The sequence below is a fragment of the Cucumis melo genome, chromosome 10, assembly GCF_025177605.1.
Source record: "Cucumis melo cultivar AY chromosome 10, USDA_Cmelo_AY_1.0, whole genome shotgun sequence".
In the NCBI taxonomy this organism is placed as follows: domain Eukaryota; kingdom Viridiplantae; phylum Streptophyta; class Magnoliopsida; order Cucurbitales; family Cucurbitaceae; genus Cucumis; species Cucumis melo.
Window position 1 is genome coordinate 24,041,873 of NC_066866.1, and position 72,089 is coordinate 24,113,961.

General features: G+C 35.7%; 1 protein-coding gene and 2 long non-coding RNA genes across 3 annotated transcripts; 2 read left to right on the forward strand and 1 right to left on the reverse strand.

Moving 5' to 3' along the window:
* The first annotated feature begins 11,653 nt into the window (after window positions 1-11,653).
* Window positions 11,654-13,404, forward strand: LOC127151490 (uncharacterized). The gene is made up of 3 exons (XR_007824543.1): window positions 11,654-12,245; window positions 12,328-12,399; window positions 12,486-13,404. It is a non-coding gene; the product is annotated as an uncharacterized LOC127151490 (long non-coding RNA).
* Window positions 13,405-19,425: 6,021 nt separating this feature from the next.
* LOC127151491 (uncharacterized) lies at window positions 19,426-40,105 on the forward strand. Its single transcript, XR_007824544.1, has 2 exons — window positions 19,426-19,575; window positions 39,679-40,105. It is a non-coding gene; the product is annotated as an uncharacterized LOC127151491 (long non-coding RNA).
* Window positions 19,734-42,129, reverse strand: LOC103502525 (putative clathrin assembly protein At2g01600). Its single transcript, XM_008466485.3, has 15 exons — window positions 41,800-42,129; window positions 41,616-41,685; window positions 41,433-41,530; window positions 40,604-40,742; window positions 40,378-40,505; window positions 36,351-36,443; window positions 36,161-36,211; window positions 22,019-22,084; window positions 21,866-21,931; window positions 21,620-21,700; window positions 21,439-21,519; window positions 20,977-21,153; window positions 20,805-20,883; window positions 20,593-20,717; window positions 19,734-20,399 (listed from the first exon to the last, which is right to left on the reverse strand). The coding sequence occupies exons 1-15, from the start codon at window positions 41,887-41,889 to the stop codon at window positions 20,046-20,048; spliced, it is 1,698 nt and encodes a 565-aa protein (XP_008464707.2). The 5' UTR covers window positions 41,890-42,129; the 3' UTR covers window positions 19,734-20,045.
* Window positions 42,130-72,089: the final 29,960 nt, after the last annotated feature.

Sequence of the window (72,089 nt, forward strand, 5' to 3'; positions counted from 1 at the left end):
AATGCAACAATACGAATGCTTATTACTACTTAACTAAAACAAAATAAAAACAATGAAATTTAAAGACCAATATAACTTAACTAAATCCATCAACAACTCCTTTATGGCCCATAACTCGATCGTAAAGGATGACTCCATGTAGTCCTACCTAGCTTCCAACCATTGTAGATGCTGATTGAAATCACACGTCACCTTTGGTCCAAATAATTGTTGTGGATATGGACAACTTAATCTAGGATAACATGAGTTCCAGGATCATTGAGTTGAGTAACAACCCCCTCAGTTGATTCATCGGGGACACAAGGAAGGGCAAGGGGATGCTCGACCTGAGCAAGGGGTGCTCGACACGAGCTAGTGGATTATCCTTGTAGCCTTCGAACGTTGGAATTTCAAGACACTATATACGAGCCTGAAACAAAAACAATGTGAACTACACATCCACTCACAAAACCCTAAAACCTATAAAGTCAAAACATTTAGTTATTAAACCCTAAACCCTAAAGTTTTATAGCCAAGATGGAAAAAGAAAAGAAATCATAAGATATCATTTGCGACACAAAAATCTGTGACTGAATCACCTTCAACCCAGGTGAGTATTAGCAACTTCAGCGCATCATACATGATATCGCATCAGCGAGAGCTCTATTAGTAACCCATCCATTAATGAACAACACTATCTCATAGATCCAAAACCTACAAATGCAACAATTATGTAAATAAAATAACAATAGAAAATTATAAGTATTGAAAAAAAAACTTAATAAGCATAAAATTAGTAACCCGAAATGCAAATGAGAATACGTATAGGCTATACGACTCTAGAGACTTGTTATTTGCAGGTTTCTTCTGTAAGGCAACTTTTCCATTTAGTGCCCCTTTCAAGCTACTAAGCATCTTAACCTATATTAAGTTGCCTGAACTGTAGCTAATGAAGTCTTCCAAATCATCTATGAGGCCCAAATGGTCCAGTCCATGTGCTGCCTCCTTTTCCTCCCCATCATTGCTAACTCGATGAAATATAATAGGGATACATTAATTGCGTCCTCGTTACTCTCAAATTGAAGGGTCGCGTAATCTCTACCTAACTCAGACAAATTCTTCTTTATCCTATCGCCCAAATATAACTGTCTTAATCTAATGGTTTTATCCTGTTCAAACTTAATAGCACGTCTCGACCTATACCTTAACCTTATAATAATGTTAAAATCTTCTCGCCCAAAGGAGACCTTCTCACCAAGTAATATAAAACTGATAACATCGTCTCTCGTTCATCCTCAACCTCTCTTAACAAGATGTAATGGCATACAAAAGTCCATTGAATACCAACTTAACGTCTAAGAAATGATTGAAAGTAGTTTTCCTAAACATATACACAGTTACCTAGGAGTTAACTTGTTTTTAATATTAGAGATGGTTTTGGCTAAGTGAGAATAATATGTCAAATTAGGAAAAGATCTAAACTATGGATATTGGTGATAAGAGACATTTGCCAAATAAAAAACACTCATAATAGGGGGAAAAAAAGTAGTCTGTCTTAAAAACTCAAAAAAAAAATCTCGGTTCAATCTCGACCGAGAACAAAATAATTTCATTATGGCACTCGAGTCATTTACATTGAGATGACACGAGAAAAGGGTTTAATATGCATCCTATGATGTATCTCGGGTTAATTTTGGGTGAAATCTACCCTGAGAAATAACACAATGCATATGAAAAACAAACCTAGACCAATCTCGAAACTCATTTAACAAATCTTGATGCAATTTCAACAATCTCAATTGAGATTTATGAAATAAACGAGCCCAAACTGATGAAATTGTTGAGATTCAAAATGAAATCACCTACATGAGATTAAAAACCAGATATGCACACATCCAACTACTTATATCCCAATTGTCTCAGATTTCACAGTAAAACTCTATAAACAAAACTTAAAACAAAGCCTAAACAATTAAATGTTTCAAAGTGGAATAACTCTACAAATTTAAGCTTGAGGATAGACTAAATACGTTTTCCCACTAAAAAATGAGTAAATCTTGGAGATTTTGAGAGCAAAGAAGTTCAAACTCGTCGAAATGAGCACCTGGTTTCACAAAAGTGAATATAAATTATTCGATGAAAAAGGGTATTTTGGTAATTGCATGATAGCACTTAATTTTGAATTTTAAACACAAAATGAGAAATCTTGTGATCTGAGTTCGGTTGAGATTGCTCGAGAAAAAAACTATGACGAATATAAAAAATTGTGTTATTTTTAAATGTTAAAACCAAAAACGAGCCATTTTGGATAATTTCTCAGATAGATATCCTCGGGAACAAAAGTTAAAAAAAAGGTTTTGTCCTTTTACCATGTTTTCGCCATGAATTATGAATTGTGAATATTTTTTTTTCATTATTATTCTTAAAAGAAAAAAAAAAAAACCTTTAAATATTGAATTTAAGCTATTTTAGATTTATATTTAACTTTTTAGTACAAATTTTGAACTCGGAACTTATTTTATAAAAAAATTAAAATCAATTTTTTTATTGAATATAATTTTATCGTTGAAATGTTTTTACAAATCCCAAAAATTGGTTTCATCAATTCAATGTTCATGTCTTGAAAAATATGTATGTCCGTCAACACGTTGTTTATTTATGGATATCTTCTAAAGAAAACATTGTTTATATATACATATACATAGCTGGGTAGATTAGATAGACAACAAACAACACGTGGGATTAAGTCAATTAAACTTATGATTTTAATATTGAAAGCACACAACCTATTGATGCGATTAGTATGTTTAAATTATATTTTCAAGTGTTTAATTTAAAAATAAGGTATTTTTGAAAAATTAGAATATTTGAAAGCTACTCAGAACTGTTTTCTCAAGTGTATTTTAAACAATTATCATAAAACTGAGTTTAAACAAAAATGAGTTTCTTGAAAAACATTTTTTTTTTAATTAAGTTAATCCAAACGGACTTTATGTCAGTTGAGCTACGATCATTTTAGCAACATTGTGTATATTTTTGTTTATATAAGAAATTAAGTTTTTTAGTACAAACCGGAAAGAAAGGAATTTAAGCCATGAACGATGCCAATTGATCAACTAAAGTCTTGTTGAAGGCAAATTAAAAGTTAATATTAGGTAAACTTGTAACGCGTTGAGAGAGGTAGTTTATATGAAACCCTACTTTTCTCACCATTGAAATATGAGATGAGAGAAGTAATAGTCTAAGGGTTGAGATAAAGCAAATGGGCAGGTTTGTTTGGTGAGTCACATTGAATGAGAAAAGGTTTTATTTCTTTTTTTCATGGAGAAATGTAAACAAAGTCAAAGGCATAAAAGTGTGTTGTTATGTTTAGAGAAAAGTCAAGTTTTAAGGTACTATTGAATTGGAATGGGTCCACTTTTAATTTTGGTTTTTTTCTTCTTTTTCTCTTACAAAAGTTTTCCATATTCTTTTCAAACTTTTCTTTATTGTGTCCAACGTATATGTATGAACTTCCCTAACCCTTTTTTTTTTCTTTTATCTCATTCCATTTTTAAAAAATTGAGTTTCAATATTTTTATTTAACTAAGATTTGGTAATTGGATATCTATTTAGTTTTAATTTTTTTAAAAAAAGAAATCATAAATACTAATTTCATATGTAAATTTATTTGTTTTTGTTATCTATACTAGGTTCTGAAAAATTAAAAGAAAAATTTTGACACTTGTTTCTGGTTAGTTTGTCTAAAAACTAAGTTAAGTTGTGTTCAAATTCAACTAAGTTTTGAAGGTTGAATTTATTTTACTGTTCAGATGTTTTCTAAGAAAGATATGGTGAGAAATTGTGATAAATAAACATAATTTTCAAACAATCAAAATAATCGTTATTAAATATGCTTCAATTAAGGGAATCTTTTAAAAAAATATAACAAAGCTGCAAAAATTTAATTCTAAAAACAGAAAAAACTCACAAGCCCAACATGGAAAATACAAAAAATACACTGTCAATAATGCGTGTAATATATTTAGTAACGCGCGTAATATATTTAGTACACGATCGTTTGGATTTGGCTATTGTTTGGTACACGATCGTTTAGATTTGTTTTTTCAATTATATCGTTTAATTTAGTTACACGATCGTTTAATTAATTGGGTTACATGATCGTCTAGATTTGGCTACACGATCTACCCAAATCTAAATGATTTTTTTTTTCAAAATTTGGTAGCACGCAACGAAAAGAATGAGAGAAAAACAAGAAATACAATAGAAAGAAATCAGATTTGGTTTCCCAAATTTAAACGAAGAAAAAGAAAAAAGATGGAAAGAAATCACAATGAAAAGAGGAGTAAAGAAAGATGATAAAAAAATCGCAGAGAAAAGAACAAAGATGAAATGATAAATTTAAAATATTTAAAAAATGGCTAACTTTAGTTTAATAGTTTGTTATATTTATGAAAGTTTTACTAAATTTAATGTAAATAAAATTTTAGAAGAATTATCGTAAATGAGAAGACTTTTGAAAGTACTTATGATAAATAACATAATTTCAGATTTTATCAATAATAAATATTATAGACTTTTTATGAGTATCTAATTAATATCACTTATGGATATTAAATAGAAATTTATTAGTATATATAAACCTTTGCTACGTTAAAAAATGCTCTTGATTTAATAATGATTTTCGTAGAATGGCTTTAATATTTTGTTTTACAACGATTAAATGTAATAACTTTCTATAAAAACACCTAATTTAAAAAAAGAATGATTTGGTTAGTCAGACAAAAATGATTTTAACAATATAAACATATAATTAAATATTCCATAAAATATAGTCCCACATTGGACAAGACATATTTATCATAAAGTTAGATGTTGGGAAGGTCAAATAATAATTTGGTTGTACAATATTATTTCTTCAATGTATATAACATTTCGAGAGTCCTATATTTAGCTAATTCCATTTTGGAAAAAATATATTTTTTGTGTATAAATTTTAGTTCTAATTTTTATTTAGTCTCTAGAATATCATACTTTTAGTTCTTAAATTATGAGTTTGAAGTTTCAGAGGTTTTAAAACATTGCACTCACATTCTTACATTTTGAGTTTTGTTTTAATTGATTTGTTCATTATGTTAAACGTATTTAAATAATATGTATAATTAAAGTAAATTAATAATTTATCACATTGAGTTATTTTATTTAATTAGATCTATTATGTGATTTCTTTAATTAAAATCTTTGATTTCTAACTGAGTATGAACTATAAGGATAGAAGTCTATTCTTAGATTGATTAGGATTATTAACTAAATGGATAACAGCCTATTCTTAGATTGATTAGGATTTAATGGAGATCTTAATTGAATTGGTATATAAAGAATCTTGGGGCTATGATCCCCAATATACCAAAATAATAGGTACTCAGTCTTTCTTTTATTCCATTCAAGAGAAAGATCCCACTTAGGGTATTCAGGGTTTTGGTTGAAGAAGACAATAATCATTTTACAGCCATCAGGTTATAACCATCATCAATTAGAGAAGATGGATTCTGGTATGTAATTTATTCTTGACAATAGAATCTGATAGATAACTTATTCTTGACAATTTGACATGAATGATTTTGGGTTAATATATTATATAGTTTCAAAGTATTTTATTATAACACATGATTCTTGAGCTTTAAGATTTACACATTTAACCTCTGTCTACTAATTAATTTAAAATAATTAGAAAGTGAAAATTTAAAATTAGTATTTTACTAGTGATCGAAGAAAATAGTGAAACTTGATTAAATATAATTTTTTAAAATTATTTAATAGACATTAACAATAAAGATTGAAAGTGAGTATTTAGCGAAAAATTAAGGCTAAACGTGTAAATTTTGAAACTTATAGACGAGGTTGATACACAATTTAAACCTCAAGACCAAAATTATAACTTTTTCAAATCCATGAATTAATTAAATTGAAATCAAACTCAAACTCGAAGAAAGTGGTTTGTTTTTGTTATTGGTGTTGTTATCGAAGCCATTGATATATCTATGGCATTAATGAATAATAAAAAAGAGTAGTCAAGTCCATGGAACTTTGTGTTTACGCCACCATAAATGCCCCAAATTGGAATAAATATCAATGGACCAACTTTTCTTTTTTTTTTTTTTTTTGTAATTTAATTACTTCATTCATTTGCCTTCAACAAATAAAATTCCTTTCTTTCTTTCTTTCTTTCTTTCTTTCTTTCTTTCTTTCTTTCTTTTCCTCTTTTCCTCAAGAGACAAAAAAGGATTATTTAATTTAAGTCACACCCATTTCCGTACCATTTTTTAATTGCTCACTTTTGGATCCGAATGAGATGGAATTTTGTAGCGCCAAGTTTTAAAGAATCCCTACGTTTCTTCTCTAAGTTTAAAAAATTTACATTTAATAATTATTTCCTACTCTTTTTTTTCTTTTAACTATTTTGTTTCTTATTTTTAAAAATTAAGTTCATTTTTTAGATACTTTCAAAAATAACAAAATATTAAAATCATTTACAAAATATAGAAAATCCTTAAATTTTCTATAAATTTATTCATTTATTTATTTATTTTTGCTATATTTTATAAATAGTTTCATCTTTTTACTATCCATAACAATTCCCTTCTCCTCTTATTCTACTAAAAAGATGAAAGCCTATCATTGAATCCTTAAGTTTTTGTTCTTGGACTTGTTTATTCATTCCACTTAAACTTAGGATAGGCCTTCCTTCCTTAAGTTTCTTCTTGTTTGACTTTTTATAATTGTATTAAATCCTTGGACTGATTATACGAGAAAATAAAGAGAAAGCCTGTGGACTTTAAACTTACTAAGAGATTCAAGCCTACGGGGGAAGAGGCACAGTATGAGGAATCTTTTCTGAAAACATCCTCTTATTCTACAAAGGAATTAAACTCCTCCGTTGGAGTCTTCCTTTAACTGCTTTCATCCTCTTATTTGTTCTACTATTTTGAGGAAATCCTATCATTTAATTCTTAAGTTTTTCTTCCACTAGGTTGCTTGAACTTTCTAACTTGGTTGATAGGTTTTCTTCATTTTAGTAGGTTTCTTTCAAGCTTCTCGACATAGGGAGTGGATTAGGTTAGACACAACACAACAGGTATTAGAAGCAAGGAGATTCCCCTAGTTTTTTAGATATGAAGAGAAGGAGCTTTCCAGGGGAAGACTTCATTTTCTGCTTTTTGGGTACCTAGGTTTTCATTTTCTTCTTTATTTGGAAACCTCGTCAATCTGGTGCTTGCCCGCCTTAAGGAAGAATTAATCTTTGATAAGAGACTTTACCGCTGATCGAGCATTGAGTGGGCTGACTCTGTATCTTCTTAGTTCACGCATTAGTCTCTCTCCTTAACAGAAACTTCTCCTCTATCGCTTTAAATCAAGGTTATGGAATATGCTTTTTTACTCTAGTTTCCTCTTTTCATTGTAGTTTCTAATTGGAACACACACTTTAAAGTGTGATTACCAAAACCTTTCAAAGAGACCAGGGGATCATCACTATATTTTTCTTTATATGTTAAAATAATCTTACATCTTTTATATATATATAATTTTTTAATTCTTACCCAAATTCTAAAAACAAAAATAATTTTTTCAAAACTACTTTTTCTAGTATTCAAATTTTAGCTTGATTTGTTGTACTATTGGCAAAACATAAATAACAAGGAAATGAATTTGGAGGTAAAAGTATCTATAGACTTAATTTCAAAAAACAAATGATTACCGAAGTGACCTTTGTTTTTAGTTTTTAGTTTTTTAAAATTATGTTTTTTTTCAATTTTCTTATCTGTCACACTCTGCCTCGCAACACATCCTTACCTTCGCATTGCGAGATGCGGATGCAGATGTGACTTGACCAACCCTATCGCCTTTGAGTGAAACACCAGAACGCTCAGTCTTAAAACCTTTGAATTTTATACTTAATGCTTAGGATTAAGCTTGGACTTTTAGAACTACTAAGCGATAAGAAAATCTACAACGCAGGATAAAATAAACATTCTTCTTTATTAACTTAGCAACATGTTTTTCATTACATAATACATCCTTTCTTAAGTACAAGAGTTATAATTAAAGCTTCAGGCTTCGAATGCCTAGTGCAGCTTCTTCACAATCACTTAGAATGCTTGGCTTAAAACCTTAGTACGTAGTAACCCGTCTTAACGTGCTTAACTCAACCTCAATGCCTTGTTGTCTGGAGAAGAGAAACTTAAAATGTAAGTCAAATACTTAGTAAGTGGGGTTTAGAAATTCTTTTTGGGCATACAACATGTAAATACATTTTCATAAACAGGCTCACAATGCCTCATTCAAAATATAAAACACACATTAGCCTTCTCTTATTCCTTTTGCCAAGAACATGAATCATTCTCACGCATAGACCACTGTGATGACTGCATCATCATTAACATCTCTTGGAGAATTTCTCGGTTCATTTCTAGTTGCTTAGACTATTAACTCGATATGCTCCTTTCAACGTATTGGCCAACTTCTTACCACCATGTGGTCCTTTTACCCCATGGTTTCCTTGACTCATTATATGCACATAATAGTTAGCTTATGATAAGAATAAAGCTAATGGTTTACTCGCATACATAGAATCATTCCATAGAACTTTAGCTTAGAAACTTCCTTCTCAAATAGACAAGCTATTTCATAAACATCAAGAACATTACAACATGCATTAGATAATTACAACGAACACAAGACTCTGAAGGAATGCTTTAGAACACTGTTCTTTCTTTTAGAAAATCACTCACAAAAATACTAAATTGCCTTCCTCTGATCGCCTAACTCCAAGTCTTCCTCTTCTCGCCTAATGCTTCCTCAGCAGGTCAACACTTAGTATTTCTATTGATAACTTTTAAAATAACATTCCTTTCTTCAAACCTCTCACTTCATTTATACTAATCCTGAGTCAGATTAGTCACTCTTTAAACTTTCTTAGTTTGTCAGCTCTTACGTAGTACTTTACATGTGTGAGCTTAATACTCGTTCTAACCATGCTTTAAGCTTTATCTTGACACGTCATCAACTGAGTAACAACTATTAAGAAGGAGCTCTTCTCGCCCCTTTTTCTTTGCTTCTTTATTTTCTTTCGCTAAGTCCTTAACGCCTTGTGCTTTTACTTTTATTTTTGTTAACCCAGACTTGCGCTTTTACTTTTATTTTTATTAACCCATACTTCACTTTTTCAATCTTTTCCTAGGTCTTTTTCGCCAATCTCTCAAACTCAATTTTCGCGATAGGCTAGGAGGTGCTTTTTGTTGTCTCTTCTGTCTCTCATACCACCTCGCCATCCTTTTTCACCTCATTTTCTTTCCTTTTCTTCTCATCTTCTTCCTTTTCTTCTTTTCTTCTTCTTCCTTCTTTTCATCCTTTTCCTTCCTTCTCATTTCCTACTCTTTCTCTCTCAGTTTTTTTCCTATTTTTCTTTCTTTTCCCTCTCTTCTTTTTCTTTCTGCTCTTTCTCAGCCCTCTCTTTTTCGACCTTTTCTTTTTCTAATCTCTCTCGCTCATCTTGCTCTTTTTGCTAATCTTCTTTTCTTAAAGTCTTCGATAGTGAGTAGTTCTCCCAATTTATCCTCTAGTAATCGAACTTTCACTTCATTGATCACAACTGCTCTAAGTTATGTTTCTCCTTTTCCTTGTCCCAACATAGGACCGTCGGATGGTGAATGCTCAGCTACTGCATTAGACGAGCTTCCTTTGCCAATTGAGGCTTAGTACCTTTTTAGGGCTTCGATAAGAGAAAGGTCTTCAAACATAATAATTGAGTGGGTTTTTAGTGGGTTTAAATAGATGTTCTTAACCGTGGTTAGGGCTTGGATTACCACGTAGTTAACGTCACGCGTCAATAAGTATGAAGTGACAACCTAACATGAACGGTTCGTTTCTCAAGGACAGCATAATCATTACTTTTAAATTTTGAATTTTAAAAGAAATAAAACGTTTCAAATTCTCAAAAACCCTAATCACTTTGAATGAAACCCAAAGTTCAATCATTTCGCGAGAAGATCAGAACGCCTAAGGTGTTTTGACACGAACCTCTTCACAGGATGACTTCATTGCGCAAAAACCTAAATCTTAGTAGCCTAATGGTTTCACGAGATGACTTGCACTCCCCAACTTGAAAATAATAGAAAACTAAAACTAAAACTACAAAATGGTTTACAAGTATAAAGAATACATAGGAAAGAATACAAAATCTTTGGATTCAAATGTCAAAGTAAAAAGAGAAAAGGTTATACGTTATAGATGCTTCCTTGCGTTTAGGATCTTTTGGCAAGAAAAAGTTGTGTCTCATCGCTTGTTGCTTCTCATAGCTTTCCTTGCTGCATTATCCTCTTCTAAACTTTCTTGATCATTTGCTACATGGTTTTTTACGTCTTGATTGCTCGTCGTAATAAGCCTCTGCTCCCAATCAATCACCACAATGTTCAAATGATCTTTCTTGGTCCTTATCGCATAGTTAGTAAAGACACAAATCTTACTAATATTACTAATCTTACCTGTGGACACTTTCTTTGATGTCTTCCTTTGGGTTCTCAAATTTCAATAGATTAGACATCTAAGATCCCAGACGTTTGAGGATTTCAGCAAGATGCATGGATTTAATTTATTTGATTTTTCTGTCTGCTGAATCGCTCACTATCCGAAAGATACACTTAACTTTGGAGCTGATTCAAGCAATCATAGATTACTCTGGTACCTTAAACCTTTTCATGCATTCTTTGGCTGAACACGTGATTGACCAAAGTTAAGTGTTTTTCCTAAAATCAAAGTAAAACCCTACTCTAGTGTTTGAAAAATCAATTCCCCATCAATTGTGCCAAAAACTTGCTCGCTCTGTGTATGCTTGGACTTAGTGGGGTAAACTCTATTTCATTTTTCATAATGTGTCATTGATTCAAGATCATTGCATACAAAATGCTCCTTAGGAATCTCCCCATTATGTGCTTCTAAGCCCTTGTCGTGTACAAGTTTTAAATAGAATCAAAGACCATTGCATACAAAATGCTCATTATGTGCTTCTAAGCAACCAATAGGTTTATCTAGGTGATCCAAAGTCGAAAACAGGGAATTGATATCAAAACTTAGTTCTAAGGTTCACTAGGCGTGTAACGCCCCAAATTAAGCTAACTTATTTTTAATTATCTTAAATCTAATTTTGACAATTTTTAAAATTATTTTGGGTGTTATTTGATTTAATTGTTGGAAATCTTTGATTTATAGAAATGAGAATTAATTAGATACTTTAGAAAAATATCTAATTAATTGAATTTGGAATCGATGATTGAATTTGGTTGTTTTAAGTAAATTGTGGTTGGTGGAATTGTATTTGAGAGAATTTTGATTAATTATATATGTTATTATATAATTAATTGAATTTGAAGTTAAGATAATTGTATTATGAAAATAATATAATTATGTAAGGATATTGTTTTTTTATTTTGGAAAGATAAAGTGATGTAATAGGAGAGAGAGAATATTGGAGTTTAAAAAAAAAAGAAGATTCGATGGGTTTTAACGAAGAAAGAAAAGTTTTATTTATTTGATGGGTTTTAATGAACAAAGAGAAGATTTATTTTGTTTCGTTGAAAAAGATTGAGAAAAGAGGGAAAAAGTAAAAGGTAAAAATAATGATATTAAAAGTATTATTATTTCTTTAAATAGAACCTCGTGGTGCGTGAGGGTACTATTCACCATCTTCTTCCTCACAAACCTTAACTTCTCAAACTCTAATCAAGCTGCTGCCGCCACCGTCTCCTCTGCCGCTGCACGTCGTCCCCTCGATCCAAGCCGTCAAAGCCAGCTCCTTCATTCACAAGTTGTTGCACTTGGGTCCTTCAGCTCGCATGATCGCTGCTGATCCATTCGAAGAGCCGCCGTCCACACCCATCATCACGTTTTGCAAGCGTCCAAACTGATTCCTCACGTTAGTCGATCGTTCATGTCGTCGAGCTGCACAAGTCATCCATTTCGAAGCTACGTCGCACTAGCCACCGTTCACGAGCCTTTAGTCGATTATCGAGCCATGTGGTGTAGCCAATCTCTCCTTCGAGTCGCGCTCTTACGCAAGTCATTCTTAAACGCTCAAGCCGCAAGCGTGCGCCAGTGATTCAAGCCTACCAGCATCGATTCCCTCCCTTAGCCGAGCCGCCTAGCCGATTTTCCCTCCAGCCAAGCCATTTTCAAGCCACCAAGTTTATTTTGGCCCATTTAATCTATTTTTGGTAAGTTTTAATTGGGTTTTAGCATACCCAGCAAATATTGAGTTTGGACCCTAAATAATTTAATTTTGGATTAAATTGGTAGATTTTAACTGGGAGTTGGTGCTGTGAAATTTCTCCCCAACCAAGGAAAATTTGGATTCAACCTCGACTTTGGGTAAGTTGAATCAACTGGATTTTTGGGATCCTTAATCAACTATTAATTAAGTTATTGAATTTAGTATTTTTCTCTTACTATTTTAGGACTTCATTGTTTGGGAAAGCTTGGCTATTTGCTGTTAGAACTTGGATAAGCTAATCTCCAGGTAAGAGATTCTCTTACTAGACCTTCAAACTGAAATAAGAGCTTGCATGTAATTTTTCCATTATGCATTGAGGTAGCTAAGATGTATAATAAGTTTATGTTTATGATGACTAATAGTCATGAGGGAGTTTATGTTTAAGATGACTGATAGTTATGACATGAGATATGTTGATGATGATATTTGATGATGTTGATGCTTATGCATGAAATATTAATCTTGATTAAAAATGCTACGATTAATATTCATGTCATGCTTATGATGTTATGTTATGCTATATGCTATGATTAGGGTGTACTGTTAGCTTTATCTATTAGAGTCGTACCCACATGGGTGTCTCTCGAGATCACCATCTTTTTATGACTAAGTAATCCGACGGGATAACCAATTCAAAATGAGATGATATGTTACGAGTGATCCGATGGGGTCACTCACAGCCCAAATGTCTTAATGTTTCTTTCGAGTTCACTAAAGATCAGTTTTGTCCTAGTTGTTCCTTTGGGTTCACCGAAAACCAGAGATGTTCCTACGGGATTACAGATTGCACGTGTTCGGGAACGTGCCAGTTTAGGGGTACCACTCTACAGGACTCTAATAGAAAGTTAGCAGATACCTGGCGGGATAGTAGTAGGTTCCTTACTGAGTATATTTTTATACTCACTCTTTCATGTTTAAATTTTTCAAGCAAAGATAAAGGGAGAGGTAGAGGGAAGTTGGCGAATGACAAGAAGTGACTGTGGCATGCCATAGAGACACGTTTTGCTTCCGCTGTTATGTTTTCAGTTTGATTTTAGTATCTTTTTTGTACTTTCATGATTACTCTTTAAAACTAGATAGGGCCCGAACTAGGATTTTGTTATGTTGAGATTTACTTCTATTTATATTTATTTATTTATGATTTTAATGAGTATTTGAGGTTTTGATTATGAATACTTGTTTTATTTTCCAATTTAATTTAAGAAATTTTGTTTTTCTTTGAGTAGTAATGATCCCAGCTTAGTATAAAGAGTTGGGTCGTTACAAGGCGTTTAGGCAATATAAAAGAATAAACTATACAATATGAATGAGTGTAAGTTTAAACTATATCTACTTATCTACACTAAAAAATCTGTAAAGAAAGATTAAGATGGAATTGTGAAATGACTTGCATAAAAGAAAAGGGTGAAGGAAAATCCATGCATTATCAGGTGATTAAGCAATCAAAGACCCTTGATGTGATATAACTTAATTACTGTGCTTGTGATTAAGACGCGTTCCTCTCGGAGTCGTTAACGCCACACATGGTCACCTTTCTATATCCAAATGACCAAGCTGCGTTAAGTAAGTTATATCTAGAACGCTTCACTTATAAGACTTATAGAGCTTCACGTTTAAGGGTGACAACATCTTGGCACCTAATACCTTCACTTGTTCTCCTTTCGAGGTACAAATTATGGAAGTTATCTCGCCAAAGTGGAGTTTGTTTCCAATCTCCTCCTTGTGTGTGTTAGCCATATCCTTGCTACTTGCCCTCTCGAGTAGTTGGCGAAATACACTAGCCAAGTGATGAAAATAGCTCAGTAACGCAAGAAGAAATATGAGCTAACCTTCTTATCAAGAACTTATCATGAGACTTCAACTACAAAATAACACAAAGATGGGTGAACAGTAAAGAGATGAATGGATTGAAGAGGTATAAATATGAAATGTATTAAAGAATACAGGTCTTAGGCCACTGTATAATATGAATGAATACATTACACTGAAATATATAAAAATGGAAAGAATAAAAATGTTAATACAAGTTAGGGAGAAGATGAGAATGAGATCTTCCTCACTCAACCCTCAAGCTCTCACTCTTAGACTTATCGGAGAAGATGAAGAAAGACTTTACAGACGACGGAAAGGCTACTCCTTTCCACCACTCTTTAGGATTTAGCCCATTCAAACTGACTTTTGGCCTATTTAGGTCCCCTTTTCTTGATGGTGATGAACTCATTTATATAGGTAGATTTAAGCAGAAAATCTAATCTTCTAAGCATGTCAATGTCGAAAGCTGCTTCTATGTTAAGTCACATCAACTCCATCTGCCACTTTTGTCTTCTAGCGAACCTATTCCCTTCTACTAGCTCCTTCCCACCTCACTAGCTTCTTCTTTTGTTCTTAATTCTGCGTTTAGACACTAAAAATATGGTGAAACAAGCATGGAAGCTTATGTAAAGTATGTTTTCAAATAGTTATGAGTTTTCCAAATAAGCTACGTGTTTTGACACATTTCTTATGCATTTTGGTCTCATTATTCTCTCTAAAAAGCCACAATAACTTGTATTTCTACAAGTTATCAAGGAGCTAGCAAGATTATAGGAGTTTAAGGAATGATTTATCCAACTTATGATTAGTATAAATAAGAGAAGAGGACAAAGAAAAGAGGGGTTATTGTTACGCCCCGCCCCAAAAGTCGCTTCTCGCAACCTAGCTAGGCCCTTAATGCGTACTAACCTGGGATAATGTCAAACGCCTAGTGAATAGAATAAGTTCTCAAACAAATACTTAAACCTAAGGCTTAAACGCCAAGCTTTTTTAACACAAAACAGTAGAATACAACAACTTTAACTTTCATTAGCTTAGTCTTATTGTCTAAGCTTTAATATACTTAGCTTAACAAAGTTAGTTGTATCCATTAGTGTTACCAGAACAAGGTACTCAACCTTATCTCTATGCCCCTTAGCTTTAAGTTGTATCTCGAACATTAATCCTTGTATGTCTCTACATACAGTTTGAGACTCATTAAAAAATTTAGAATGTTAGTTCATTGGATTTAGGTTATTAAGACAAAACTAATAATCAATAACACTTTATTGAAATTACAAAAATAACACTTTATTAATGATGACCAACAAATTACATTTACTATCTACGAGTTTTAGGACATAAAACCTAACAATTTGTGCACAGTATTCAATGCGCAGATCACCACATCAAATGGTGTAGCAGAAAAGTGTAATCATACATTGACGGAAATTGTGAAAAGTATGATGAATGATAATAGTATATCTATTTCATTTTGGATGTATGCATTAAGGACAACTGTGTACATATTGAATATAAGGTACCCTAGTAAAGCATTTCCTAACACAACTTATGAACTATGGACATCTAGGAAGCCTAGTTGTTTCCTAACACATCTTCATGTTTGGAGTTGTCAAGGTGAAATGAGGATATATAATCCACATGAAAAAAAATTAGATTCCAAGAATATTTAGTGTTTATTTCATTGGATATCTGGAAAGATCAAAAGGATATAGATTCTATTGTCCTGATCATAGTACAAGAATTGTAGGGTTTGTGAGTGCTTGCTTCAATGAAAATGGCAGAGTTAGTAAGAATGTTGGAACACCTGATGTAGAGATAAGAGTCACTAATGGACCAAAAAATCCATCTAGTGATTCATCTTAAGTTGTTATTTCTATTATTGTAGCACAATCACAAAGCATAAATATGGAACAACAAACGAATGTTCCAAACCCATTATGGATGCCATTGTTCAAAAAAAGGAGGAAATTCCTCGAGCTAATGAGCAAGTGCAACTTCAAGAATAAATACAATTAAGGAGGTCAACTTAGAGTAAAACAAAACCAATTATTTCAAATGAGTATATAGTTCCTCCACTTGAGCATGAAAGTGACTTGAGCATTGATGATAACCCGATATCTTTTGATCAAGTCATGAGCAATAAAAACTCTGATAAGTGGTTAATGATCATGAAGGAAGAGTTAAAATCTATGGATGACAACAATGTTTGGAAAATGACGAAATTGCCAAAGATTTCTAAAAGAGCTAGTTGTAAGTGGGTATTTAAGACAAAGTAAGACTCTAAGGGAAATGTCAAGAGATACAAGCAAGACTTGTTCCCAAAAGTTACACTCAAAAGGATGGCGCTTTGACTACAAAGAGACTCTCTTCTGTTTCTAGAAATGACTTTTTATCAATCGTAATGGCTTTGGTGGCTCATTTTGATCTTGAGCTTCATCAAATGGATGCTAAAACTATATTTTTCAATAGAGGTTTGGAAGAAGAATTATATGTGGATCAACCTTAGACTCAAGGTTTTGAAACCACGAGCGAAAGAAATCTGGTATGTAGGTCGAAGAAATCAATCTATGGACTAAAAGTAAGCTTCCCCACGATGGTACTTGAAGTTTAACGATACCATATTGTCACATGGATTTGTATAAATGACCATTGATTGGTGTATTTACATGAAGGTTGTGGGATATAAGTTTTAAATCGTTGTATTATATGTAGATGATATTCTCCTTACCACTAGTTAGAGTGGGTTATTGCTTGATGTCAACGATTACCGTTCAATTGTTTTGTGATTTAAGACAACTTTTCCACATTTTATTATCATATAAAATAAAAAGATTATATAATTAGTTGTTGTGGTTACTATTTTAACTAAAACTTATATTAACATACTATTTAGTAATGCATTTTAATTTGTTAAAAATATGAAAGAAAAAACATCTTAGTAATATTCATAATATGTACGATTTCCTGGTTTTGAAACACAACAGTAAAATAAAATATATTAAAACTTATTTTATGGTAAAATTGTTGAAAATATTTACAAATATAGCAAAATTTTACATTCTATTAGTAATAGATTCATATAAATATAAAACAGATGTCTATCACAGTCACTAACTGTTTGTATATTGTTTATATACAAGTCTAAATAAGTCTACCAATAATATAAACACAAATTTGTATTGCATTTATAAATATTTTAAATATTTTTGTTATATTTAAAACATTTTCAATAATATTATTAATTATTTTTATGGGGTTTTTTAAAAAATATAACAAACAAAAAAAATATTCACGCTGTATAGAACAATTTTGAAAACAGAAAAAGTTCATAGGCCCACGATGTAAAATACCAAAATTACTCCGGTCAACACGTGATAAATCGACCACACGTGTGCAATACACGATCTTATAGAACGATTGTGTAGCTTTTGATACACAATCTCGAACATACCATGCCCCGAGATGAAAAAAAATTATGCCTTTAATTCATTCGATCTTGGAAATACAATGCACCGAGATGGCTTGAGATAAAAGACATAAGTGTAAATCTACATGATCCTGTACTTCATTTTAAATGATGACTTTCAAATTTAAACGATTGTGTAGATTATGATACACGACCTCGGTCCTTAGTTGCATCAAGATGTCCCGGGATGAAAGAATTTTGCCTTTAATTCTTTCGATCTCGGGTATACAATGTCTCGAATGCTCTAGGATGAAAGAATTCTTCCTTGAATCTCGGGCTTTAGTGGCACCGAGATGGCTCGAGATGAAAGAATTCTGCTTTTATTTTATTCAATTTCAAGCATACATTGTCCCAAGATATCCCGAAATAAAAGACTTCTGCCTTTAGTTATTTGTCGGACCTTAATTGCATCGAGATGGCGCAAGATTAATAAATCGCAAAAACATATATGTAATGTATGAGAAAATGATCACGTATCATGGATTTTTCTTATTTTGTTACGCGGATCGCAAATATTTTTAGATTTTATTATGTTTATGTAAATTAACCTATTTTTATTGTAGGATCATCTCATTTTAACTCCCGGAAAAAAGTGAAGATAATAATAATAAAAGAGATTGGAAGTATTACCACCAAACTTCCTCACTTCTTCAATCAATTATTATGTATTCACTCTTTATCAAAATGTGATTCATTCCACTTTCTAAATAAAAAATGTGATACATTCCACTTTCTTGAACAAAAGAAGAATGATGTGATTCATTCCAATTCCAACTTTCATGCCTTCGATCTACTTTGTATGATACTTTTGTTTTCTTTTTATTATTATTAGTAATGACCTACCAACTACAATTTATTGCTTATATTACCTGAATTTTTTTAAACTTTCTACCACAAACACTAATCAAAACAACTATGCATAAAACTCAACAAAACAACTATGCATAAAACAAATCAAAGGAAAAAATGTTTTCCCAAACAATATATAAAACAAATAAAAAATAATATACCCTAACCTTTACATGCATATAGACTCAAATTAACATTCCAAACAACATCCTTTAAATACAACAAATAAAAGATTAGATAAGATTAGATAATTTAGGCCAGACTGTATAAAATACCACAAAGCTTAGTGCTCTGTGTAAAAAATACTCTTAAACTTTTCAAAAATTTCGAACATTCCAACGGTTAGTATATAAAAAAAAAACGGTTAATACTCATATTGAACTTTCAAAAGTTGCATTAACTCTTAGTCATACAAAAAAAAGGTTTCAAAATACTCTTACCATAGAACAATGATCAATTTATTTGAAGTTTTATTGAATTAGAAAATCAATTTTAAAACAAATTATAAAGATATCATCGGTTTTTCTTAATGTAGATATCCTTTTCGGTTTTATCCACTTTACTTAAGATTTTGTAATCACTTTACTTAAGATTTTATCTTATTTATTTGTTTGTCACGTTTTCAAATTATTTTTGTTAATTTTGATAATCTTTATGTTTTTGTGAATCTTGATATTAATTTTATAAAAATTTTAGTTAACCTCTTTTTCTTTTTTTTTTAAAAAAAAAGTGTCTTTTAATGTTTACCTCTTCAATATTGATCTTGTCGTTATATATAATTTCTAAAATTTGGAGTTATCAAATCAAGTAAAAAAATCATAGAATTTAAATTTGGAAAAATTAGTTAAAATGCGATATGATATGGCAGAGTGTTTTCCTAAAAACTAAGAAACAAAGAAACAAAAAAAAGGAGAGTTTGAACTGCCATAAATGATAAATTGGGCTAATCCAATACGGCAAGTAATTGATGATAACCCTTAGTTTTAGGCTGTGATTGTTCATCCATCAAAATTTGGCAAAATGTGGACTAAAATGGAGATAAAATAAAGGTTTTCACATCCAATACAAAAGAAAAGACTTCCATTCTAAATGCAAATATGAGAAGACTCCTTCCATTTGGATCTTGCCAGCATAGCATGTCGGGGTAAGCTTAAATTCCTATTATAGATCTTTCCTACTATTGTCGCTGACATCATGATTGTTCTTTTCCGATTTGTTGTTCATGGATAAGGACTAGCAAATATGAAATATTCAATGAAATGTACAAAAGAGAAATTCATTACAATGGAAGGATCAGAAACATGATGAATTGATGAACTATATACGTATGCATAAAAATTATATAGCCGAATTCTATGAGAAAATGCACTCAAAATCAGCAGAGTTCCAAGTATTCCGAAGCTAACTTGAAATTGTCGTGAATTTCATTTACTACTTATTACACCTCACTATTCACTCTCAATGAAAGTTTCAACCAAAACAAATGTCGCACGCCCCAAACCAACCGGTTCTTTGCAGCTCGTCCAACAAAAACCAACCCTTTACATCCCGCCAAATATGATGAAATCAAATCTGTTGACTAAATTACACGTCGAAGATGGTACCACGAGTGCTCTACAGGAGGCCCGTGCTTCCGAATGGGTTGCTTGCAGGCGGTGGTACGGTATGGTGGTTAGGAGCAGGGAATGCTCCAAAACCTGCATCCCCAAAAGGATTTGTTGGGTCCATCGTGAAGGGCTGTTGTTGCTGTGGGAAGGTAGGTTGAAAAGGACCAAAAGGATTGGCCTGCGGCTGAGCTAATGGTGCCATTTGAACCGAAGGAGGTGGGGCAATGGCGTTTGAATATGCAAATGGGTCTTGCACCTCAAATGGATTTGGTGCGGGTTTACCATAGACGGGTTGCAGAGAAGCTCTATATGCACCTTCATCGTATAAACTATCGAGAGTGAGTGTGTCCAGTCCACCAGCCTGGTTCATCAAAAGTGAGAATTTATCAATTAGATTGAAGAATATGCCAACAACATTCCTATTGCTCTTAACCAGAATTTAAGGCACAAACTACGTCAGTTTCATTTAGGAATTGTTCTCAAGTAATAGCGGCCATTAAAAGATGAAGACTGGAGAACTGAGTTCAAAATTCACAATAGAATCAAAGACCTACCAGTTGTCTCTCATTAGCTGTTGACAGGTTAGTACTTGGAGTGGTAACCAAGGCTAGCTCCCAACCCGTAGGATCGAAATCATTAGCGTGTGCACCATTGGAATGAAAAGTGGGTGCTTCTGTATCTGGTATGAGGTTTGATATCATTAACACAAGTGGTTAAGAAAATTTCTCAATCAACCCACCCAAGGAAGAAAGACTTTGGAATTTACCACCCGAAGGAACTATTGCTAAAGCCAAAGCATTTCTCTCCTCAATTGCAGATACTTCCGTAGTAGCAAGGCTCAATCCCTGAAAAAAATCGACCAAGCAAAAAATTATTATTATTTGTCGTGATTTTAAGGATGGTGATGAGAGGTATTATCAAATTAGTATTATATATACCAGTAAATCTCCAGTCTCTAAATGGCTTTCCGGAGCAGCTGGTGCTGGAGGTGGTGGTGCTGGAGCTGTTTCAACAGGAGTAATAGAAAGATCATTTGAAGGAGAAGCCTCCGGCTCATCAGGGGGTAAGTTTGGATCCTCGGAAAGAGATTCTTCTGGCTTGTAGGTAAGTTGAAGCTGTTGAAGATGAGAAAATATAAATTTTTTTTTTCACGAGAATTAAGATGGCGAAAGTCCCATCAGAACAACCCAAGGCCATGAAGATAAGCATCCCCTGCCCAAAGAAGGAATAAAATAACAACTTCCAATCGAGGTCAATAGAAGCTAAGGAGTAATTACAAAAAGCCTCGTGTTGAGCACATTGTCAACATTGTCAAACAGAAAATCCCTGAAATACACAAATAATATCCTCCGAAGTACAGCCCAATTTTTGGTATGAAAAGTTACCAAGAATATACTAACCAGTGGCTCATTCGGTACCGTAACCATTCGTGGTGCCTCCCTAATATACTCTTCCATTGTATTAAGAAATGACTGTGGAGGCTGGAAGTGCATAACAAGGCATGAAATAGGAAAGTATAAGTTCATACATTAGCTTTAATCCATAAGAGACATATATTATATAACGAATTACCAACATTACCTCTCTTAAAACAGGAAACTGGAAATTCCGAGCAAGTTCTAACCCTTTGCAAATATCATAGAAATCTGATAGGCTTCCTGACTGCAGCATCGTAAAGGCAAGACAAATAAACCTGAACTACCTATTGGTGTACCTCAGCTAATATAACTAAGGTTGAGAAACGTATGGAGGCAAGAAAAGTTGGTAGACAACAAGAAATCATTGTGAAAACCATCATTTCCGGAAACAAAAATGAGTAGAAAGTACCTGTTGGCCAGCTCTTTTATAGATATCAAGGGCTTTGATAGCCTCATGTCTTGGCATCTCAAAAAACTGCAAGACGCAATTTAAATTTATTGACACCAATTCGCTTGCAACCGTGTCTGAAAGTCTTGCTTAGGTAAGATGCTTAATACTCACCTTCTCAACGAGATTTATAATTCCATCATTAATAGCACAATAGATTTTAAAGCTCTCCTTCAATACCTGAAACCGCATGTCACGATATTAACGAGACTGGAAAGCTTTACTAACTGAAAAGTATCCTTTTAGAACAGAAAAAAATATGAGAACAGATACTACACTTGATCTTTGTCAAAAGGCCTATACAATATAAAAGAGGGATCTTTAGAACTCTGTTAGGATGCCTCCTAATAAGAACAAAAAAAAAAAAAAAAAAAAAAAAGAGAGAAAAAAACACTAAAAGATAAGTTAATATTGCAATGTCAATGAAGAAATTTAAAGAGAGCTACTCTCTCCCTTTCACAAAATAAGTCCCCACAAAATTCTTCACTCCTCTAGCCATAATTCCTCCTACTATTTATAATGCTGCATTCAGGGGAGAATCCGTTCGATGGAATAATTTCTTACGAACTTAATATCTAATTACTAGAATACTCATTACTGATGTAATAACTAAGAGTTAATCGAGTAATTAGGTAATATTTTAGATTAATTTCCTTTTTGCCCCCACTTGTAAAAGATCTCTATGAATAGGAGTTCTTTTCCTCTTGTATGAAACACATTATTCGTTCTAATAAAAGATTCATAATCTTGGTTCTCGGAGGATTTCTCGTCGAGGTTACTTAGGCTACATCAATTTTGTATCAGAGCAACCATCTGGGCCAACGTCGATTGTCATCGGTGAAAGACTGAGAAACTTTTGTTGACGTCGATCACGAAAGGGAGCTTTGAGTGTTGTGCTTGTTGCCACACACATCTAATTAGAGGGAACCCTTAAAATTCCAAGAAAGAAGAAGACCTCGAAGATTTATCAAGATTTTACAAGAATGGACTACTATAGATCAAAGAAGATGTCTAAGAAAAAAACGAGCAGTTGATACAGACAAAAAAATCAATTTTACTTCCATAAACAATGCTGGAATCTGATTCAAGCGATTCGAAAGAAGAATTTCAACATTCTAATTTTGGCCATGCTCAATTTTCTTAAAGAACCTATCATTATCCAAATTGGAAATTTGATTCTGTGATTCTAATGTTTCTAAGGCAATTTGGGACAGAATAAGGTGACTACCGAAAAATGGCTAAACCCATTTTTCAAGAAATCAACATTTTTCAAGAAATCAACATAAAGATCGGGAGTTCGATGAATTTAAGAATCCTCAAGAATCATCAAGAATGGATTTTTACCATCCTAGAATATTCAAGACTCAAAATTACTTTTGGTTATGAAACGCGATCAAGAAAGGTTAGTTAAAGAAAATCAATGGACAAGTCTGATGAATACTATGAGATTGCAACAATTCAATAATCCAACAAAATGATTACCGTGATCCTGTAGCATTGGAGGAAATAAAGAGAACAAAAGAAATTCAACGTTCATGGAGGGAAATGACTCAACAAATAGATCAACTATCAATTCATTTGCAAGAGTTCAAGAATAGAATGGTTTCATATACGGAAGTGTTAGAATTAGTGGGCTGAGCCCATAGGGTGTTTAAAGAAAGATTAGCCCTAATCCCTAGATCTTTTCCTTTTTTTTTCTTTACCTCATTGTGTATTCTATTAATTCTCCCTCATTGTACTTATTGTGACTCATCAGAAAATAATAAGAACAAAAATATCATGGTGTTTGTCTCGGTACTCGAGTTTACACATAAGCCGGGTTTCGTTTTTATTGCTTACAAGGTGGTATAAGAGCAAAGCAACAACGAAATCTTAAAAAAAAGTTTAGGAGAAACCCAGAGTGAGCCTCCGAGATTGCTGCCGCTTATGGAAAAACTACTCCAATAGCTTCAAAAGTCGTCGACGGTCACAATGGGACCCCCTCGCCGTCATCGGCGCAGCCCTCCAACCAAAATCATTCACACACACCGCCTTTGTTAGGTGTGTGGGCCCACATGCCGGCATCCGTTCATCTCACCGCCTAGCCCAATCTCTTCTACACGCTATCAGCTGTCCAATCATTGCACCCTTCCAATCAGCCGCAGCCCCACACGCTGCCCATGCCCTCCGGTTACGGACAGCCACCACAAAAACTGTAAGATATGATTGTTCACGCACCGCTGTCCATCGACCCTTTACAGCAACCCTTCTTCTATGGTAACAGGAATGACCAACTCCATAACAGATTAGGAGTTGAAGTAGGCGAGTCTTTGGCGCATTCCAAACCAACAGAGTGGCCGACGTATTCCAAGAACCTAGTAACTCCGTTCCCTAATTTGTCTTCAAATTATATTACCGGCTCTTTGGGATCGTCTATAGGAAATTTTCCAAAAGAGAAATTAAATGGGAAAAATTACTTTTAGTGGTCCCAATCAATAAAGATGTTTCTCAATGGTCGCCACCAATTCGAGTTTTTTACAAGAGAGATTGTTCGTCCTCCACTTAGAACAACTCTGGAAAGGGAAAAACTCACTCATTTGGTCCATGCTAATTAATAGTATGGAACCATAGATCGACAAACATCTACTGTACGCAGCCATAGCATTTGTGGGATACAACTCATACCCTTTACTCGAAGCGTTAGAATGCTTCTTGATTGTATACATTGAGAAAATAGGTCCACGATTGCAAACAAAGGACCCTGGACGTGACTTCCTATTTCCATAAACTCTCCCTTCTCTGGAAAGAGATAGATTTATGGAGGGAGACAGCTTGGGACGTCAAATGACGGCATAAAGTATGCCAAACTTGAGAAGACTAATTGTATTTATGATTTCCTTGCAAGGCCTGATCCCAAATTTCATACTATTTATGGTCGTATTCTTAGACAGAGACCTCTTCCCTCCCTAATGATAGTGTGTTTTGAAGTTCGTCTTGAAGAAGACCGTGTTAATGCCATGGAGGTACTGACTAACTCTACCACTAACTCCACTACCTTTAGTGCCCGATCCTCAACCCATGATAATGACAAGAATAATGGGAAACCAATCCCTGTCTGTGAGCACTGCAAGAAATAGTGGCACACCAAGAATCAGTGTTGGAAACTCCATGGTCATTCTCAAGGAGGTAAGAAACAATCCTCCAACGAGAAACAAAACTCAAGGCGTGCCCATGTTAGTGAAACTACCACTGCCAGCACCTCTCAGTCAACTAGCTCTACTGCAAGCCAGACCAAGACTCCTACTTTAGGTGTTATTGCTCAGTCAGGTATGCCTCAGACCCTTGGCCTTGTTAGTGTTGATGGGAAGAATTCCTGGATTTTAGACTCGAGGGACAAATCACTTGACAAGTTCTTCGGAGCACTTTATCTCCTATACCCTTGTGCCGGTAATGAAAAATCAAAATAGCCAATGGTTCTTTAGCCCTATTGCTGGCAAAGGACAAATAGTTCCCTTTGACGGACTTGCTCTCCAGAATGTTTTGCAGGGGTCTAAACTTTTTTACAATTTGCTATCTATTAGCAAGATCACTTGTGAGCTGCACTGCAAAGCTATCTTCTAACCTGAATCTATTTGTTTTCAAGGCATGAGCTCGGGGAAGACTATTGGCACTTCCCGACATAGCGAGGGACTTTACTGATGATTATACCTCCAGTAGTAGTATCTCTAAGACTAGTTTATTGTCTTCCTATTTTAGTACTTCTAAACATGATTGCATGTTATGCCATTTTCAGTTGAGCCACCCAAACTTTAATTATATAGAATATTTGTTTCTGCATCTATCTTTTGATGTGTGTATTATCCTTTTCCTCACAACCATATAAACGCACACAACCTTTCACTCTTATCCATAGTGGGGTCCATCCAAAGTCACTACCTCCTCTGGGAAACGGTGGTTTGTAACTTCCATTGATGATCATACCCGCCTTATCTGGGTCTTCCTTATCCTAGATAAATCTGAGGTTTGCTCTATATTCCAAAACTTCTACAACACCATTGAAATGCAATTCAATACCAAAATTGCAATTTTTTGAAGTGATAATGGGCCGAAATTTCAAAACCATAACCTTAGTGAGTTCCTAGTCTCCAAGGAAATTGTTCACCAAAGCTCGTGTGCCTACACACCACAACAAAATGGGGTGGTCGTGCGAAAAAACTGTCATCTTCTGGAAGTACTCATTTGCTTATACTATCTGCTTCTCTTCCTTCATACCTATGAGGAGATGTCATTCTTACATCAACTTATTTAATCAGTAGAATGTCTTCCTATGTCCACCTTCAGACTCCCTTAGATTGTCACAAGGAGTCCTACCCTACCTGTTTATTTTCTGAGGTTCCTCTTCGTGTGTTTGGGTGTACCGCATACGTCCTCAATTTCGACACTAATCAGAACAAATTTATCCCTAGGGCTCAGGCACGTGTATTTTGTTGGATATCTCCTTCATCAGCGCGGTTATAAATGTTTTCATTCACTTTCCAAAAAATACTTTAGCACTATGACTGTTACTTTCTCTGAGGACCCTTCTTTCCCATTAGTCATCTTCAGAGGGAGTGTGCGAATGAAGAGTCTAACTGCACCTCAGAATTTGTCGAAACTACTCCTTGTACCGTGTCTAACTCCGATCCTCACCTCATAGCCCTACCCACAAACCAAGTTCCCTGGAAAACGTACTACAGGAAGAATCTTAGAAAGAAACTTGAGTCCCCTACTAGTAAGCCGGCTCCGGTCCAAGACTTTGAACCTTCTCGAGATCAAGGTACGGAAAACCCTACTAAACCTTGTACTGATAATAAAATGAGTGATAATGACAAATCTAATGTTGTTGTTCTTGAAAATGTGGAAGAAAAGAACAATGGTGATAAGACAGAGGACAAAGAAGAAATCAGTAATAATGAAGTTGAACGGGGTCATACAGGGAAACTTCATGAGTATGATCCCTCCCTAGACATTCCCATTGCATTGAGAAAAGGTATCAGGTCTTGTACAAAACATCCCATTTGTAATTATGTTTCCTATGATAATCTCTCTCCACATTTCAAAGCTTTTACAGAAGTCTTGATTCTACCATAATACCGAAAAATATTCACGCTGCTTTAGAGTGTCCTGAATGGAAGAATGTTGTCATAGAAGAGATGAAGGCTCTTGAAAAGAATAAAACTTGGGAGATTTGTGCTCTACCCAAGGGACACAAAACTGCGGGATGTAAAAGGGTGTTCACTCTCAATTACAAAGCAAATGGAACATTTGACAGACACAAGGCAAGGTTAGTTGCAAAGGAGTTAACTTAGACATATGGTGTTGATTATTCAGAAACTTTTTCTCCCGTTGCTATGTTGAATACTGCTAGAATCCTACTATCTGTAGCATAAACAAAAATTGGCCTCTATACCAACTGGATGTTAAAAATGTTTTTTTTTGAATGGAGACCTAGTGGAGGAAGTTTACATGAGCCCCCGCTTGGATTTGAAACCCAATTTGGTTAGCGGGTTTGTAAACTCCAAAAATCCTTATGCGGTCTAAAACAAGCACCCAAAGCATGTTTAACAGATTCCCTACCTTTGTCAAGTCTCAGGGATACAGTCAAGGGCACTCTGATCATACTTTATTTACAAATGTTTAGAGGGCTGGAAAGATTGCACTTCTAATAGTGTACATGGATAACATTGTTTGTCTAGAGATGATCAGACAGAAATCAGGCAACTAAAGCAGAGAATGAGTGATGAATTTGGAATCAAGGATCTAAGAAATTTGAAATATTTCCTTGGAATGGAGGTGGCTAGATCTAAAGAAGGCATCTCTGTGTCTCAGAGAAAATACACCCTTGATTTGCTAACCGAGATAGGCATGTTTAGATGTCATCCTATAGAAACTCCTTTTGAATTCAACTGTAAACTAGGAAACTCTGATGATCAAGTTCCAATTGATAAAAAACAATATCAACGTCTTGCAGGTAAATTGATTTACTTATCCCATACTTGTCCAGATATTTCCTTTGTTGTGAGTGTTGTCAGTCAGTTTATACAGGCTCTCTATAGGGAACACATAGAAGCTCTCAACAGAATTTTGAGATACTTGAAAACGACACCTAGTAAAGGATTGATGTTTAGAAAGACAAACAGAAAGACCACTAAGGCATATACTGACTCAAACTGGACAAGATTTGTTGTTACAGAAAGTCTACCTCTGGTTATTGTACCTTTGTATGGGTCGATCTTGTTACGTGGAGGAGTAATAAGCAAAGTGTTATGCCAAGAGCCGCACTAAGGCCGAACATCGAGCTATGAATTTGGAAATATGTGAGGAAATTTGGCTTTAAAAAGTCTTGTTTGATCTTCATCAAGAGTGTGAGACACCAATGAAGCTTTTTTATGATAATAAAGTGCTATTAGTATCGTTAACAACCTAGTTCAACATGATAGAACTAAACATGTTCAAATTGATTCACATTTCACCAAGAAAAGACTAGACAGTGGGAGCATATGCAATCCTACATCCCTTCGAGCGAACAGGTTGCTGATGTTCTTACCAAGGGGCTTCTCAGACCAAACTTCGACTTTTGTGTTAGCAAGTTGGGCCTCATTGATATTTATGTACCAACTTGAGGGGAGTGTTAGAATTAGCAAGTTTGGCCCATAGGATGTTTAAAGAAAGATTTACCCTAATCCCTAAATCTTTTCATTTTTTCACCTCATGATGTATTCTATTAATTCTCCCTCATTGTACCTATTGTAAATCATCAGAAAATAATAACAAAAATATCGTAGTTTTTCTCTCGGTCTCGAGTTTCCACGTAAGCCTTGTTTCGTGTTTTATTGCTTTCAATAGGAAGAAAAAACAAAGGAATCGTGGTTGGAAAGTTTTCAAATAAAAAATTTTGAAGATAAAATTGAAGAACAAGAATTTGAAAATGGTCACAAGTGAAGAAAAATCCAACGAAGAAGATGAAAAATAAAATATTGAACACCAAGCAAAAATCAAACAAGAACAAAATATTGATTGCGGTGGAAATGAATCATCAAATCGTTGAAGAACTTGAAGCGAATGATAGAAAATGTGATCCTTGAAGGATTCTCTTTGAAAGCTAATTCTTCTGAGATTGATTCTTTGAATACAGTTTTGAGTGAGATTGAAGGAAACATCTTTTTCGGGTTTACAGCCGATGGAGAGGTTCATCTTTTAGTGGCCATATTTGTTTTTTGAATCGATTATATCCCTTTAGTAATAATATTTTTGTTCAAAATGTAGGAGGTTTATTTGGTCATACTTCATTGAACAAGTTTATTTCATTTATTTTATTTTTTATTTTTTATTTTTTATTTTTTTGCTTCATAAATTTATTCTTTTTAAAACTCGGGACAAGTTTTCTGTTTGGAGGGTAGAATGATGTAAGAAGACTAACGGTTAATTGAGTAATTAGGTAATGTTCTAGGTTGGTTCCCTTTTTACCCCACTTGTAATAGAACTCTATAAATAGGAGTCATCTCCTCTTGTATGAACACATTATTCATTCTCATAAAAGATTCACAATCTTGGTTCTGAGAGGATTTCTCCCTGAGGTTATTTAGGCTACATTACTTACTACTAATCATAGTAATTACTGTAATGTTTTCCTAACTAGGAGTCTAACAAACTCCTCCTCAATTCTTACATAACATCGGATGCATACATACAACAACAAAAAACATAAGATCTTAGCCAAGGTCCTTGCTAACTGGTTAAGAAAGTGGTACCCCCACCATATCTAAGGCGCAAGGAGATTTTCTAGCTAGGAGGCAAATCTTGGATCACGATCTTATAGCCAAAGAAGCCATCTATCGACGGAGGAAGAAGGAAGATGGTGTGCTTAAGTTCGACTTTGAAAAGGCTCACGATCCATGTTGATTGAGAATTTTTAGATAAGGCGTTGGTTTAGAAGGGTTTTGGGTATAAGTGGACGATGTGTATGTGGGGCAGTGTTAGAAAAAGTACTCTATTTTGATCAATGGAACCTATAAGTGGTCAATCCAAGCTTCTAGAGATCTAAGGCAAGGACACCCTCTATCTCCCCCCTTCCTGTTTTTAGTCATCGGGGATGGTCTAAGCAAAATCATTTTAAAGGGAGTGGAGGGTAACATTATTGAGGCTTTTAAGGTGGGAGCAAATGAGGTGGCCTTAACGCATCTCCAATTTGTTGATGATACAATGTTCTTTTGCTCGAGAAATGAGGTATCTTTTCTGATTCTTAACCTTATGGTGGGGTTCTTTGAAGTGATGTTTGGTCTTAAAATCAATAGGAGTAAATGTCAAATTTTGGGGATTAAGTGTCATTAAGATAAGATTAGGAGATAGGCGAAGGCATTTGGTTGCAAGGTGGGTTCTTTTCCTTCTTATCATGGGCTTCTTTTGGGAGGTAACCCAAGCACAACGACATTCTAGTACCTTATTTCTGAGAAAATCCGAAAAAGGCTAGCTTGGTGGAAGAAAAGATTTTTCTCTAAAGTTGAATGACTAACTCTAATGAGATCGGTACTAAGTGGTATTCCTACGTATTATCTCTCCCTTTTCAGGGTCCCTAGTTCAGTTTGCAAGAGTATTAAGAAATTTATGCGAAAGGAGTGGAAAAAGGGAAGAGCTCTCATTTAGTAAGTTGGGAGGTGGTCAAACACCCTTTGAACCTGGGGGTTGGAGATTGGCAATTTAAAGATTCGAAACAAAGCTTTGTTGGCTAGGTGGCTTTGGTGTTTTGCCCATGAGCCGGATCTCTATGGTGTACGATCATTGTGAGGAAACATGGCAACCATCCTTTTGATTGGGTGGAGAAAGGGGTTAAAAGGTGTCACAATCATAATATTTCAAAAACGGGACAGGCGATTGTGCGGCACTTGTTCTAACTCAGTCAACAAGTCAACCATGCTAAATCCGAAATTCGCAAGCAAACTCACAGTGTGAGAGAGAGAAAAATATTGAAAACATCATTAAAGAAAGTATCAAAGATTGTCAATTGCAAAGAAGGCTTAGATTACAAAGAGTACGACAAGACTTGGTCAGGGATTCAACTAGTAGGTCTCCCCTATAGTACATTTTAAACTTTTTTAGCTTTGACAGACTTGCATATGAAAAGTGGGAAACGTCACACCCAAGGTTAGTGACTTCAAAAGGAAAGCAATAGACTAAACTAAGTACAAAACATAAAGATACAATGATTTGAGGATGTTTGGGCATGCGGCCGTAGGCAAACAACGCCCTGGAGAAGTATGCTCATGACAAAAGGCACACACCAAAACTTGTGGAAAGAGATTTCATTTGAGCTCCTTACTTTTTCTCATTTTGTCCAATGTGTTGGTGATGGTAAGGACACATTTTTTGGAGGATCAATAGGGGAGGATAGAGCTCTCTATACTATTTTTCGAGATCTTTACTGATTATCTTCTTTTAAAAATCGACTAATCTCGAACCTCTTGGTGTGGTCGGAGAACTCTATGTTTTTCTATTTGGGTTCAATCATCATTTGACCAATAGGAAAACGACGGAGGTTGCCTCTCTTTTGTCCTAGGATTGCAATTCTAGGGTGGGAAGAAAGGACATTCTTATTTAGAGTCCAAATCCTTGTGAAGGCTATTCTTGTAACTCTTCCATTAGATTGTTGTTGGATCCCTCCCTTGGTAGAGAGTCTGTGTTCGATGTGGTTTGGAGGATCAAGATACCTAAGAAAATTAGGTTGTTTATTTGGCAATTCTTGTTTGGTTGTGTGAATGCTTTGAATAGGTTGGTTAGATGGAGGACCTTGTTGTTTGGGCCTTTTTGTTGTATTATATGTCAAAAGGCAAAGGAAGACATGGATCAACTATTTTCTGTTGAATCTCGATGATAGAATTGTTGGCAAAAGGAATGTCCGTGCAATGATTGAGGAGTTCCTCTTCTGTCCGCCCTTCAGAGAAGTCGTTTTTGTGGCTTGCTGGGTGTGAGCTATGATTTGGGGTCTTTGGGAGGACATGTCAGTCCCTCGTCCTCTTTTCCATGTATAAAGCCAAGTGCCTTGGGTCTTCATGATTGAATCTAACAACTTCCCTCCACTAAAATTAACTAGGTTACAAGAAATCGTAGACCAGAATACATGTTTTAACATGTTCACCAACACTACCATGGACACCATCGCACTAGTAAAAAGACCAATTAACTAGTCTCTTACTCTCGCTGCCTTTTCGTTCTTTTGAATTAACCACATGAACTTCAACTTGTTGCAATAATTAACGTGTCCCTCCAACTTGAAACATTGCAACAAATTATGGCTCAAGACAATTGCCTCGTAACTTGTCTCATCTGGAATCTTATAACACTTACTCAAACACACACTTCCTAGCCAACTCCAAATCATTAGGCATGGGCCCCAATGACATCCTTTCTAGGAAGCAAGCGACCATCATTCCAAAATATAGAATTTAATGAATTTTGACTAACTCAATGTCTTAGTGGGATTCTATCTTCTATAAAACTGACTCCCTCGTCAAAAACCAAAATTATGACAACTACTTTTTTATATCCGTGAGTGTACGAGCCAGCTTACTCATACCTCGACTAATCTCACAGAACAACCCACCTGACCCTACAACATTTTGGTGTCAAGGAAACTCATAGGAAATTAATTCCTAGGTAGGTAGCCACCATGGATTAAACCCATGACCTCTTAGATAGTTATTGAGACTATTTCTTGTCTTTTACCAATAGGTCAGTCCATGATAGTTAACTATGACAACTGCTTTCAAAGATTATTCAACAATAAGAAAGTTTCATAAATTCAAGATTCTGGCATTTTGATCCATATTCACATTTTGAACCTGAGAATTTTGCGCATGATGTTTCCCAAAGGAGGATTAGGTGGGTAATGTAAAATTTCAATCTTGCTTGGTTGCTGCTTAGGCAGCTATCTCTCTTGCCGTAATGACTGCAATACCATACACTATTCACTAATACCCTTATTCCACGTGAATGAATTGAACCCATCCTTCGGACTTCTCCTACGGGTCCGGACTATGGGCTCAACCTGCTAAAAGTGTTATGCATTTACTGTTTTATGTGTTCCAACGTCATCCAAGTTATGGCCCTACATTTTAAGGCTTGCCACTTCCTTGCATCGCAATTTTGAATGGGATTTGTTGTGAAACCATAAATAATATTGGAAAAAAAGAGTTTGCTAAGTCAATATGTGATGAAGAGATTTAACTAACACTAGAACCATGCTCAAAAGTTCAATGACGGATAAGTAGCAGAAGAATGCTTTTGACCATGACCCATCCCTGTCCTTCCAACCATGAAACTTCTGATGATAGTTCCTATCTCCAATTATGCCCAATAGACCATTCATCCTTAAAATGATTGTTTGTGCTCCATGAGATCGAGAACAAATCCATTTCATGTAGCTTTGACAAAAATTACATAGATAAAATCATCCAGATTACTGAAAAGTCCATCTACGAAGAAAGTGTGCCCTGTCAGCCGAAGAATCAGCATTGTTTAGGCTATCAGACTCGATAGAGTATTTAATTCAACCTTCGTCAACCCAAAAGTTTTTTAGGGAAATGGATTACACAACAGAATTATTTGGATTCAAAAGATTTTGAACAAAGGGAAAGTTTCTCTGAGTTAACAAAAGTGGTCAACTCTAGCAGTTGAGTCCAAAGTGGTTGTGCCTCGGGGAGAAGATTTTAAAGGATAGCAACAGTTTTCAAACTTGCTAAATGACTTTGTTGGCTAAGGGGAGGCTTGGCTCAAGATGGGGTTGAAAACGAGAATCCTTTGCAGAGGTTGTTAAGATGCCATCAGAAAACATAACCATAAAGCGACCATAACCATAGCCCTGACCAAGAAGAAATAGATTAAAATTTCAGATTCTGCACAAGGAGGAAGTTAGGAAAATCAACTGGAATGAGGTGATAGTACTAACCAAGAGAATTTCATGATAATTGGGGAAGAATTTTGGAGATATTTCGAAAACAGTTGATATAATATTTGACCATCGGTCCTTTCCAACCAGACAAAGCCCTCCTCAAATCTCCTTCCAAGAATTGGCAGATCTTTCAATTAAAAATAGAGGTTGGATGAATTTTGGTCCATATATTAAAAGCAGAGAAGTGGGACACCACCATTCATAGCAGATATGTTGTTGCTCCTCCGGCAGGTGGGTTAGAATTTGAATTCTGCTGCATTTATGGGATTATAAGATCTTTAAGTTATTGGTCTACTGACTGCTTGGGAGGTTTTGAGTATGCAGGAAGCAACTCACAGCTTATTGGTAGTGTAGAAGTGGGGATCCAAATAAGAAACAATTATTGTGGCTCTACACCACAGAAAATCAACCTGATTGATGGAGAGAGTGTTTGTATGGTGCAGGTTGTGACTCATCAAGATGCAATATGTTGATTATAGGGTCGCCAGAGTCCAGAAGCCGTTCATGCTTTTCACTAAGGTCTGGACCTTTGGATCCTACCGTGAGCCTAGCAAACAAGTAAAATATAGAAGATGGGGCTCAATGTCCACAGATCCATATTTCAAAAGTCCTTTTAGTGGAAAAAGAGTCAGACACATCATTGAAAAACGACAGCAGTCGTAAATTTATCCTGCCTCAAAAATGGATCTGGTACAGTGGAAGAATTGGGAGCCTAAGAACATCTACAAGCCACAAACAAAAGCCCATATACAAAAGGCAAAAAGCCCATATAGGAAGACATAGCCCTAGGAAAAAGGAGCCCATCCATCAAAACGAAAAAACTGATGTATCACCTACTGTAGTCTTAATATGACCATAGACCATTTTAAGAGCATTTTATCAATTTTGTTAGTTCACCGGCTGTAAAGGTAGACAATCACCTTTTGTCAACTTTGGCATATAAAATTTTCTCCAGACTTCTATTCTTTGTCTTTCAAAGCTTCTCCAAGATTTCATCAAAAAAGAAAATCAGGTTATATCCTTGTTCCAAGAAACAAAAAGGAACGGTAGACTGTGTAGGCCCAAGTCATGTTGAGGCCACATCAAACTCAATTGTAGAAATGGACATTGGCTCAAAAGGAGGCCTAGATAGAAGAACTACAAAAGATTCTTCTAGTGCCAACAAAGGAGTCTAGGAGACTTCAAGATTTTTTTCAGGAGGGAGATAACGTAATATTTAAGGCGGTTGTGAGACATGAAGATTGATGGGGTGTAAACGATGGATGCAAGAGAAAGAGAACCTGTTGATACTTTTAGTAAAGCCCCCAAGCCAAAACATGAGGGAAAAATCAACATCCCACAGGGTTCCATGATGAGAAAAAGAAGTGGCGTTAACATTAAAGAAAAACAACCTCTGTATCTGCTTTTTGAGAGGAAAATTGTCCAAAAAAGGTGGTATGGGCTAAAAAAAAAGGAGGCCTAGGGAAGTCTCATGCCTTGTTAGGAATGGAGAATGTATGAAATAGTTTAAAGGCTGATGTTATTGTCAATCTTGGTGCTATATTGCAGGTTTATTGAGGATTTCCTCTCATAGTCCAAAAAAGATTGATGACTGGCGTTTGGAAGGGTTGAGCACCTTGAATTTGAAGGGTAGAGCAAAAGTGGCCAGAAGTTGTGAGTTTTGGCACTTATGGAAGGAGAGAAATGGAGAGAAGTGCTAGAACGCAAATAAGTCCTCTGAGTTTGATTCCTTTTGTAATTATGTATAAAATGTGGCTTCTTGATGGAAAGCCTCAAAAAAAAATATTTTCAAACTACATTTTGTTGATGATTTTCTACTTATTGGCAAGCTCTAGTAATGTAGTAGAGGTGCAATGGGGTGCTCTCTATCCCCGATCCTTAGGTTGTCCATATTTTTGTGATCCATTTGTCATTTCCTTAAAAAATAGGTGATCAAGTTCAATACTACAACTTCAACAAAGAGCACCTAAAATAAGTTAACCTTTTTTCCGGATGGTACCACATGAAGGGCCCTCAAGTAAATAAGAAAACAACCCAAAGGCATGTTTCTTTCTTATAACCTTGAATTTCCATCCACCATAAAGTGGACTGGTAAAGGGAAGAAAGTCTTCTTTTAGTTAAGTTTAGCATGGGAATATATCCTTTTTGTCATCTCCTTCCCCCACCCACCAAATTTGATACCTAAAATTCAACATGAGTAAAATGACAACACTGACATGTTCTATGCTAAAAAAATTAAAAGCAGTACCATGGCACTTCAAATAACAAATATAAACAGAAAAAGGTCAGCATACCAGTGCCAAGGCATACTGTATAACATAATTCCCAATAGCTGCTCCTTCTGGCTGTAATTTTAACATCAAGTCATTTTCATGCTTAAAGAATATCACAGCAAAAGAATTTTGAAAAATAAACCCAAATTCTAGAAAAGAAATTTTTTTTCAGTATCAGAGAGTCGAAGGTTCACAGGTGTCAAAAAGATACCTTGCAGCCAATAAGACGATACAACAGCTGTTGCAAAGCGGGCAAATGTTCCAACAGTTCTTCACTGTCCAGTTCCCTAGTTCTGCTGTATCCCTGCCAATGAAAGAATTCATGATTAATGAATTTCAACAATCTATGAACTGGGGGCACTCACTAGACACTCTATGTTTAGTTTCTACGCTTTTCATATCAACCTCAGATGCAATTAGGCCATGCAGTGATTGTGAACATGACTGATACATATTTAGAACAGAAAGTGAAGAAAATAGAAAATAAGAACAATTGTTCTCTTCGATTGAAAAAACAAATATTGATAATGAACTAAGAAATAAAAAAAAAAAAAAAAAAAAAAAAAACAAACATGTAAAAACTACAACAAAAAAATAAATGAAAAGAAAACAGATAAATCCACTAGGTCTGAAGAACATTAGGAAGTGATGCAAAGAAGAAACATCGGTTTGAGAGGAAAGTCCAGGTTTCAACCTCAAATGGATCGTGGAAAAAAAATACTGAATTTTATCTTTAAAGACAAATCATATAAAGCATGTACTTAAGAAGCTTATGACATTCAAATTTCGATAAAAGTGAATATTGAAAGGAGAAGAAAAAAATTTATTTTCATGTTCCAAGGTTGACTCCATATATTTCATAACATTAGGAAAAGTTTTAGTTAATATTTGAAACCAATACATTCAAGTTTGCTTTGTTCTTAATTTTCTATTGTTTTGCTCAGGGTTTTGTTTGTGTTGTTCAATTCGTCTGTACTTTTGTTTGTGATGGCTCTTTTCTCTCTTAGTATAATTCTCTTGTACTCAGAGCATTAGTCTCTTTTATTAATATATTTAATAAAGAGACTCGTCTCTATTTTTAAAAAACAATGATACATTCAAAATAACGTACTTTTATAAATATACTTTACTAAACATATATGTATTATATTGGTGTCAAGAATTTCAAAAAGCAATGACATGAACTATCATTCCACATCATATATCTATCGTCTGTCCATTCATGCTTCTTATGCCATAAATCTTGACGGGAGAAAAATGAACATCTCAACAAAAAAAAAAAAGGAAAAAGATAATGCCAGGAGAAACATTTACTTTAGCGTTCAGAAACATCCAATATAGGTCATACGAACACAGATGACCAGGGATGATCCCCCTCTATAAAAATCAGAAAGCTTTGAAGTTTTAACATGATACACATAAAATTATTCAATTCGTTGCTTACCAACAATTACAATTTTTGTAATGGCAAAACCAAGATTCCTTTAAGAAATTGAAAGAAACAAAAAAGAAACCAGGCTCCAATCTATAAAAATAGACCATTACAAATTTACAATTGAACATTACTCTGAGTAAAATATATATACACATGACAAAAATAAAAATTGAAATACTATTAATTAAATCAATTTTCACTTGCTAAACCTCCCGTCTCTCCCTGAAGCTACCTCAACCCTTCCTTCCTTTCTCTTCTTCCTGCTTACAAAATGTTTCCTTAAGTTGCCCCTTCCATACAGATGGCTACTTCTGAACTCAGCTTACATTTTCTCAAACTTTTTTTAAAAAAAAAGTTAAATATGAAGTTCTCTGTAAGGAAAGGGATGCCTTTTGTCCTGCATTGGTTAGAGTGGCATATTATGTGGTACTTAAGTAGCTGGGTACTTTACCTCTTTGTATTGTCTATTCATTTTCTTCTTGGAGAGGCTCGTTTCCTTTTTCCAAAAAAAAGAAGCATGGATCTACAAGTTCTTAGCCAAGCCAACTTGAAGAAGAACAGTTAATCCCTAACAATCTAGCAAACTAAACTAACAGGACCAAAAGATATGCTTTGGATCCTTGGCTCCCCCTTAAAACAGAATACAATAATAAGGTCCGGTCACCTTAGCCACAAACCTATGAATGCAGTCCAAACCCCACCATAAAGAATCTGTCATGCAAAAAGTTCTTATATCCTTTCAACACGATCCAATTGATGACATTTTTTCAACCTCTTATATCCCTTCACCTCTGGTCAAAAGTTCTTCAGGAGCACAAATGAAGGCTACTTTGCTCGAAGCATGTGAAATGGAAGCTCAAAGAAGTTGTCAATTTTCATTTTATCAATGAGCATCAAAGATAGAGTCGCTAACGAGAGAGGGATCCAACAAGTACCAAAAAAGAGGACTCACACGAGAAACCCTCTTTTGGTAGTATATTTTATCTCCTAATTTTCCAAATTGATCAATGTGATGCAACCATTTTTTTTACTGACAGAAAAAAGTAAAACCATTATTAAATTGTTTAAAATTAGAAAATTATCAACAAAAATAATTAGCCAATTCTTATGGTATGTCTCCTACGGTATGTCTATTTAAGTTGAGCTGAATCACAACAATTTAAAAGGAGATTTTCCGTGAATATCACGAACCTTCTAAGGCTCGATACATGTCATCTGACCATATGGCACTCAGAAGGAGATTTACCATGAATACTCATAACCACCTTTCTCCAAAAGAATTTGGTTCCTGAATAAAGCGCCAACCCCTCTTTATATTTTCTTATATTCTATGCCTACACTTCCAAAATTATGGGGTGACTTATAAATCTTTTCAATCACTAGTTCCCTCACCAATTTTAAATCTAATGGAGCAAGGCTTATGAAGAAATCATATCATGCTCTTTGACCATGCATGCTCTTGTGGTATCCCTGTACATTTGAAGCCATTGGTAGCAGATTGCAATCTTGTTTTTGGATGATTCTTCATTACATTCAGAGTTAGTAACACAAGCCGGTTTTGGTGCTAATTCAAGTTTCGACTCATTGTGCGCTCAGCTTCTTCCTTCCATCGAATAGCCAACCTTTTGAATGCCTCCTCAGAATTTCATCCACCCAGCTTTCAATCCTACTCCTAATCCGGGGACTCATTTTCCAAGAAATTGAAGCTGTGTTTTTCTGTTCTAAGTTCATAAAGTGTTTGCAAGTTATCAGCTGCCTTTGACATTCCTTCTATGCACTGTCATAACCATCTTGGAAGATTTACAGCCTCTCAAACTGCTACACCTAGTTTTTGTTTGTTCTGGTTTTGTTTGTTCATCTCGAATTGTTTTGTGGGGCTTCTCAGGAGTTGTTGGTTTTCTTTTTTATCCCTTTGGTTTAGCTTGTTCTCTTTGTTTAGATGTTTTGGGTTGGTCCTTTTTGTTCCTTATCATCTTGTTGTGTTTCAACTCATTACTTTGTACATTATAGTTTGAGCTTTAGTCTCACTCATTATATCACATGAATAGGTGTGTCTCCATTTCAAAAAAAGATTGTGTTGATTTAAAGTTTTACTTCGTTTCAGGTCGAAGCTGTCCAAGAAATCACAGAGCTTAGTTCAAGTTTGTACTTTGGTTCGTTTGTCCAAGCTCATTTATTTCTTATTGAGTTTAAGTCCTAAGTTTGGATGGTTGGAGAGCTTTCTTCGGGCCGTTGTCCTCAAAAGCGTGGTCAAGTCTCTTCTGGGAAGTTAATCATTGGTTGTCTTGGGCTATAGTGGTTTAAGTTCCTTTAGATTGATTTAGTTTTCAATTTTGATCTGAACTGTTCTTTTCTGTTTAGTTTGTCATTTGGTCTTTGTTCGTTTCTTCTAGTTTTGGTGTGGCCGCTTTTGGAATTTTTCTTTTTGTCCTTTGATGTCTCCTTGAATTTTGAACTTATCTTCTTTTCATTTTATTGATGAAAAACTTGTTTCCGTGTCAAAATAAAATGGAGCAAGGCTTATGAGTTAACCACTTCAATAGATAAAAGAAACCCTTATGGCAAAGAAATTTTCAGGGTTCAGCGAAGTCAAGAAGGAGGAATATTTAGGATTATTCTTTTCTGTGTTTTTTTTAATAATAAGAGATTCCAAAATTAGGATGTAAAATAAGAAATCTACAATCAAATTATTTTTACCGCTAGTAAAGAGGTATATGCATCTTTCAGACTACGAACCTAAACTCACTCAAAGATATACCATGCAAGGAGGACAGGTAAATAACAAAATTCTTCTGTACAATACCTTCTCCTGACCTTGGGCAGGTCTTGGCAGGCGTTCAGATTCAATGTCATACTTCAGTATCCTGAAACATTCGAGACGCTCCTCTAAAAACAATGCATATGTACGTACCCAGGCAGAGCAATCCCAAGCTATTATAAGAATTTATGTATCAGTCATCTATTATTATTGACCACACTATTAGAGTATCATTTGAATGAAAAAAGGAGGGGGATCTAAAAAATTTTACCAATTGGACTTGAATCATCCTTAAAATTAGATAGTTGAAGAATTCGGGATCTTTGTGTAAAATTCAGGAGTTCTTCCCTGAATGTTGGATCGCCCTCCCTCAAGGTTCTATGTATGACTATCAATGCTTTCAACGCCACCTGTAAAACATGAAGAAACTTAAACTTATACAGTGAATGCAAAAGGAAAATCAAGTCAAAAGAAGCAATAGACAATTGAAAAATAAATACAAAAGGTAAACTGTAAAACATTTTCACATTCATTCAACTCACAATCATATCATTTGATGTCATACTTGCCAAAATCACCATGAGATACAGATATTATGTTTTGAGAACATGCTTGGACATACTTCATTATCAGTGAATACATGAAATCGGTTAAAAAAAATATGAAACAAAAACTTCGAAGAAAAAAATCAACTAATAATAAGATAGAACCTAAAGGCTTTATATTTTACCATTACAGATGAAAGTTAAATCTACCAGAAGCACTGTCAAATATATAGAAATGGAAACATCCGTTTCAAATGACAAATTAAGAATCGGGAAAGTAAATTTGCATATCACAGTATCACTTGTAGATATTCACATTTGAAACACAATTGCAGATAATGAACGTAACGAAGTCCAATTCAGATAAGTAATAACAGGAACATAACCAATGTAATAACATTAAAAAGAAAAACCACATACAAGTAATAACAGGAACATAACCAATGTAAAACTAGGGATACCTAAAGAAACTGAATGAAATTTCTTACACAAAGGAACCCGGTCCCAAAAAATGAGCAAATTTCACATTAAAAAAGAAAAGAAAAAAAACTGTACCGTCCAATTCCTAGTCTTGGACAAGCGACGAGCAAGAGCATGAATGCAATAAGCAACATCAGCACGAGGTCTAATTGCAGAAGTAGCAATCAAAATTTCTGAAACAACAACAAAAAATCAAACCCGAAATGAAATATTTTATTCTTAGCAACAAAATGGATCTGAAAAACAACAATCACTCACTTCTGAGGTGTCTCTCCTTAGGCGGGCACTCAACATGGTTAGTAGCTTTGACTATTGCCACATCCAAATCCTAAACACACACAAGGATACCGCAAAATAAGATAACCACCAAAGAAACAACGCAGAAATCGGATCAAACACCGATCGACAAAATCAGTAATAAAAGAAATGAATCCAAGAATACCGCGTAGTCGCTATTGACATGGGCAAGCCCAACTTTGGTAGAATCTTTGAGTGCGCCATAGGCCTTCCTCCATGTCTGAAGAGTAGCCATTGGTTGAAATACACTCTCTAGATCTCTTCTCTCTCTGAAAATCAAGAGGGTTACGTGTTTCGTAGACCTGAATTCTCTGATTCCGTGATTCTCGCTCTGTGATCCAACGAAGAACAAGAAGAATTCTTCGGCGGAGAGGAAGATCGAATAAGAACGGAAGAGCTGTTTTTTCTTTTCTTTTTTTTTTTTGAGAAATTTAATTAATTTGAGATTCCAATTTTTCTGACCTTTGTTGGGGATGGCCCCATGGTTCGGTATCATATGTGTCATCACCATTGATTTTTATTTTTATTTTTTATTTAATAATTTATTTTTTCTTTGTTTGGCAATCGTTTTCTAATATAGAATGGTTCTACTTAGACTATGTTGCCCTTCAAACAATGACTACCCATATTTTAGTAGCAATCTTGTTTGGAAGGTCAAATATTTTAGATTCTCCATTTTGTTTGTGCCTTAATATTTTAAGCCACGGTCTCACTAACACTTCCATCTTTAAATTATGGAAACTTTCATAAATGTAACAAAACACTAAATTATTTATGGTTCATGTAACAATACTCATAAAGTTTGTCATTTTTTAAATATTTCAGGTATTCTTTTCTTCTTTTTTTTCTTTTTTCTCGTTTTCGTCTGTTCCATCATCTTTCAATTTTTTCGTCTTTCATTCTTTTCCTTTTTTTGTTCAAGATCGTGTATCAATATAAATTTTTTTTTTTTACTTTTATTTAGTTGTTCAAGATCGTGTACTAAATATAAAAAACTGTAAAAAAACTTCGTTTAGATTTGGATAGTCAAATCTAAACGATTGTGTATAAAAAGTAGTCAAATCTAAACGATCATGTACAAAAAATCCTTAAAAAAAATCGTTTAGATTGGGGTAGCCAAATCTAAACGATTGTATAAAAAAAATTAACGATCGTGTAGACAAATCTAAACGATCTTATACCTAAAGAATCTTACAAAAAAATCGTTTAGTCAATCTAAACGATCGTGTACATCGTGCAGAGAATTTAAAAAATAAATCGTATAGATTTGGTTGATCAAATCTAAACGATCACGTACAAAAAATTTAAGAAATAAATCGTTTAGATTTGACTATCCAAATCTAAACAATCGTGTATCAAATAATAGTCAAATATGAAAGATCGTGTACCAAATATATTACAGCGTTGTTGACGGGACATTTTTTGTATTTTCCATTATGGATCTGTGGGCTTCTTGCTTTTTTAGAATTGTTCTATACAGTATAAATATTTTGTAGCTTTGTTATATTTTTTAAAAGACCCCTTTAAATTATCCTTGTGTTTATGGCTTAGTTTGTATTTTTGTTTTATTTTCAAGTTTCTTTTACATTTTTACTCCCAACATTTCAATATTAACTTTTGTTGACTAATAGAAATAATTATGATTTATAATTGTTTAATCAATTCTAACGTTGAAAAAACTAGTCAAACTATTTTTTTTATCAATTAAAATCATGACGTACCTAAATTTTTCACTTGGTTGATTAATAGATCCACATATATCACTATGAATTCGTTCAAAAAAATATAGGTGACTCAAATATAACACTTTTATGAACAAAAATGGAGAATTACAATTCCAACACTATCATTAAACAAACTCCAATAGATACAAAAAGAGTTTGAGTAATATCAACGTAAGTTATAACTATCAAGTTACATCAAGTAAATGATGTACAAAATTAATTCCAACAACACTAGGTATCACTAGTTTGCATAATAAAAAATCCTACAAAAGTAGTTTGCATAACTAGTATTCCCACAAAAGTAGTTTGCATAACACAATTCCTACAAAAGGTGTTGGTGGAAAGAAATAAAGTTTTCACACAAAATAAGGTACCAACCAATACCACTTCGATTTCCATCAAAATTGAACTTTACATCACGTATAGAAGACCATTTGTGCATCAAATCTGATAAATAAAAAAGTGAAATATGTAAGAAAAGTTAGTCAAGAAAAGCACCCAACCTCCAGCAAAACGTAACCAAACTCATTAACCAAGATAACCCAACTCATATTGTGTAACAATGAACATCGAAAAACATGCTTCAGATTCGAATTCAAGGTTGGACAACCACGCAATTAGGAAGAAAGAGGGAGGGGGGCATGTGTCAAAGTCTGAACTCAAACAAAATATAACCAATCTCATCCAAAAACTAGTCTAGAAAAGCACCTAACCCGTTAACGAAACATAATCAAACTCATCAACCAATATCACCCAACTCATATATATTGTATAACAATGAACAACAAGGACATGCTTGAAATTCAAATTCAAGGTTCCACAACCACAATTAGGAAAAAAGAAGGGTGGGGGTGGGGCATGCTTCAAAGTTTGAACTAAAAAAAACATAACCAAACTCATCTAAAGACTAGTCAATAAAAGCACCCAACCTCTAACAAAACATAACCAAATTCATCAACCAAGATCACAAATTCATATTGTGTAACAATAACCACTGATAACATGCTTCAAATTCAAATTCAACCAAGATCAACATACTCATATTCCATACAAATCTATGACTACCATAGCTGCAGAATAGTCATAGCAATTTACATGTACCATTATTTATATAAACTAAGTCTAATCCAACGCTTTATATGAAAATAGAGTTTTAAGCATATTACCTACTTGAGTTGTAAAAATTACTCACTGTCATTAGATTGTTCTGAACTCCATTCAATGTTAGATATAGCTTCTTGACATGTCAACCTTATTAAAATCGCTTCAATTGTAGCTTGTTGCGATTTAACTATACTTTGCAAATGTGCAATTTGTGTATTTATTTCTTTGGTGCTTTGTTGAATTGCTTAATTGAATTGCTTCATTTCTAGCATTCTTGAGTCTTGGGCTCCAACTTTGTCCTTTCACATGTCCCGACCACTTACACAATACTCGTTCACATATTTTTCTTTCTATAAGAGGTTCACTTCCTCTGTGATGTAGCTATTTTTAATGTCATCATTTCATCCTATAGCATAATTGCGCAAATTTATTAATATGTTGTAGACTAACAAAAGTAACAATAATAAACATACAATTTTTCTTACATATTTTGTTTTAGCCTCATTCACCCACCTGTTCTTCTCATTGCAATATGTCAGCTAGAATAATACAATCTCATTTACTTCTTTACCCTCTTCTTTCTGCATGGTACAACCAAAGTTATAAGATTGAAAAGTATTTAGAGCACGACACAAAAATGAGTGACATACTTTTTTTTGCTTATGGCGTAAAAATGTTGCAGTGTCATCTCTGTGAGTGAATGGAAGTTTAAATCGTGCGTTAGTATTTGCTTCAGATCTACTCATAAAGTCCTCTTGTTCCCATCGATCACATAAATGAGTCCAATCTAGATCTCGTGCCACTCGTTTTGTAGCAATGTTTACGTGCTTCAGATAGACAGTCATACTTCTTGTAGGTTTTGTGTAGTGAACCCTGAAATTCTATACAACACACTCATCTCGCTATTAAGATAATCTTGTATCAAGAGTTCATCAATGTCTAGAATGAAGTAATTCTAACAAGAAATAAAACAAGTTAGTTTACACTTGGTTTAAAACAAATATTTTATTTGTTGAAAACTAAACTTGAATAGCTTACCAAAAGTCTATCCATTATCTCCCTTTTCACCTATTTAGAGACATTCGATCAATGTTGGCATTCAAGGAGTACTACTACACGTACCTCTTTTCCTCCAACCTGATAAGTCACCATATGCTGAAAAATCATTTATTGTCCACAACAGTGCAACATATCATAATATTATAACATGGCATGAATATCGATCATAATATCCTTATCATGTGATTAATATATCATGCATCATAACATATCAATCATCCATATCATTCAGTCATCAACACATTATGCATCTTAGCTACATCAATGCATAACGATAAATACATGTAAGCTCTTAATTCTATTCTTGAAGTCAAGTAGTAGATCTCTTACTTGAGAGATTAGCTTGATAGCCCAAAATCCAAATAACCAAACCTAAACATAAATGGAAAAATAGTTTAATAACTTAATAAATTTCCCAACGACTACATCCAACATTTTGCAAAACTAATATTACTTGTGCTCCAATTTAGATCCAACTATAATTTATTTAGAGTCCAAAATGAACCTTTGACAACAGATTTAATGTTCGAATGATTGTTTCATTAGTCTCCAATTTAGCCCTTTAGAGAAAACACCAAAAATCCAATAATTAACATTATTTGAACTTCAAGGGTAATTAAGGAAACACCACAATAAAACCCAACAACCCCAACTCACAAAAATCCAGCAACTGACAACGGTTGGAAGCTTCAACAAAACCGGTGAATGAACGGGGATGAGGGAGATTGGCACGATTGCAAGTGCAATGCGCGAAGGAACTCGAACGGGAATGAAGGAGATTAGCTCGATAAGGATTGGACGCAACGGAAGTTGGCGATAAAGAAAAACAGAGATGGTGATGGATGGAGAGGTGAGACAACGATCAGACTCTGACTGACAATGGATGGAAAAAGGGTAACAACAGCTAGGGTTTAAGAGAAAGGGAGAAGATGGTGAATAGTGATGCATGTATATCGAGACTCTATTTAATATAATAATATTAATTAATAATGAATATTATTATTATTTCTTCATTTTTTCCCCTAATTATTTTCCTTTTCCTTTTCAAACAAAACCTTAAACAAAACCTCTCTCTCCATTTAATACCCATCTTATCCAACTTTCTCTTTTCCTTAAAATCAATATATTTTCTTTAATTAATTATATTATCACCAATAATATTATAAATATTTGTAACCCTTTTCACAATTTAACTAATTATATATACACATATATATAATTAACCATAATTCCCTAAATATCACCAATTTAATCAACCAATAACGAATCTTTAACAACACTACAATTCCAATTTCAATAATTAATTAAATATTCATCTAAATATTTAATTAATTATAATTTTCCACAAATCAAACCATTCTAAAAAAATATCTCAAATAACACCAAAAAATTCTAACATAATTAAATTAAATTAAGATAATTAAATTTAAAATTACCTTAATTTTTGGGTGACACTTCCAAGGGGGCAAGTCGTACGGAATGATCATAACTGGCCACATGTTGTATGAAGTGCTCATATTTCCTAATGGATCAAAACCATCAGATGAAAGTGCTAATCTGACATTTCAAGCGTTTGAAGCAAAACAAGGATACTGATCATTGAAAATGTTTTAAACCCTCAACATCAGCAGGATGTTGAAGTATGCCTTCAGTTTCATACCTCTTATCATTGTGCCACCTCAGATCCTCAGCCATATGTTTTGAAAGAAATAGTCTTTGCAATCTTGCCTTTAATGGAATTTGTTTCCCCTTTCTATCATTCAACCTATATCTAGAGTCTCTATAATGCGGATAATTGTCAAATGATGCATATTCTTTCCAAGATAAATCGCAATCAAATTTACACATGTGAATTGATGCATATCCCATTCTTAGGTCACGTAGACTTTTCTTAGCCTCATAGTAAGAGGCATGTTGTAACGACCCAACTCTTTATACTAAGCCGAGGTCATTACTAAAAAGAAACAATGACAAGAGACACTTTTTTGAAAGGAGGGAAAAACTACATTTTCATTAAAAACAGAATGCTGAAACACTGAAACATAGACGCGGAAGCAAAACTGAGTCCCCATATGGCATGTCATGGATCCTTCTTTGTCGCTCGCCAGCTTTCCTCTACCTTTACCTTCGCCTGAAATGTTAAACATAGAAAGAATGAGTATAAACGTATACTCAGTAAGGGACCTACTACTAGTCCCGCTAGGTGTCTGTTAACTTCCCATTAGAGTCCTGAAAAGTGGTACCCAAGAACTGGCACGTTTCCGAACACGTGCAATCTGTGATCCCGTAAGAACATATCTGGTCTTCGGTGAACCCAAAGGAACACCTAGGACAATCTGGTCTTTAGTGTACCCGAAGAAAACACTAAGACAATCGGGCTGCGAGTGATCCCGTCGAATCACTCGAATCATGTTTATGTCAATGCCAGACTGGCGATCCCATCGGACTATGCAGTCTTAAAAAGGTGGTGATCCCGAAGGATACCCATGCATGTACGACTCTAATAAACAAAGTTAACAGAACACCCTATCCATAGCATGTAGCATAACATAACATCATAACATGGCATGAATATTAATCTTAACGTCCTTAATCATGTGATTAATATATCATGCATCAACATCAACAATCATCAACAACGTACTATCAGTCATAACATGACATCAGTCATCAACATAATATCAGTATAATGAAAGTCATTATCAATAGCATCAAATTATGCATTTTAGCTACCATCAATGCATAATCATAATTACATGCGGTCTCTTGAATTCAGTTCGAAGGTCTAGTAGGAGAATCTCTTACCTGGAGATTTTAGCCAAACAAAGTACTCCTTAGCTGACAGTAAAAAATCTCCAATTAACTTGATTCTAGTCATAAAAGGAAATCTCAGTATCTTAATTAATAAAATTAGTAATTGGCTAACATCCAAAAATTCTCCAAAATTAATTAACTTCTCAAACAAAAGGGGTTGAAACCAATTCAACCTTGATTGGGAAAAATCCAAGATTTAAATCTTAAAAACTTAGCCAATTGAACCTTTAAAAAAACCTCAAATAGATCCAAAATTAAATTAATAAAATATTAATTTAATTTCATTGGCTTACCAAAGTTACTCAGATGGAGGTTGGAAAATTCTCTTATTCTTGATTGAAAAAAATTCATCACTTTAAATCCTCAAGCTTCCAAAGAGACCAATCTTAACTTCAACTAATGAGGCGTCGACAACAGAGGGTTATGTTAGAAAAGAAGATGAAGAATCTTTTTCTTTTTCTTTTTCTTTACTTTCTAAAGTAAGCATTCCAATGCTATTTATAGACCCAAATAATAACAATAATATTTATTATTATTATTTCCTTTTCCTTTTAGGATATATAGATATGATATCAAATATACATATATCTTTATTTCCATTATCTTTCCTAAATAAATGCGTTAAATGCACAAAATCTTAGGCAATTAGAACCATTAATAATAATAATAATAATACTTCTTTATTATTATTATTTTTCTCTCACCAAAATCTACAATAAACATATATTTATTTAAACCATTATTCTCTCTTATAAATAAATATATATCTTTTTCGTCCAATCAAATCAACTATCTCTCCCTATGGATTATCTTCTTTTCCAAACAAATATAATTATATTCCATAATATAATTAGCTACACTTTTCCAAATTATTAATTGAATATATATATATATATATATATATATATATATATATATATCCATATATATATACTCAATTAATTCCAATTCCACCAAAACTAACTTTTCCCTCCAAAATCTCAAATTAACTTAAATCCTCCGTTCTTTTAATCAATCAAATCTTTTTTCAATAAATCACTTATCACTTCCAATTTGAATTATCTAAACCCAACCATAACAACTTCACTCCAGAATCAATATTTATGTTTCTGCAGAATAATTAATTATCTTCCATAATAATTAATTATTATTTATCTTTCTCCAAAAATAATTAATTATCTTCCATAATAATTAATTATTATTTATCTTTCTCCAAAGTAATTATCCTTTTACAAATAATTATATTTTCCCAAAATATAATTATTTTACTTTTTCTCCCTTACTCAATATTCTTTCTCCAAAATACAATTATCTTTTCCTTAAATAATTATATTTCAACAAATATAATCATCTTTTCCTTAAATAATTATATTTCAACAAATATAATTATCTTTTCCTTTAACATAATAATTATATATATACTTCCACATATACATATAATTATTAAATCTCCAACAAATTTTTCAGCACAGTTTAATTAAATAACATCCATAATTATTTAATTAAATTCAACTTCAACAACACTAAAAATCCACAACTTTACTTAATCTTCTTAACCTACCATTCAATCAAAAACTCAACAAACACCACATGCCAAAACCTCTAATTAATTAAATATTCATCCAACAAATATTTAATTAATTTCAATTCCCACATAAATCAAATAATTCTCATTAAATGAATTCAAAATAACGCCCAATAAATTAAAACTAATTAAATAAAATTAAGATAATTAACTCCAAAATTATCTTAATTTTTGGGGCGTTACACATGCAACTTTACACCATCTAGACAAGATCGTTTAATAATTCAAGCAACATATCAAATCACTTATCATTCCAACTATTAAGTACCTTAATATGCATAAGTTTCACTAAAAATTAAATGGAGTGAACTTTAGACATACTGGATATAACTCCTCTTCTACTTTAGAAAACATTCCACTTATTCTATCTAACTCATCTCGCTTGTTTGATTCTCTTGTAGTTTCTTCAAACTTGGCCAATGTAAATCATGAATCATCTCTAGCATCTTATTATTCATAGTATCTTCAACTCTAATGTTTTCTCTAAGATTTTCATCCTTTTCTATACATTCCCCTGAATTTGAAAAGGTTGCTTCTAGAAACCTAGAATTAGATTTAAAAAATGGAGAAAGATCAACAATATCTCCATGAAATATCCATAAGCTATAAGTTGGGGACATGTCATATTTATACAAATGGCGTTTAATGACATTTAATTTATTCCAATTAATGTTTACACAGTTTGAATAAGGACATCTTGCTTTTCTTTTTTCGTTTAAAAATTTGTTACAACTCCAATAAAGTTATCAACACCTTCAGAATATTCATTATAATTTTGATCTCTTAAATTTATCCAACTTTGATCCATAATAAGTAAAACTTAAAATACCTAAGTTAGAAAGCAAAATGCTAGAATCAAAACCTTATGTAAATTGGAAAATATTACACAAATAATGGGCAAAGAGTTCCATGTCCTAGGCTTTGACATGTTTGTAACTTTGTAATAATGGAAGTGTTTTGTTGTGTTTTATGAGAATGAGCATGATCTAAGTTATATTTGTACTTAATGTAAATTTAACATGATGTTTTATCCAACTCTCGTTGACTTCTAATCCAATTACAAGCTTTACAGTTATATGATTGAATTATTCGAAACTAGGTATGAGAAATCTCTTTAGTTCACCTCCCTCATAGACTAGGTATGAAATATTAATTACTATCAGTTACATAGCTGTTAGGAGCCAACAAGCAACACTACCATTTGATTTGGTGAACTTCATTCCCTAGCCAATGATGTTCCTAGCCAATGATGCAACTTAATAATAGAAAGTTTGACCTATTTTGGAGCCACAATTGGATATTACAAAATAGATCACGAAGAATAGAATATGCGAACTTAATTGTTGGTTTCTATTGTGATCTATAACAAATTTATGGATAATTGGTTTATTGTTTAATAAAAGTTATTATTTTCATTATTATTCAATTGCATGTTATTGTATAATGATATCCATAAATATGTTATTATATCCAAAATTTCTCTAATCAATTATTATTAAGGGAACAATAGTAAATTAAGATTAGTATGAGTTATAATTGATAATCATGGGATGATTATATATGTAGAGACATAAATTATAATCATATTTTCTTATTAGAGAATAAGAATTGGACCGATCCTTTTTTAGACTACTACATGGACATGTGTTATAAACAATTGATTGTTTTGATCCTTAGACCTGATATTATAATAATGTCAAACATAAGAACTAATCTATTTTGATGCAATCAAACATTATCTTTAATCGAATAATTATAAAGATTATACTCGAATATGTCATGAATTATGTAGTGGACAACAATTAATCAAGATGGAATTTATCCCTCTTGTTATGGAGAGATATCTATGGGTCCCTTAATTAAGCGTGATTGTGGAAATGCATGACCGTGCGATAAATGAATTGATAAGGGTATTAATGTCATTTGTTATTTTAGTATGCTTATTGATAAAAAAGCAATTGAATTAGATAAGGTGACTTTGTCCATCCCTTATAGGGGCATTTGGCGCGCAGGTTCAAAATCAAATTCTTTGGAATTGAATGCCTGTGGGATTATTTTATGTCTAAGAATTATAAATGCCTATGTTTGGATGTAGAATTTAAGAATCTGGATTTCTGATGCCTATACTTGGGTGCTGGTTTTGAATTCCTGAGTTTAGCTAATTTATTTATTTTTTTTTTTTTGTGAAATGCACATCCTAAATTTATCATGTATCAAAATTTTAATTGATTTTTTTCTTCATATTTTGTACCTCTAATTCAATTTCTTAACTCTATTGATTTTTCATGACAATCATGTGAAGTTACCTTTAGCCATAGTTATGGTTACGTTGTCTTTCTATGATGCGTATGCAACGTATTTTAAACCACTTTTATCAAAAGAGTTTAAATAAAAATGAGTTATTTTTTTATACACTTTTCTCTTAAATAAATCCAATAAGTTCTAAGTCTTCTAATTAAATTGACCAACAAAAAAAATGAAAAATTCTATCAAACTAAAAATAAATTACGATACATGTGATATATATTTAAAATTTCTACTATATTACCAATATATTAATATTTGATTTATATATACAGATCACAGTAGATAGTTCGTCAATTTTCACCTAGGAAAAATATAACAAAATAAACAAAATCTCCTAAAATGAAGGAAAGATTCGTTTTAAACAAAGAAGAGAAAATAGATAATTAAAAAAAGATGATCTAATAATAATAATAATAATAATTTAAAAAACTCAAAAAAAAAAAGAAGAATGAAAAATATGTATTTTAAAAAATGTTACTGTGATTAAATCAAAGGCGTAATTGGAAAATGACTCAAAGAATTTTTTTTCAAAAATTCATTTTTATTAATTTTTCAAGGTTTGCAGTGGTTTTCGAAGTTGGTGGTTGTAAATTCGCCGATGGAGTTGTCAGAAAGACACCCAATAGTTGGTCGACAATGGTCACCGAGGGTGCTGTTCGAAGTAGGCCAACGAATTTTCTAGATTCAATTAAAAAAAAAGTAATCCATAGGCTTGAATAGCGTTTACTATTCAAACCCATGGGAAAGAGTGTAAGAAGCCTCGGGAAGACGGTCGTTGATCAATGGTGAAGATGGTCAACTGTTGTCAATGTTTAATTAAGACAATTGGTTGGTTGTCGATCATCATGGCAATCAGTCACTAAGGGTCTTGGCTATTGGTCATTGACCATCATGTCAAGAGGCATGAAATCGATAATTAATGATAATGATTGGTCGCCGTCGATCAAGATGTTCATCTGACGACAGAAACGTCCAAAGTTGTAGGTCACCAATGATCAAAATGATTGGTCACCAACGATCGATAATCGATAGTCAAGATGCCCCGAAGGTGATAATCAAGATGATTAATTATTGTGATTGTCGATCGATCATTATGATTGATCGTCAAGTTGGCTAAAGTTTGTTATCAACGGTCATCAATGATCAATGGTAAGTAGTTGAAGTGAAAATTTTTCTAAAACATATGACATTCAATAAAAAAAACATATTCCCAACCCATCGGTTTCGTTTCTTAATCCCAGTGGTCCAAACATGGGTTTGGCTCCAAATGCCAAACCCCCCTAATTCCAAACCTATGGGCCAAACACCTCCAATATTCAATTATAGATATCGCGTGATAAAAGGATTAAAGCAATAATTATATTAGATTATGTTGGATCACTATCTTAATTTAATATGGGTAGCCATAATATCTTACTAGAGACCAATTATGGCTTATGGGTCATAAAACGTGTTAAATTAACCTAATGGGTTGCACTTGAAGGAACTGAGTTGAGTTTATCTTTGGGCTTGGGTAACTAATAAGCCCAATTGGAGAATTGAAAATATATTAGGAATCCCTAAGTTATTAGGAAACCTTAGGTTATTAGGAAATCTTAAGAAGCCTATAAAAAAGAACATAGTCGTCTTATTTCAAACACATACCAAAAGGCAAAAATTCATTTGTCACAAAGAGAGAATTTGGAGAGTCGAAATTTCCATCGTCGAGTTTTCAATTTGTTTGTGGATACTGTCAGAGAACGCTAGTGTTTTCTTAGTATTTTTGTGATACGATTTTGGAGGAGCATCCTTATCAATACAAAGGTAATTTGAACTTGGAGAGTTACTCATGTCGGCACAAAGGTATGTTTATTCGTGATTTAATTATTTATGCACAGTCTGTTACTGTTCTAAGGGTTAGTGAAAATCTTTTATGTTAATTCCACTACGTTCAACCCTAGTTCATTTCCTAATGCTAACTTCATAAATTCATAGCAATTCCCATTGTCAAGTGTAAAGTCCATAACAAAGAAGAAGATCATTAAAAAAAAGAAAGAAACAAAAGACATGATTTTAACCTACTATTTTCTTTTGAGCTTCCAGATAACTCTTTCTTCAAGTTTGCTAGCTCATCATCAATGGACGAGCCTTCCAACACAACAAACTACAACATTGAAAATAGGTTAGAGCAAAAATAGGATCTATTTTAAAATAGACATATCAAATGATGTAATATAGGTCAAGAAGGCAAATTCCTAAAAGATGTAACATGTTTTTTCAAACTTGATGTAAAATGTTGAACCATACAGTACAATTATTAATTGTGAATCCTAGAGAAAATCTTATCTTCACTAATGATGGGAAGCAGGAACAAGAATAATTAATATATCTCAGTTAACATCACATAGATAAGATAAAAATGCAACCAAGTGAGATCTATCACAGATATAGTCAATATTACAATAGTTATCAATAATACCGCATTCCAGGAATAGATGCTATTTGTTATTCTCCAAAAAAAAAAAAATCCAACTTTCATTTAGGAAAATAAAAGAAACAATACAAAGAAAGGCCAAAAAGATAGGCCTAACCAAACAACCCTTGGTGAAGGAGGGGCATGGTCACTAGAAATGATTCAAGTCCTCATATTCATCTACAAAAGTGTTTATACCAACTAGAATGAACAACTGATTTATATTTTCCTTCCAATCTTGCATCAATTCTCTTGTGGATGGGAGAAAAGCACTCCAAAGGTGTTGATCCTTCCTAAGGTGATCAACCAGAACTAAACTTTTTTCCCAATTTTAAATTTCTAAAAGGAAGAGAAGAAAGAACAAGACGAAAAAGGGTGTTCGGAAAATTTAATGAACATACAAAGAACAAATAGTATTGTTCAATCACATGGTTAGATAGTATTGTTCTAATGCCTTTAAGCCTTCACAGCAATGCAAAATTAAAAAATATGCTATACGAAAAAGAACATATAAACAAATAATTTCTTTAATATGATGGAGTAGAAGTTACCTAAGCCAACGTTAGAGTAGAAGGTGAAGAAGACGGAAATTGCGAGCCTGGTTGGTGTAACGGAGCTGTTCGTAGCTTGTTGAAGCGTGAGTCAAAGTGGGTCGTCGAGGGACATTGAGGTGGATCACAAATAGTGGGTTGTCGTGTAATACTCATATGTTCTCTCCCGTTGGTTTCCTAAGTGTTGAGGTTAAGCAAGGTCATGCCCCGCTCCACAGTCACTTTGCGTCCATATGGAGGCGTGACTACCTAGGCACTCAATGCATGTCTCTCCACGAGATAACACACTAAATGCCTAGTAAGCGAAATAACAGAACAATAATCATTCTAAACACGTAATAAGAACTTATTTTGGAGTAACAAACACATCATTGATACTTAACAACATTACATTTTCGGATAAGTAGAAGGAGGTTTCCACAAAATAAGATATATAAGTTGTTTCAAACAAACATTTTGTTAAGAAATCCTTGAGAAATTAAATCTAACAACTTTGTTGGTCCACAAGATCTTTAGATCCAATTACTCAATAACCCCCAAACAACAAGATATCAACCCAAGGAAATAGTTTTGAAAGGATTATCTTGATGATCAAGATCAAAAGTAAAGAAAATTTGTTTCTAAACTCGTGATTTGAATCACTTCACAAGAGGCTTGATCAATACCACTTGAATGATCGTAGCATGCAAATTCTAAAAACACAAGAAATTGCAAATGGGAAACTTTACTCTCAACAAAGCTAAAGAAAAATATTCACTTCATTAACTTATCAAACCTGTCCACCATGGAAAAAAAGGCCTTTATATAGCCTTGATACCATAAACCTAAAGACACAAATTTAAATAGTTGATTTATGAAAAATTAAGTAACCTACATGAGTTACAATTCTCCACCTTCTCCTAATAAAGAAAAACAAGGTTTAAATAAACAAATAACAAAGCAATACAAACATAAATTGTTTGTAGCATCCATGAAGTAATTTTGCTAATGAAAAGGTAGTTCATTAGCATTTAATGCACATTATCTTGAAGCTCAACTTCACACAACATGAAAAAATGTACTCCAGCATCTTCTACAACTGTCTTTGTCAAATTCACCAATGCTTGCATATGAGTGATCATAGTGAGTTGTAGCTTCTTGGCTCTCGATTTTGTAATGGGACCTTGGGGCATGAGAATTGATATGGCTTGGTTCATATCACATTTGCTCTTCTTGTCTATCTCTACATGTTATGCAAGCGGACTGTGATTACTAATAAGACGATGCGACATAATTATGGCACACTAGGCGATTAAGACAACAAGTCAAACGCTGGATGTCCTTCACTACCTAGGGGGAGTTAAAACAAAACATTTGAAGATTAGACAAAAAGATTTTAGTGAGTGGGGTTTTTCACTAATACATTTAATAAATAAATTCTCGTCATGACGTGTTGCAAATTTCTTTTCACAATACTACACGATGTAAATATGTATGCATTTCAATAAAAATATAAGTTCAAATCAGAAAATTATTTCGCTATGTTAGACGATTTGCACATTCAAATTTTATTGGCAAGTATTTATAAATCTCATAAAAACCATTTCCTTGCAAAATCATTTCATCATAAATCATATCGCATAAGAAAGCATTTTCGTGTTATGAGTTTTATATAACATAACGCAAAATCATCTCACATAACAAATTCCATCTTTTTACCCTCCTCATCTTAAGTGTCAACACACTCTCATAGCTGAGTTGCGACTGTATGGAGTAAACTCAACGTATAAAGCAATTTCCATCAATTCCATCACGTATAACGCATCTTTTAGTGCCATATCTTAAAGCAAGCAATGTGCATCTTATACCAGATCACAAAACAAGTATAAGGTATCCCATACCAGATCAGAAAGCAAGTATGAGGCATCCTATTTTAGATCACAAAGCAAAAATAGGGTATCCTATTCGAGATCACACAACAAGAATAGAGCATCCCATGCTTAATCATAAAGCAAGTTTGAGGTATCTCATCGCATAGGGTACCAAAAGTCATTTCACAACAACCATTCAAATTCATTTTCGAATCTAATTCATTTGTAAGCCAAAGTCATTTTAAGAATTTGAGAAACATAATAAAAATCATTGAACTCAAGAATTAAAGAGAGAAATATATAAGAGTTCATAATGGAAATTCATTTATTTCACAAACATTTTAAAGAAAACCACTCACAATCAAGTAACCTCTGCTAAAAGTCCTTGTTGGATCTGAACTCGTGGTAGCTCCCAAATTCCTTTGCAATTTTTCCCCAACTTTTCTTAAGTAAACACAAATTAATATATATCCCTCAAACTTGCCAGACTTCTCTAAAAGATTTTTCGATGAAATTTTCCATGTTGAAATGATTACTTCCGCACGGCAGTTAGGCTCATCCAATAACAAGATTTCACATGGCTACTACCACTTCCCAATCTTGGACAAAGTGGGTGGTTGGGTTAAATCAGAATGTCGACCTTATGGCATCAACTACTTCACAGTGAAGGAAGCTCACTTTGCCTCCCATCCCATTGCATAACTCTTTCTCATCGCATAGTAACAACTTACTCAACTTACATCGCAATACTTAATGTTGCAAAATCTCATTGCATATAGTCTTAATGCAGCTAATTTCTGTCGCATGTGGTCTTAACACAGTTTTAGAACACGATCAGGGTTGCACAAGCAAAGAGTTGCCCAAGAGTCTCAGGCTAAGTCAATTATGTTGGGATAATATCTCGAAGTATATCAAAGTGAAACAAGTGATCGAAAGAGGAATCTTGGGACAAAGATGCTGAGACTCGGTCATATTTGGTCAAGATAAAAGACATAGAGCTATGACGTAAGAAATCTTGGGTAGCCTTGTGAAGTCTCGGGCGAGATGGAAAATTGAGAGAAAATATCAAAATTAAGGCAAGAGCATTTTGGTGCTTGCTGATCGAGGTGAAAGACAGAAAGATTGTTCGGTCAAGACTAGAAGTAGAAGGGGAAATTCTATGGTTCTCAAATCTCGGATCATTTTCGGTCGAGATCTTTAAAGGACGTGCGATGGTTAGCATTTTTCTAACGCAAAGAGTTATTTTAAGTACAACAGACCCTCATTTCTCTCATTTCTCACCATTTCACTACAAAGAGCAAAGTAGAGAGAAGAAGTAGAGAGAAGTTGAGATTTCTTGGAAGTGTTGGAGCCAAATATGAAAGTGCTTGGTCACGCTTTAGTTTTGAGTTTCAGCCAATAAACTACTCGAGAAGTTGTAGCGTTTGGCGAGGTTAAGCTAAGGAAGAAGAGTTAGAGTGTGACGTTTAAGATCCAAGTAAGCTTAAGCTTCCTCTTCTCTATTTAAGAAGTCTAAGAGTAAGGTTTGGTAAGTTAGGGCTTTTGATCTTGAACTCTAAATATGTACAGGAGCTCATTTTGAGTTGTGGCAAGCTTATAGAAACGGTCTACTCCCCACTCGTCCTCGTCATTTCCCTTTGGCCATGATGTCATTCACTGTTTCCTATAAGAATAACTTAAATTTTTAGCTTAACATTTCCAAAAAGAACCAACTTACAGTAGACTTGCACTTGTTCCATTCCCAAGGAACATATTACTCTAAAACCAAATTGCCAAGCGCCACCTAGCAACACATTCTGACCCTCGCGTTGCGGAACGTGGGTGCGACTTAAGTAGCCCTGACGCCTCTAAGCGAAATGCCAGAACGCTCAACTTAAACCTTGAACCTTAGTCTTATTGCTAAGCTTGAACTTGAAACCTTAAACTACTAGGCGATAAAGAACCACAATGCAATGTTATAAAATAAGCTTCTTTTATTACTTAACCACATGCGTACAATACAAATTACAAGCTTTCTTGAATACAAGACTTAAAAAGAAACTTCAAGTCTCCAATGCCAAAATTAAAACTTGATATCCAAATTTAGAATGTCTGGCTTAACACCTTAATGCCTAGTTGCCCGCTTTACCCTTCTCGACTTCCCCTCAACACCTTGTTACCTATGAAGGGAAACTTAAAACGTAAGTCAAATACTTAGTGAGTGAGATTTTAGGAATCATTTTTGAGCATACAACATGTAAATTCATTTTCCAAAAATATTTTCCATAACGCCTTATACAAAACATAAAACACAAATTAGCCTTTTCTTATTCATTTTTCCAAGAACACGAACCATTCTTATGCATAGACTACTGTGATGACCATATCATCAACATCCCTTGGAGATTTTCTCGATTCATTTCTTGTTGATTAGGCTTTTAACTTAAATACGCTCCTTTCAACGCATTGGTTAACTTCTTAGTGCCATGTGGTCCGTACACCCCATGGTTGCCTTGACCCATTATGTGCACATAATAGCTAGCTTATGATAGGAATAAAACTAATGGTTTACTCGCATACAAGAAATTCATACAATTATCATAAAATGAAACTTCAACTTTGAAACATAACTTAGAAACTTTCTTTCAAATACTCATGCTTTCTCATAAACATTATCAGAATTATACACTTCAAAGCAACATAAGACTTTAGAAAGAATGATTTAAAAGCTCTGCTCATCCTTTTAGAAAATCATTCACGAAAAACCAACTTTCCTTCCTTTGAATGTCTAACTCCAAGTCTTCTTCTTCTCACCTAATGACTTCTCAGTAGCACAACACTAAGAGATTTCAAAGCAACATCCCTTTCTTCAGACTTTAAAGTCCTATTTATACTAATCCTAAATCAGATTAGTCACTCTTTAAGTTTCTTTACCTTACCAACTCTTACTTAGTGGTTTACTTGTGTAACGACCCAACTTTCCGGACTAAGCTGAGGTCACTACCAAATACCAAAACTCGACCATTCAACATAAAATTTAAAACAGACCAGTTACGATTCATTAAAACATTAGAAACCTTACAAAAGACAGTTTCGGGCCCTATTTTAAATAAATCAAGAAAGTCACAAAATAAAAATATCAAGGCACCAGTTCAAAATCACAAGTCAAAATATTCAGACAAAATACATAGCGGAAGCGATAAGAAAACCAGACGCGTCCATATGGCCTTCACGCATCCTTCCTGCCTCTCGTCGGTCTGCCCCTCGCTGTGCCCCTACCTGAAAAGTTAAAGAAGAGAAAGGGTGAGTATAAACATACCCAGTAAGGGACCCACTACTGGGCCCGTTAGGGGACAACAGTTAACTTCCTATTCGGGGGTACCCTACATAACAGTCTAGTGCTCCCGAAGGATGCACATATCAGTCTAGTGCTCCCGAAGGATGCACATATCAGTCTAGTGCTCCCGAAGGATGCACATATCCGTAAGGCACACTACCCCATAGATGAAGCTAACCGTTACCCCTCAGTCCAAACTAAACTGTCTACATCAATCACATCCCAACGGCATTCATATCACAGTCTCGCCATAGGCTTTGTCAGTCAGATAGTATAGGTTTAAACATCTACACCCTCAGTTGCTATATGCATTACCGATTCGTACGCCATTAGGGAAAACCCTAAATTCAATCGACTAACCAACCAGAACCGGACTCACTGTTCTTCCCCGTCCAAACTCCATGAACCACATACAGACCAGTGTTTTACTACATACTGAACCGTAACTTTAAGGTCCATCAACATAAAATCTCAATCCACAAATAGCAGTCACAGTATAATTTTCATCAGACAAAATATAATATCAGTACTTAACAGTCAACACGCATACAGATATTCAGTACAGTCACCAACGTGTAATCCCCTGTGGATTACTACGGTTTTAGCCTGGACTCGGGGTCCAGTAGTAGGAAAACCCTTACCTGAAACTCGGTTATGCCCCTCGATCGAAATCCACGCTCGACAGATCTACCTAACGAAACACGAAAGTTTTAGTTGGTGACTTTAGTAGCAGTTGTTTTAAAAGGTTATCCGTTGACTTACCCCAAGGAAAGGAAGCTATCTCCAACCAGGTCTGCCGCGGAACCCGAGAACTTAAGCGTCAACTCTGTACTACCTTCAAGGGAGAAAAGTAGGGCCACATCTTAATCCAACATTCAAACTCGAATCGGACGAGGTAACATTAGGGAATTCATCAAAACAACCCTTACCGAAGACTCACCGTGAACCGAAGTGGAGGAAGGAAGGCTTAGGTGGCTCGGCTCGGCTCGGCTTGGACTCGGCTCGGCTTGGACTCGGCTCGGCTCGGTTCGGCTCGGCTTGGCTCGGCTCGGCTCGGCTTGGTTCGGCTTGGTTCGGCTCGGCTTGGCTCGCGGCTCGGCTCAGTGCGGCTCGCGGCTCGGCTCACTCGGCTCGCTCGGCTCGCTCGGCTCGGCTCACTCGGCTCGGCTCGGCTTGGCTCGGCTCGGCTCGGCTCGGCTTGGCTCGGCTCGGCTCGGCTTGGTTCGGCTTGGTTCGGCTCGGCTTGGCTCGCGGCTCGGCTCAGTGCGGCTCGCGGCTCGGCTCACTCGGCTCGCTCGGCTCGGCTCACTCGGCTCGCTCGGCTCGGCTCACTCGGCTCGCTCGGCTCGGCTCACTCGGCTCGCTTGGCTCGGCTTGCTCGAATCGGATCCGTGGCTCGGGTCGGGTTGCTCGAATCGGATCCGTGGCTCGGGTCGGGTTTTCTTCCCTTTTTCTTTTCTCCGCCCGACAACGCTCGAGTGAGAGACGTCGACGGCGGACGTGGGTGGCTCTCCTCGGCGTTCAGTGCTGCGTCGGGAACACCGATTGAAGTGAAGCCGTCGACGGTGACAGAAACGGAGGAAGAGGAAGAGATGACGGCTGCCGGCGGTTGGAGGCGGAACAGAAATGGATGGAGGCCGCGGCGGACGAACGTCGGTTGTCGTCGGTGAGGGGCTGTAAGGAAGAAGAAGGAGAAGAGAAGGAGAGATGGGCTGTGCGCGAACGGCGGCGGTGGTCGGGCGAAGGATGGAGGAAGAAGAGGAAATGGACGGGCGGCGCGCGGCGTGAGGAAGGAGGAAACGGGAGAGAAGAAGAAATTTCGGGGGGGGGGGGGGGGGGGGGTAGCGGCGCGAATTTAGGGTTTGATTTTAAAAAAAAATTTATTATATATATATATATATAAAATTCTTAATAATTATATAATATTAATAAATTAAATTAAATAATAATATATATATTAAATATAAATAATAATAATAATAATAAAGTAATAATAACAATATATTAATAATATTAATATTAAATAAATAATAATTTATTATTATGTAATAATAATATTTATTGGTTTAGAAATAATAATATTTCTATAATATTAATTAATAATAATAGTTATAATATTAATATTATAACAAATAAAATAAGTATTAATAATAATAATATAATTAATATTATATTATTATTATATCAACTTGCACTTTAAATAAAACGAGAAAAATTTTACTTTAAAAATTTCGGAGCGTTACATTCTTCCCTCCTTAGGGAACTTTCGTCCTCGAAAGTTTTATTTCTCGAACAGTTCGGGATAACGGGATCTCATGTCGTCTTCACGCTCCCATGTAGCCTCTTCTACCCGGTGATTTCGCCATAAGACTTTAACTAGGGGAATTTGTTTATTTCTCAACGTCTTCACCTCTCTAGCAAGCACCTCAACAGGTTGTTCAACATAGCTCAAGTTTTCATCAATCTCTAGTGGCTCATAATCCACCACATGGGATGGATCTGGCACGTACTTCCTCAACATAGAAACATGAAACACATCATGAACTGTCGAGAGTGATGGTGGCAACGCCAAGCGATAAGCTACAGGGCCAATCCGCTCCAGAATCTCAAACGGCCCAACCAAAACGGGGACTCAACTTTCCCCTCCTTTCAAAACGCAAGACACCTCTCATAGGTGCTACCTTTAAGAACACTTTATCCCCTACCTCAAACTCAAGGTCCTTCCGCCTCACATCTGCATAACTCTTCTGCCTACTCTGAGCGGTATGCATGCGTGATCTAATCTTCTGAATCGCTTCGTTAGTAGACTGAACTAACTCAGGACCCATCAATCTCTGTTCACCTACCTCATCCCAGCAAACCGGGGATCTACAACATTTGCCGTACAGGGCCTCAAACGGTGCCATGCCAATAGTAGCCTGATAACTGTTATTATAAGCAAATTCCATCAAATGTAAGTGGGAGTCCCAGCTACCTGGAAATTCCAAAGCACACGCTCGCAACATATCCTCTAAAACCTGGTTCAGACGCTCAGTCTGACCGTCAGTCTGTGGATGGAAAGCCGTACTAAAGTCCAACCTCGTGCCCATAGCAGTCTGCAAACCCTTCCAAAATTTGGAAGTGAAACGGGCATCTCTATCAGAAACAATCGACACTGGCACTCCGTGTAATCTCACTATCTCAGACATGTACAACTGTGCCCACTTACTAGCAGTATAGGTGGATTTACCCGGAACGAAGTGCGCTGACTTAGTAAGTCTGTCCACCACAACCCAAATCACTGTAAAACCCCTCAGAGTTCTCGGTAGCCCTGTAATGAAATCCATGGACACGTTCTCCCACTTCCATTCCGGTATGCTCAAAGGTTGTAATAAACCCGCTGGTTTCTGCCTTGGTGCCTTAACCTGCTGGCACACCAAGCATTTACTAACAAATTCTGCTACTTCCCTCTTCATGTTACGCCACCAATAAACCCGCTTCAGGTCCTGATACATCTTCGTACTACCTGGGTGCATGGAAAATGGGGAACTGTGCGCCTCAGATAATAATTCTGTCTTAACCGCACTATCTGACGGAATACAGAGGCGTCTCTCAAACAACAGTCCACCATCAGAGGATAACGAGAACTCAGCCGTTTGCCCTGCCTCTGCTAGGCCACGTTTCTCAACCAGATAAGGATCGTTACTCTGAGCATCAATGATCTTCTGCCTCAAAGTCGGCTGTACCGTCAACTGGGCTAACTGCGTAGTAACTGCCCCCACTGACACTGCAATCTCAGCCCGCTCGAGATCCCGATGCAATGGGGCCTGCCGGGTAATAAGTGCTGCAGAATGGGACACCTTCCTACTAAGAGCATCAGCTACCACATTTGCCTTGCCTGGATGATACAGTATCTCACAATCGTAATCCTTCACTAACTCAAGCCACCTTCGCTGTCTCATATTCAATTCTTTCTGAGTAAAGAAGTATTTCAAGCTCTTATGATCTGTGAATATCTGTATCTTTTCACCATATAAATAATGCCTCCATATCTTCAAAGCAAAAACCACTGCTGCCAACTCTAGATCATGTGTAGGGTAGTTCTGCTCATGACTCTTCAACTGACGAGACGCATAAGCGACCACCTTACCCTGCTGCATCAAAACACAACCCAGACCCTTCTTGGAAGCATCACTATAAATCACGAAACTGCCAGAACCGTCGGGTACAGTAAGAACCGGTGCGGTAACTAGCTTCTGTTTAAGGGTCTGGAAACTGTCCTCACACGCCTTGCTCCAAACAAAAGGAACCCCCTTTCTGGTCAACTGAGTAAGAGGAGTGGCTATACGAGAAAAGTTCTCCACAAACCGTCGATAATAGCCTGCTAAACCCAGAAAGCTACGGACCTCACTGACTGTGGAAGGTCGGGTCCAACCAGTGACTGCCTCTATCTTAGCTGGATCTACAGAGACTCCAGCCTTAGAAACCACGTGGCCCAGAAAAGACACCTGTTTCAGCCAAAACTCGCATTTCGAGAACTTTGCATATAACTTATTATCCCGAAGTGTCTGCAAAACCATGCGTAAATGCTCCTCATGTTCGGCCTCCGTCTTGGAGTATATCAAAATATCGTCGATAAACACGATCACAAAAGTATCTAGGAACTCCCTAAACACTCTGTTCATCAAGTCCATAAATACTGCCGGAGCATTCGTCAAACCAAAAGACATCACAATAAACTCGTAGTGTCCATATCTGGAACGAAATGCTGTCTTCGGTACATCCTCATCCTTAATTCTCAGCTGATGGTATCCCGACCGAAGATCAATCTTAGAGAATACTGTGGCTCCCTGTAACTGGTCAAATAGATCGTCAATCCTGGGCAGAGGATATCTGTTCTTTACGGTTACTTTGTTCAACTCCCTATAGTCAATGCACAGACGCATCGATCCGTCCTTCTTCTTAACGAATAAGACTGGCGCACCCCAAGGTGACACGCTCGGTCGAATGAATCCCTTATCAAGCAATTCCTGTAACTGTACCTTCAGTTCTTTCAGTTCTGCGGGGGCCATTCTGTAAGGGGCTCTGGATATAGGGACCGTGCCCGGCTCCAACTCTATGGCAAACTCAACCTCCCTGTGCGGAGGTAACCCTGGAAGTTCCTCAGGAAAAACGTCCGGATAGTCCCTCACCACCGGTTCTGACGACAGGGATACATCCGCCTCTCTAGTATCCACCACACTCGCTAAGATACCCCAAGTACCCTGACTGAGCAGTTTACTGGCCCTGATGGCTGAGATTACCTGAGGCAACGACTTTGACCCTCCTCCCTTAAATTTAAAACTGGCCATCGAGGGAGGGTTAAACGTTACCTTCTTACGTGAACAATCTATACTGGCGTGGTTAGCGGCCAACCAATCCATACCCAGGATTACATCAAAGTCCAGCATATCCAGAACTATCAGCGTTACCTCAATCACATGGCCTGCTATCTCAATCTGGCATGCTTTCACCTTTTCCTTCGACAACATACATTCCCCGGAAGGAGTAGATACTGACAGAATCTGGTGTAAGGGTTCTACCTCTAAGCGGGCATGCGACACAAATGCGAAAGAGATAAAAGAATGTGACGAACCCGAATCAAACAAGACTAAGGCGTAATGCCCCAACACTGGGAGCGTACCTGTCACTACTGTGCCTGCCTTCTCAGCCTCAGTCCTGTTGGTAGCAAAGACTCTACCCTGATGTGGAGCACCTGCTCCCTGATTCTGCGCGATCCCCGTGAGTCTCAACGGGCATCTATCAGCTGTATGACCCTCTTGCCTGCACTTAAAGCAGGTCCTGGTCCCGAATAAGCAACGGCCCAGATGGTGCTTCCCACAAGTGGTACACAACGGCTTTCCTCTGGCAGCCTCCCCTGCCTCAAAAGGTTTCTGCTGGAAGCTGCGAAACTCACCACCTGGTCTGAAATTCCGCTGTGGCACTGGAACAGGCTGCTGCTCAGCCTTCCTCTTCTGTCCCGACGTCGAACCTCTACCGGCGGTCTTAGACGAGTTGGCCCTCTCCTGTAAACTGAGATCCACTGCCAGGCGCAGTGCATCGGCATGAGTAGCGGGTCTGAAAGCTCGGACCAAACCCTGAATGTCCAGTCTGAGGCCTCTAACAAACTTGTCAGCTCTGGCCGCCTCGGTCGCTATCATCTCGGGAGCGAAGCGGGATAACATGTCAAACTCTGCATCATACTGCTCCACTGTCATGTCACCCTGCTCTAAGTTCAGGAACTCCTGCCGCTTGGCATCTCTCAAACTGGCAGAGAAGAATTTCGCATAGAAACTCTCCTTGAACTGCTGCCACGTGACCTGACTCACATCACCACCTAGCATTCTCTCTGTGGTCTCCCACCATGCAGTACCTCTGTCAGTCAACATAAAAACAGCACACTGAACCTTCTGATCCTCAGGGCATTTCATGTAACGGAATATGGTTTCTAAGGATGATAACCACATCTGAGCCCTGGTGGGGTCCTCCAAAGACCCATCGAACGTCGTGGGATTATACTTCCTGAAATCCCTCAGATGCTTAGCCTCTGCTGACAACTGATCCGGCACAAACTGGGGCGCAACTGGTACCGGAGCCGGAGCTGGAGCAGGAACTGGTGCTGGAGTTGGCGCTGGAGCTGGCGCCGGAGTTGGCGAGGCAGGCTTCTGCTGCTCCCGCATCTGCATAATCATATCTCTAAACCTCTGCTCCATGGCGGCTAGGTCCGCATGAGTAACTGGCGCAGCCGGGTCAGGGGCTTGGGCTACAGGCTGCACCTCAGGCTGAACGCGTCCTGCTCCCCTTCCTCGGCCTCCTCGGCCACCCCTACGTGCACCTCTCCTTGGTGGCATTTTCCTAACAACCACCAAACGATTCCTTTAGTCATAAATGGTAATTGAATTTGCAGTTTAACTTAGGTAAGGTAATGCATGTAGAGTTATACATATACTTTCATGAGAGCGTACCTGACGAGCGGCAAGGATCGTTTCAGCCATAAGGACACAAAACACAGACTCACATTATAAGTCAGCCTACAGAACCTAAAACTTAGGCTCTGATACCAACTGTAACGACCCAACTTTCCGGACTAAGCTGAGGTCACTACCAAATACCAAAACTCGACCATTCAACATAAAATTTAAAACAGACCAGTTACAATTCATTAAAACATTAGAAACCTTACAAAAGACAGTTTCGGGCCCTATTTTAAATAAATCAAGAAAGTCACAAAATAAAAATATCAAGGCACCAGTTCAAAATCACAAGTCAAAATATTCAGACAAAATACATAGCGGAAGCGATAAGAAAACCAGACGCGTCCATATGGCCTTCACGCATCCTTCCTGCCTCTCGTCGGTCTGCCCCTCGCTGTGCCCCTACCTGAAAAGTTAAAGAAGAGAAAGGGTGAGTATAAACATACCCAGTAAGGGACCCACTACTGGGCCCGTTAGGGGACAACAGTTAACTTCCTATTCGGGGGTACCCTACATAACAGTTTAGTGCTCCCGAAGGATGCACATATCAGTCTAGTGCTCCCGAAGGATGCACATATCAGTCTAGTGCTCCCGAAGGATGCACATATCCGTAAGGCACACTACCCCATAGATGAAGCTAACCGTTACCCCTCAGTCCAAACTAAACTGTCTACATCAATCACATCCCAACGGCATTCATATCACAGTCCCGCCATAGGCTTTGTCAGTCAGATAGTATAGGTTTAAACATCTACACCCTCAGTTGCTATATGCATTACCGATTCGTACGCCATTAGGGAAAACCCTAAATTCAATCGACTAACCAACCAGAACCGGACTCACTGTTCTTCCCCGTCCAAACTCCATGAACCACATACAGACCAGTGTTTTACTACATACTGAACCGTAACTTTAAGGTCCATCAACATAAAATCTCAATCCACAAATAGCAGTCACAGTATAATTTTCATCAGACAAAATATAATATCAGTACTTAACAGTCAACACGCATACAGATATTCAGTACAGTCACCAACGTGTAATCCCCTGTGGATTACTACGGTTTTAGCCTGGACTCGGGGTCCAGTAGTAGGAAAACCCTTACCTGAAACTCGGTTATGCCCCTCGATCGAAATCCACGCTCGACAGATCTACCTAACGAAACACGAAAGTTTTAGTTGGTGACTTTAGTAGCAGTTGTTTTAAAAGGTTATCCGTTGACTTACCCCAAGGAAAGGAAGCTATCTCCAACCAGGTCTGCCGCGGAACCCGAGAACTTAAACGTCAACTCTGTACTACCTTCAAGGGAGAAAAGTAGGGCCACATCTTAATCCAACATTCAAACTCGAATCGGACGAGGTAACATTAGGGAATTCATCAAAACAACCCTTACCGAAGACTCACCGTGAACCGAAGTGGAGGAAGGAAGGCTTAGGTGGCTCGGCTCGGCTCGGCTTGGACTCGGCTCGGCTCGGCTCGGCTCGGCTTGGTTCGGCTTGGTTCGGCTCGGCTTGGCTCGCGGCTCGGCTCAGTGCGGCTCGCGGCTCGGCTCACTCGGCTCGCTCGGCTCGGCTCACTCGGCTCGCTCGGCTCGGCTCGGCTCGGCTCGGCTTGGTTCGGCTTGGTTCGGCTCGGCTTGGCTCGCGGCTCGGCTCACTCGGCTCGCTCGGCTCGCTCGGCTCGCTCGGCTCGGCTCACTCGGCTCGCTCGGCTCGGCTTGCTCGAATCGGATCCGTGGCTCGGGTCGGGTTTTCTTCCCTTTTTCTTTGCTCCGCCCGACAACGCTCGAGTGAGAGACGTCGACGGCGGACGTGGGTGGCTCTCCTCGGCGTTCAGTGCTGCGTCGGGAACACCGATTGAAGTGAAGCCGTCGACGGTGACAGAAACGGAGGAAGAGGAAGAGATGACGGCTGCCGGCGGTTGGAGGCGGAACGGAAATGGATGGAGGCCGCGGCGGACGAACGTCGGTTGTCGTCGGTGAGGGGCTGTAAGGAAGAAGAAGGAGAAGAGAAGGAGAGATGGGCTGTGCGCGAACGGCGGCGGTGGTCGGGCGAAGGATGGAGGAAGAAGAGGAAATGGACGGGCGGCGCGCGGCGTGAGGAAGGAGGAAACGGGAGAGAAGAAGAAATTTCGGGGGGGAGGGGGGTAGCGGCGCGAATTTAGGGTTTGATTTTAAAAAAAATTTATTATATATATATATATAAAATTCTTAATAATTATATAATATTAATAAATTAAATTAAATAATAATATATATATTAAATATAAATAATAATAATAATAATAAAGTAATAATAACAATATATTAATAATATTAATATTAAATAAATAATAATTTATTATTATGTAATAATAATATTTATTGGTTTAGAAATAATAATATTTCTATAATATTAATTAATAATAATAGTTATAATATTAATATTATAACAAATAAAATAAGTATTAATAATAATAATATAATTAATATTATATTATTATTATATCAACTTGCACTTTAAATAAAACGAGAAAATTTTTACCTTAAAAATTTCGGAGCGTTACAACTTGTGTGGGTTTATTTTCTTCTCAGACCATATTAACTTAAACCCAACACGTAATCAGCTGACTAACTAAGATTAGAAAATTTCTCCGAATTTTCCTAACTCTCTTCTCTTGCCTTTCTCGTGTTATACCAAAACGCCAACTTCCTCGCGTTACTAAGCTTGAATGCATACTTCCTTTATCGTGCCGCCTAGCCTTAACGCATCTTAACCTTCAAAATGCCTACTTCTTCAAAACAAACTTTTTAAAGAACTCTTCTAATCAAAATGCGAGTCTTACAATTCTCTCCACCTTTAAGAATTTAGCCCTCAAAATTCTATCTCCATGGTTCTCTTTCCTTTGTCTAACATCAGACCTCCTTGCGTAGATTGTTAAACAAAGTGAGATGCCACTCATGTATGTGTTTGCTCCTCACCTAAAGTGGTTTTCTCTTTGCATTCCTTTTGATGGTGTCCAGCTTTTCCACACTTAAAACAAATAACATTGTTTTGTTATAGATCCTGGTGTGTCTCTTGCCACATTCTGTGCATCTCGATTTTTTATCACTATTCCAACGTGATCATTGGCTAAAATTGGACTTAGCTTGCTTACTAAACCCTTCCACACTTTTCCTTTCTTCTTCTCCACTAATTATGCTTGATATCTTTCCTCCAAACTCTTTTCAACTCGCAATGATGCTTCTACCAACTCCGCATATTCATATCACGAGGCTAAGGCTATGATTGGTATTCTTATTTCAGGTCGTAATCTAGTCTTAAAACACCTACATCTATCTCTCTCTGTTGCCACCACCATCATTGCATACTTTGCTAATTCTATAAATCTTTTCTCATAATCTATGACCGTGAGCTCGCCTTGCTCCAGGTGCAGGAATTCATCTTGCCTTTCTTCCAGTCTCAGAAAAATACATTCCATTAAGTATTTCCTTGAACTACTTTTAACTAACATTGCCCCGCCTGTTTTTTTTCCAACATCCACCAATCTTCTACTCCTTGAATTAGGAATAATGCCAAATCTACTTTTTTCCCCTAGACAATGATAACTCTAAAACAATTTTCCAACGTCCTTATCCACTTCTCCACATGTTTCAGTTCCATTGTTCTTGTGAATTTTTAGCTCCTAATGCTTTAACCCGTTCTATTTCGAACTTCTTTTCTGCTTCCTCGATAATCCATATTAGTCTTTCTACAACTCTATAATATAAATTTTCTTCCATCTCCCTTCTAGCATATGGATTTACCAATTAAGCATTTGAGTCCATAGTAGGCTCAGTTGTGGTACGCGATCTACTCCCTACTTGTTCTCGTCCTCTCCCTCTTGGCATGATGTCTTTCACTGCTTCCGACAAGGACAACTTAAATTTTTAGTTTAACTGTTCCAAAAAGAACCAATTTATTATAGACTTACACTTGTTCCATTCCCAAGGAACATATTGCTCTGATACCAAACTGTCACACCTCGCCCCACAACGCATCCTAACCCTTGGGTTGTGGGATGCGGATGTGACTTAAGGAGCCTTGGTGCCTTTAAGCGAAACGCCAAAAACACTCAACTTAAACCTTGAACCATTATGCTAAACTTAAACCACGATGCAAGATTATAAAGCAAACTTCTTTTATTACTCAACCACATGCGTACAATACAAATTACAAGCTTTCTTGAATACAAGACTTGAAAAGAAACTTTACGTCTCCAACGCCCAAATTAAAACTTGATATCCAAATTTAAAATGTTTGGCTTAACACCTTAATGACTAGCGGCCTGCTTTATCCTTAATTCTCAACTTCCCCTCAACACCTTAATACCTGGGGAAGGGAAACTTAAAACGTAAGTCAAATACTTAGTGAGTGAGATTTTAGGAATCCTTTTTGGGCATACAACATGTAAATTCATTTTCCAAAAATATGTTCCATAACGCCTCATACAAAACATAAAATACACACTAGCCTTTTCTTATTCTATTTTCCTAGAACATGAACCATTACCATGCATATGATGGAAAACAATAGACATGTGCAGCAGAAAAACAAGAACAATTTTACTCTAAATACATTTATACAATTTAGAAATTAACATGCATCATTTACACTAATGAAATTAAGGTTAAATAAAAAACATACCTTTAAGGATTTTCAAT

Bases quoted from the DNA above. Each gene is read 5' to 3' on its own strand.
- LOC103502525 (XM_008466485.3), bottom strand. From the start codon at position 41,889: ATGGCTACTCTTCAGACATGGAGGAAGGCCTATGGCGCACTCAAAGAT. The intron at 36,212-36,350 runs GTATCTTTTTGA...TTAAAATTACAG, and splicing joins ATCGTCTTATTGGCTGCAAG to CCAGAAGGAGCAGCTATTGG. The intron at 20,884-20,976 runs GTATATATAATA...GATTTTTTTCAG, and splicing joins TAGAGACTGGAGATTTACTG to GGATTGAGCCTTGCTACTAC.